The sequence below is a fragment of the Limanda limanda genome, chromosome 14 (assembly GCF_963576545.1).
Source record: "Limanda limanda chromosome 14, fLimLim1.1, whole genome shotgun sequence".
NCBI classification, from domain to species: domain Eukaryota; kingdom Metazoa; phylum Chordata; class Actinopteri; order Pleuronectiformes; family Pleuronectidae; genus Limanda; species Limanda limanda.
In genome coordinates this window covers 4,186,051-4,247,905 of record NC_083649.1, presented here as the reverse complement: position 1 = coordinate 4,247,905, position 61,855 = coordinate 4,186,051, and the positions used below count along the sequence as shown (strand labels likewise).

The 61,855-nt window shown below is 42.8% G+C and overlaps 2 protein-coding genes across 2 annotated transcripts; one reads left to right on the top strand and one right to left on the bottom strand.

Annotated features, from left to right (window-relative positions):
- Positions 1-22,762: 22,762 nt before the first annotated feature.
- On the bottom strand, positions 22,763-24,433 carry LOC133019895 (tripartite motif-containing protein 16-like). Its single transcript, XM_061086483.1, has one exon. The coding sequence runs from the start codon at positions 24,431-24,433 to the stop codon at positions 22,763-22,765; it is 1,671 nt and encodes a 556-aa protein (XP_060942466.1).
- Positions 24,434-57,552: 33,119 nt separating this feature from the next.
- On the top strand, positions 57,553-61,149 carry LOC133019758 (tripartite motif-containing protein 16-like). The gene is made up of 3 exons (XM_061086315.1): positions 57,553-59,206; positions 60,408-60,477; positions 61,140-61,149. Exons 1-3 carry the CDS (start codon positions 57,553-57,555, stop codon positions 61,147-61,149), a joined length of 1,734 nt encoding a protein of 577 aa, XP_060942298.1.
- Positions 61,150-61,855: the final 706 nt, after the last annotated feature.

The following is a 61,855-nucleotide window of genomic DNA, read 5'->3' as shown; positions in this document are numbered from 1 at the left end:
CCTCGGCTCTGCGCTGCAGTCAAAAGGCGTTGAATAAACAGTGGCTTGCAATTTAGTGAAAAGGATTACTCAGGCTGCAGAGCGCTCTATCACAACCCCCCCCTCTGCCCGGGTGAGACCACATGGGAGTGGGAGATTAGCGCTGCCAGTCAAGAAGCAGAACAGCAGCAGGACGACCAGACACGGGAAACTCACCGGAAGAAATCGTGAATTGTTAAAGCAGGAACCCAGAAGCAACGTCACCAGAGTCTGTTCCTCTCTCTTCCTTCAACACCAGAATGAGAACTCACTCGGTTCCACAACGTGTACTGGAATGCTAAAATACAGATGTGGACACCAACATGTTTTGGTTTGTAAAACTAAATCAGTCTCCGTCCACACCAACACACCAGGAAGCAGATGCTGTACCTGTAGTTGGTTGCCTAGTTACAGATTTCACTATAAAACCATAGTTTTCAAACTAAAAGAACGTGAGCAGCAGCAGAATTTTCAAATGTTACAATATTTGAGGCCTTCCAAAGAAGTGTGGAAAACAGGTGTATCTATACGTTTCTATACGTATTCATGGTCTCCAGATGATAACACACAGTGACAGTGAGGTGATGGCTTCACTTCACATTTAGCACAAAGTAATCACAGCACCAGCTCCCTTAAAAATCAGATTTCAACATAACATACTAACAAACACGTTTTGGTTGTAAAACTAAATCAGTCTCAGTCCACACCAACACACCAGGAAGCAGATGCTGTACCTTGCAGTTGGTTGCCTAGCTACAGATTTCCCTATATAACCATAGTTTTCAAACTAAAAGAACATGAGGAGCAGCAGGATTTACAAACATGTTTATATGAGGCCTTCCAAAGAAGTGTGGAAAGCTGGCGTAAACTCAGCAAGTGATCTCAACTGTTTCCACACGTATTCATGGTCTCCAGATGATAACACACAGTGACAGTGATGTGATGGCTTCACTTCACATTGAGCACAAAGTAATCACAGCACCAGCTCCCTTAAAAATCAGATTTCAACATAACATACTAACAAACACGTTTTGGTTGTATAACTAAATCAATCTCAAACCACACAAGCGTTTTGGTGATAATCACCCCCGTCCACACCAACACACCAGGAAGCAGATGCTGTACCTTGCAGTTGGTTGCTTAGCTACAGATTTCACTATATAACCATAGTTTTCAAACTAAAAGAAATTGAGGAGCAGCAGGATTTCCAAACCTGTTTATTTGAGGCCTTCCAAAGAAGTGATCTCAACTGTTTCCACACGTATTCATGGTCTCCAGATGATAACACACAGTGACAATGATGTGATGGCTTCACTTCACATTTAGAACAAAGTAATCACAGCAGCACCTCCCTTAAAAATCAGATTTCCACTGCATGATGAGACTTGAGCTGTAAAAGAGGCTGAACTACTTAATGATACAATAAGCAGGTACTCGATGGTGAAGCTGCAGTGGAGCACTTTCCCTGTTTCCCCTCCCCCCCCCTTATTATTCTGTCATTTCTGTGTAGTTACCCTCTGGAAAGCATGATGGACATATTGAAGTACATGTATAGAAATACCAAGTGTAGCTCAGGGGGACAACACACACCTGAAGAATGAAGAGAACACACACTGCACTACATTTCAACCGTTTGCTCGGTTTACAATTTCAAAATTCACTAAACTAATGTTCCTGTACTCTCAATCCTGAATCGGAAATTATGCCAGTGGTCATGCCCCCCCCACAACCATCAAAGGATAATTTTTATAGCACATGAGAGGATAGATGCTAGAAATTAGTACATAAAGCATTAAGTACTCAAAAGGCACTTCTGGCAAGAATGAGTGTTATAATATGGGAAATATATTTAAGTGTGTATTTACAGACGTCAGTATTCATGATTGATCCTGGCAATCTCTACAATCAATGAAGTTTTCATCCCTTAGCCATCACATCTTAATTTTGTCGGTATTGATATTACTCCAGGTATTCTTTTCAACATCCCAGTAATTAATAACATTCCTTTTTTATAGTATTTGTGATATGCTTTTGTCCCACTGTGTGCATTCCATCAAATTGTTCTTTCTCTTTCTTTACTCTCAATCCTGATCCGGAAATTATGCCAGAGGTCATGCCCCCCCACAACCATCAAAGGATAATTTTTATAGCACATGATAGGATAGATGCTGAAGCATTTTTGGTAGCATAGTACAATTATGAAACCCCCTGGCATGAAAACTGGTCTTTCACCAGCTCCACACAACAGGAGCTGGCTAATGACTCAGAAGATTCAACACAAACTGCTCAGTTGTGTGTGATTACAAAAAAAATCTCCAACTGCCTGAAGCATCTGCTGCTGTAAACGACACAGTTCTGCTTCAACCAGGAACCGTTATCATCCGTCCTCATGTCAGAGAGTGAACACATTCAATTAAAAGCATTCCTGCGAACATGACGTACAAAAAATAACAACAATCCAGCCGAACGTGGTTTTCTCTCACAGATGAATTAACCACTCCAGCTGCAGACACACACACACACACACACACACACACACACACACACACACACACACACACACACACACACACACACACACACTCAGTGAGTCACACTCACACAAGGTCAGAGTGCCGTCGCCGTAGCACTTTGCAAACAATAATTCTGCTCCTGTTATACTAAAAATGGCCTAATCTGCTTGGTCATGGAACGATTAGCCTCTGCTCTACCAGAAGAGAGAGAGCACCGTTAGACAGACTGACCCAAATTTGTCACCCCCCCCCCCCCCCCCTTCACGAGCCAATCTCGTGCTCGGTAAATAACATCTGCGTGTGCTCTGTTATCTCTCACTGCAGTTCATTCAAATCCCTTTCACCAGTTTTCATTATTGGAAAACGTCGCATCACTTCCTCTGCACACGCACACCTAGAAACTCGCAGTAAGCACTTCTACATTAACACTAATGTGCCGCTTCTGAAGCTGCTGATGGTTTTGAAGAAGTCGGGATGTTAATTTTTAGATGATAAATAGAGAAGGTTCATTATTTCTCTCTGTGTTTACAACATGTGTCTCCAGGTGTCGGACCCGTGTTTACACACCGGCTGAACTCGGACTCTTCTGGATTTGGCTTCTTATCGTCTCATCAGTGACGGACATGGATAATAAAACAGTTTAATCTCTGCAGTTCAGTGTCAGAAACTCAGTCTCATTTCAGCCAGGATCAGCTTCATTTATTATTATTTCCAAGCAGGGAAGATGTTTGTTTTTTTCCTGTTTTAGCTGCGAGCGATTCCTTTCATGGAAGTTCAGACCACTACAACTTTATATAACTTTAAACTAATTAGTATAATGTTTAAAATGTTGATATTTGATAGGGAGGGGCCCTGATATGATTATTATTTTCTACATTAATCAATTAATGATGTTTTCTATTATGAAAACATGGGGCTATTGCAAGAAGGTTCTTGTTCACACCCTGGTTCCATCAGGAGCCTTTCTGTTCTCATGTCATGTCTGTGGTGGTGATGAACTCGTGACCTGGGTGACCTCTGGTTCCAGTATAGATATCGATAGAATAGAAGAATGAATCCATAGAACATCAGAAACAGCACAAAGAGATGAACTCAGATGTTTGGTTTTGTTAGAACAAACAGACATTGGATGTTTTCAGCCTGATTCCAGCAGCTTCGTGTCCGTGTCCCTCTCAGGAGGAGAGGATCTGCACACTGTGGCACAAACTGGGTCGTTTCCCTCTGTATTGTCGAGTTTGCACAACCAGGATGAACCCAAACCCCCCCCCCCCCCCCGATGAGCACGACACGAGTGCGGCGATAAACAAACAGTTTGCCAGAATCATCAACATTCAAATTCAAACGGCAGAAAGAAAGCAGCTCCAGCTCTCCACAGAGTCCCGCGGCCCGTTAGCGTCCCCGCCCCCACCGGATCAGCGTGATGGAGCCAGCTGTGGCTGCGACACCATCACAGTCATAACCCCACTCGGGCGGCGCCATTAACTCGAGAGGGAAATGTACATAAGCTTTCATTGTGTCAATTCCACTGTTGCACTAATTGCTGTTTTCCTGGTAGTCACCTTATTGCCTCGGCTTAATCACTGAAATGTACCTCTTTCTATAAAGCCATCTGCGAGTGACACGGCAATTACAGTCCTTCACCTTTCACAGCTAAACAGCTGCTGGGTGGTGTCGGGAAAGAGAGAGAGAGAGAGAGAGAGAGAGAGAGAGAGAGAGGGGAAATAATACTCAATTTGTCCCTGTCTTCCCGAACTTTATCTCCATATTGATTCTGCTGTGGGACAGAGAACTGGTCTCGGCTGTGACGAGTGGAGAATAAAGGCGTCAGCTGTCTGACATCACCAGGAGGAGTGAGGAGGTAGTGATGGAGCTCCAGGTGGGACGGGTACACACGGCTGCAGCTGGAGGTGTCTGCTCCAGTCTGTCGTCACGTCAGCCTGACGGAGGTCCCGCCTCTCCACCCGGCAGATGGGAACAAAAGAGGGAGCTGTTTGTTGGAATTACTGAGGAGCTCTCACTGCTGATCTCCCAGGATGAAGAAGTCGGAGGAGGAGGAGGAGGAGGCCGGGCTGAGGCATCAATAATTTATGAAAACAGCATCAAACGGGCGCAGCAGAGAATTCTTTTTTTTGTGTCTGCGAAGTTCGGCTGCGACTTCAGATCTTGAACCGTCATCAGAATTCTAATTTTAATCAGTGCAAGAACGTATTTTTAAAAAAGTGTATTGTTCCATCTGACTTGTTCTCAAACGTGTTGTAAACGCAGGAGGAAGAAAAAAGATGAGGAAGATCGTCTGAGACTGAAGATGCTTTGAGAATAAAGGTCTTCATCGTTCTCGTCCCTCCTCCTCCTCTTCTTCTCCTCCTCCTCTTCTCCTCTTCTTCTCCTCCTCCTCTTCTCCTCTTCTTCTCCTGCTCTTCTCCTCTTCTTCTCCTCCTCATCTCTTCCTGTTCTTCTCCTCTTCCTCATCTCTTCCTTTTCTTCTTCTCCTCTTCTCTTCCTGTTCTTCTCCTCCTCTTCTCCTCCTGGTCTCCTCTTCTTGTCCTCCTCCTCTTCTCTTCCTCCTCCTCTTCTTCTTCTCCTCTTCTGCTCATCTCCTCCTCCTCTTCTCCTCCTCATCTTCTCCTCCTCCTGTTCTTCTCCTCCTCCTCTTCTCCTCCTCCTCTTCTCCTCTTCCTCCTCTTCTCCTCCTCTTCCTCTTCTCCTCCTCTACCTCTCCTCCTCCTCTTCTCTTCCTCTTCTTCTCCTGTTCTCCTCCTCCTGTTCTTCTCCTCCTCCTCTACCTCTCCTCCTCCTCTTCTCTTCCTCTTCTTCTCCTGTTCTCCTCCTCCTATTCTTCTCCTCCTCCTCTTCTCTTCCTCTTTTTCTCCTCTTCTCCTCCTATTCTTCTTCTCCTCCTCTTCTTCTTCTCCTCTTCCTCATCTCTTCCTTTTCTTCTTCTCCTCTTCTCTTCCTGTTCTTCTCCTCCTCTTCTCCTCCTGGTCTCCTCTTCTTGTCCTCCTCCTCTTCTCTTCCTCCTCCTCTTCTTCTTCTCCTCTTCTGCTCATCTCCTCCTCCTCTTCTCCTCCTCATCTTCTCCTCTTCCTCTTCTCCTCCTCCTCTTCTCCTCCTCCTCTTCTCCTCTTCCTCCTCTTCTCCTCCTCTTCCTCTTCTCCTCCTCTACCTCTCCTCCTCCTCTTCTCTTCCTCTTCTTCTCCTGTTCTCCTCCTCCTGTTCTTCTCCTCCTCCTCTACCTCTCCTCCTCCTCTTCTCTTCTTCTCCTGTTCTCCTCCTCCTGTTCTTCTCCTCCTCAACTTCTCTTCCTCTTTTTCTCCTCTTCTCCTGCTATTCTTCTCCTCCTCCTCTTCTCCTCCTCTTCTTCACAACACACAAAGTGTATAATCACGCTGCAGTTGTGTTCTCATAGATAATTACCAGGAGGTTTGTCACGATCAGTGGAAGCTGAGCGGCTCTGATCACTTCTACAAAGAGATCTGCTGCTCGTCTATGAGGGGACACGCTGTAATATCAGGTTTGATATCAGTCTCACCTCTGAACACAGACACAGATGCTAATCGCGTAGAGATAATGGTAAAATGACTTGTACCGTTTACCTTATCAGGCGGAGTGCGGAGCAGTGTCACACACCCGCACGGCACGGAGACCTATTCTTGTCAAACGCATTTAGGTCGTGAGCCCTTGTCGGTTCAGCCAAACTCATTTTTACGACGGGAGCCACGAGCGTAATCCAGCATTTTGCAGAAAAGTGCCGACACAGCAGAGACAGACTCCCAACACGCTCGAGCTCTGATTCTGCTTGGTCATGACCCCTGAGTGTCACTTTTTAAAACTCACAGGAAACACCTTTAGGGTTATTTCTCATGTATAGTTTTACTTTTTGAACTAGTTCTTCACATTTTTATAACAGCAGCAGAAGTTGCCAGGAGGAAGAAGAGGTAGAAACGCCACGACTGTTTCACCAGAGACCGGGATTCAAGTCTGTGGATCGGTTTGGGGAAAAATGTGCTCTGGTTTGTGCTATGGAGTTTATGCAGGGCGTGGGGGGGGGTCGGGCACCAACTGTTAACTGGCAGCAACATCAATCGGCGTCTATGGCAACACTGGATCCTATCAGAAATAATGAAACTACAATAAATTGCCTCCAAATGTGGGTTTGTTTGATCCATGAGATCAAAAGCAGAAAAAGGGTCAAATTACCAGGACTTTCTCAAACTGGTTTAAGTGGCACAATTTAAAAGTTTGGGCGAATGCTACATGAACAGGGTTGGAGCGACGTTGGCCACTGAAACTAAAGTCAGAACTCATATGGATTTAGTTTGTTTTGTTTTGGTTTTGTTGGTTTTGCGGTGCTCTTCTGTGTAATAACAGTGTAATTAATTTTAAAAAAACATAATGGACCTAAGACTTCATGAAGAAGAGTTTTAACTATCTGCAAATCCTTATTCAATCCGTACAAATCATTATTCTCTCTTTTTTATATATATATATATCTGATAAATTAAATAAATAAAATCACTATAACACTTCATAATCCAGATTCACCTCATCTGTGGGATTTATTACTTTTAACCTCGTCAATAACGTCCTTTAAAGAAAACTCAAAACTTGGAAGAAGTGGAAATTATAATCAGACAAAGAGGGACGGCAATCTAACGAGTGAGCGTGAAGGAAGAAGATGATTCGTAGGGAAAAAGTTGAAAAAGCATCTGTGGAGGAACAAGAGGGCAACGTAGATGTATTATTACCAGACGCACTTTATCCATATAGAGACACTTTGTTTAAGTTATTCATTCATTCAGCGTGAGAGCGTCCGGGTCCCGCTGCTGTTGTTCCACAGAAAAGCTCCTAAAAGCAGAAAAGTCGACAGATTTTGATCTGAAATGTAAGAATCCTGTCAAGCTGCACTTTGTTCCACTTGATGCCTCATTTGTGAAGATATAATGTCACATATTCACACTAATGGAGTCTTTCTGAGGGTAAGTGACACGGCTGCAGCCGCCGGCGGCCCACGGCTCGCACGGCGCCGTCTCATTAAAATAATTGACAGATGCACATATTCATCCATCGCTCCCCATTTCCCTCCACCTCCCTCCTCCTCCCTCCTCCTCCTCCTCCTGCTGCAGGCTGTGTATTTGTTACCATGCCAACACGCCGAGATTGGCTGTTAATTAGCTGCCGGAGAGTTGCCACTTCTCGCTGATTTTTTAACATGTTTCCAAACAGCCGGGTGGTCTGAGTGCAGCCGGGGGGGGGGGCACGCCTGCCAAGTCCGACTGCACTGCAACGGAAACTGTCGTTAGGCTTCAGACACTCTGGATTTACCGATACACTGGGTTTAGGGGTGGTGGTGGTGGTGGTGGGGTGGGGGGGGGTTTATGAATCTAAAGGCTATGTGGAATTAATGTTGATACTTTGCTGCGTCAGTGATTCGAGTATTACTGCCTCTAATCTCCGTTCCGGTCGCTGCCGTTCCTGCGCCGTCGCTGTGAAATTACAAAAATTATTAAGGTGTTAATATTAATGTCCACATTAATCAGAGCCGGAGTCGGAGGGATTCCATTTCAAACCGAACGAACGTGGTCATTATGCAGAATAACAGCGAGTCAGCCGGCGTCACAATTCATCCCACTGTGGCGTCATGAAAGACATATTTCAATCAGGGGGTCGGAAGCTTCCAGTCGGGGGGGCACTGGTTCAACATAACTTCACGGAAAGGACGATTTTTTAAACTGAATAAATCTCATTGATATTAATCAAGCTCTTTGACATAGATATGTACGGAAGAGGATTAGGGCCACTGTGGAAAAAACAAGTGAGGTCTGAGTTTAAACTCAGAATTCTGAGATTAAAGTCAGAACATACTTGTTTTTTCCACAGTGGCCCTAATCCTCTTCCGTAGATATGGATTGTGAGCGTATACTTTATATAAAGATATTACACCATTGAGATACCACCTTTACACGGGCTCGACCAATCGTGGATCAGTCTGATGACGTTCTAAAAGCATCAAATAACTAATTATAACATTTATAAAGTGCTTTTTAAGTTTGCTGCATGTCCAATCTGCTAACATGGAGGAGTAGGGGTTTATGGTTGACTCATCAGCCAGCAGGGGGCGATCAAGATGATTAGGGTTATTATTGTGCAACCGTATGTACAGCGTATGATTGTGAACACGTAGCTAAAGTAAATACATACGATACATTTGAATGAAGTTATGTTTCTCAACTGGTTTCACAGAAAGTTTGTGTCTGTTCCTCCTCAGCCTGTGAACACAGTTATATAATATCTGCTGCTGCTGCTCTGGAGGAAAATATCTGTGATGACGCACTTGAAAATTCACTGAAGACCCAGAAACTGCAGATCGACAAAATAATCTTTGACACCATATGTGAGTTGTCATCGCACACGACTGAAGAAAATCCTCCGACTGATGATGAGGACGACGATGATGATGATGATGATGAGACGGGAGTAAAAGTTCTGAAAAAATGAAAAATAAAGCCCTGGATTATTTTGTCAAATCCTGATAATATTACGAATCTACACATATTTAACAGAATGTTTCAAAAGTGCGAGAACGGGTGTTTTCTGCTGGTTTGTTGAACTGTGACATCTCCTTCAGATTTGATTAGTTTGTTCATTTGTTTCCCAACTTTCTTGGAATGAATCCCTGGAGGTCAGAGCTGTTGAGAACTCTCAGTGTTTGTTGTTGGAAGTGTAACAACATATTATTATTTCTAAAAGGCCCGAAGAGGCTCTTGTGCTTCACGCTCTTCACAAACAGAAGTGCTGCCAGTGAGGGAGACGAGAGATGGATCTGATTTTGGAAGAGCAGCAGAGTTCGAGGGATGATTTCATTCTATTTAAAAAGGTGACTGACTCCCTTCTCTCCTGTTTCCTTTCCCATCGCAGACAAAAGCCAGATGTAAGTGAGTTGTTTCACCAGTGGAAAAGCGGCTTTACGTGTTTGTGTTTGTTTGTAATTGGGTTAATTGCTATAACTTTATTATTAATATACAAGACGGACCATTAAACTTCCACTTTTCTCCACTTTTCTTCTCCAGGGAGGTTTTTACATTCCGAACACGGCTGCTTCAGTCCATCAACTGCAAAAACTGCAGCTACTGCCGGGAGCAGCTTTATTACAACATGTGAATTAATTAGTCGGCTACATCCACACATAACAAACAACTCCAACATCACGTGTAAATGAGGTCCAGAGAATTAGAGCCTTATTATCCACAGTCACAGTGAAGAATGCCCCTGTTGGATATTAATGCTTGCATATGAAAATTGAGTGTGCTGCCCTCTGGACAACCAATATGCACCTAAAAAATTTGAAACATGTCTGTGTTTGGCTTTCACACTTAAAAGGCTTTGCATACATATGCAACTCTCTTTGTAAGTAGCTCCCGGCATCAACTCTGGATTCTGGAGCGCTCAGCTGGAGAAAGATAACACTGGGGGAGGGGGCTCGGGAAATAAACTTCCTAATAAAGGTCTTATATGATTCCTTACTTTTATATTTTGTGATCAAATTAGGCAATAGAAGCCCCTCCCCCTCCAAAAACAGGTGATGCCACGTGAGTTTTTTTTCTCTACAACACAAAAATAATGTTTTTGAATTTGCAGTAAAAGACTTGTGTCTCAAATGGGTCTAAAACAATTCTCTTTCCACTGCAGTGATATCACTATAAAGATATAATACCTGAAGGCAATCCGCTGTGTATCGGTTGTGAATATGAATATAGTAGTTATTCAGAAGATAAAGCAGTGCGATAGAAACAAGATGGATCCTGAGGTCACGCTCACCGATGCTTGTTCCCATCACCCGTTGTTTGCACGAGTGTTGAATAATATGTGTTCATAAGTATATAAAACCTTGAAGGAGACATATTATGATTCTATTATAAAAGGTTCACGTGCTCTAATGTTCAGAAAACACGTCACTTCCCTCAATTTTGCTGCAGCTCCTCTTTTCAGCTTCTGTCTCAAACACTCAGTCTGCTCTGATTGGCCAGCTGGCCCCACTCTGTTGTGATTGGTTGTCTGCTTCCAGCATATGTAGTGAAGTTGGCCGCCACTAGGGGCTCGTGGATACGGCCAAATATAACATCAAGACAAATATATTCATGTATCAATCGACAATAAGCACAATCAACGTCACATTGCTTTGAAGTTGGAAGACAGATTATTCCTCCTGAGTGAATGATGTGATATATCTTCTCAATATAGCAAATTAAATGTATATAACAATAATTATTGATATTGTTGTTGCCGAGCCCTGGCGTCCACTCTCACATTACTTTTATTTTGTAGTTTGTTTTATGAATCCACTTCCAAAACAAAGGGTCTAAGCCAGGGGGTGGGCAAACTTTTTGACTCGCGGGCCACAATGGGTTCTAAAATTTGACAGAGGGGCCGGGCCAGGAACAGATGGATGGAGTGTTTTTGTGAACTAATATAAATGACATGGAAAAATCATTACATGAAAGGATTTGGCCTTTACCAAGTAGCAAAGCACTTATTTGCAAGGCCATTTAACAAAAAGTCGCCTTCGGAGAAAGCCTTGCTAGCCTTTGCTATTTCGAACGCCACCAAAAAACATGCCTTGGTGGATGACTCTTTAATCGCAGTTTGTCGGTGACAATAAATGTTGCTGAGTCTGTAAATTAGCCGCCAACTTCTGAGCTGCAGCCACCCATTCTTGCGTTGACTGCTTGCTAGCGTAGTTAGCATGCTTCATAGCAAAGTGACGGCTGATGTTGTACTCCATGAAAACTGTTTTTTGGCCTATCAGGCATACAGCCTTCGATTGGACTTCAGTGAAAAAGTATTTTGTTGTCGACTCCGTGTTAAACACTCGGTTCTCATTGTCCACTCTTCGTTTCCTTGATTCTCTCATTTAACAGAAGGGCTCACAGGGCAAAGGGAAAAAGTGAAGGGAGATCATGTGCCCTTTCGAGCCCTATACGCCGCACTCCCGGTCAAATTTAATTTAGCTGACGCTTTTATCCGAACAACTTAAAATATGTGCATTCAATCCCGTTTTTTTTTTTTTTTTTTTTTATTTACTTAAAAAAAATAAAAATATTTGGATTAGTTCGGCGGGCCTGATTAAAAAGCCCAACGGGCCGTATACGGCCTGCTAGCCGTACTTTGCCCATGTCTGGTCTAAGCTCTAAAGTTTAAAATCCCTCACATTTCAACATGAGAAGTTCACAAATTGTGGCATCGAGTTGCTGGTAAATGTTGGAGCTGTGTAAAGTGGTTCATCAGAGGAGTCTGGCAGAATGTGAGCAGTCTGTTTACATGCTCGAATGCTGAGCACCGGCCAGAGCTGAGGAGACGCCAATCCTTTGCTTCCACAGACACGGTGGATTCAGATCTGTTTCCGCCCGGTGCCAAGCCGGGACTCGCTGTCACAGAAGTGCCAGGAAACCAAGAGATAAATAAATAAATAAAAACACGGGGAGCCACCACACATGTGTATCCAGCACTGATGATGAAGACGAGGTAGATACAGGTTGATGGGATCCACCGTCCCCATGGAAACGTCTTCGTACACAACAGAAGAGCGACTGACTGTTTACTCAGATAAGTCGTGTAGAGGAACTCCCGTTTCCCATCAGCCACCAACACAGTGCGACAGCTTGACTCCACTTTTTTACATCTCAACATTTCACATCTATTTCTGTGTGTAATTGGACAAACCTCAGACTCGGCGTGTTTATATTTCATTGGGAAAATAAGTATTGAATTTCCATCTGGAAAATGAATCTGGGTAAATGTCAGGCCACTTCCAGGAGAGGGAATGTAATGAATAATCAAGTGGATGAAGTTGTCAAGTAATTTCATTTGTGATCTCAAACCTGAACCTTGAACCTGTAGCAACAGGGAAAGACAAAAGCTTGGGAAAGAAACTAGGAATCATCCTCTGGGAACCATGAGCATCAACTCCAAATTCAATCCAGTCAGTATTTGTGAGGATCTTTCAGTCTGGAGCAAAGTTCCTGTTTTAGGAACATAAAAAAAGACTCTTAGGCTTCATCCACACTAATACGGTTTCATTTTAAAACAAATGATCAGTATCAGAGGTTTTCCGTGTCCGTACTACGAGCCTGACAACGCACGTCACATGACTATTCATGTACATTCGTGTATGCAAATGAGAAACAGCGTAAGAGAAGGGATAACTTAGCTTGGGCCGATGACGAGGTGGAACTGCTACCGACAGTAAATGTTAGCGTTGCTTTGCCTTCACGACAGGTCGTACAGAGATGCATTTTTAAAAACAAAAGTGTCGAGCCAAGACTTCAGCAGGAAACCCTGTCACATCCTGTTTCCTGAAGTCTAACCAACGGAAGTGACAGATCAGTAAACTGTGGCGTGTAAAAGTTTGTGGGGAGGAAAAGGTGTATTTTTCCCTCCAGTCGCCATTTTAGCTTTAGCTGTCGGCATCAAACACAGAGTAAATCCTGTAAAGTGTCTTTTGTGCTTATGCATGAAGGCAGCTGATGTCCTCTATACACTTATTTTTGAGATAAATAACGCCGGTGCCGACGCTGAGGTCTCTGCAGCCGAGCCAGATCCCACCTGAGCTGACAGCCCAGCACCTGACAGACTGTCTGGAGGAGCAGGGAGAGGAAATCTCAAAGGGATCCGAGTCCAAAACTACATCTTACACACGATAACTCCGGTCAATCCAGTCTGTTTATGACGAGTGTCGGGGGGGGGGGGGGGAGGAGGGCAACGGGAATGTGTTCGCCTTTTCTTTATCTGAGGAAGGTTTTCACTGGAGGGTCAGGATGGAACTAACAACTCGTACAGCTCCCGATAGAAGGACAATGAACATGTCGTTGTTTAACTACTGTTGTTCTATAAATAAGTCAAATGGTAATCGTGTGTCCTGTTTGTTGCTTTGGACTTGAGGGGAATTGGAAATAATGGAGATTCAGTTTGAGATCAAATGATGATTAACTCACCATCACCTGCCTCATTAGTCACAGACATTAACAGACGAGGTTTTCTTTAGATAAGTGGCAGAGGCTCATTTCAACTTGGGTCTTATTTTTAGATTTAGAGTTTATTTAAAACCTCAGAAGTTACCGAATCACACAAATCACCATGCCGGGTTCAATTCCATTATTTCTGTTATGATGGGTTTGTGTGTGTGGCAGAAAGAAAACATGGTTCCTTAGCATGAGTGTAAATCACGGAGCAGCTCGGATCACCGGGCCGGCTGATGGGTTCAGCAGCAGCCTGGTGAGAAATCATCCAGGGAACCGGATTGTTCCCAGTGTGCTGCGAGGTTCCCTGGAGCCGTCCCCTCTTCTCGCCCTGATGGCTTGCTGACTCGAAGCCAGCAGCCGTGGACCATTAGGACACTTTCTCCCGCCTCATGGGAGGAGGCGGGACGTTCGGTGAGGTGAAGGACAGAGAGCAGCGCAGAGCTGGAAGAGTTTTTATCGGTTCAGTGAAATGTGGCGTTTTTGTGCGAGTCCAAGAACACACAGGATCACGTAAGATATGAATTAAAAGATGAATCTCTTTTTAAAACACCAACATGCTGGTGGTAAGGACTGTTTGAACCCACATGTCCGACAGTGTGTTGAGTTTTCACGTTGTCTCTCTGTGTCTACGTGGGTTTTCTCTGGGCACCTCCTCCCTCAGGCCGAAGACATTCAGGTGTGAATGTGAATAGTTGTTTGTCTCTGTGACGGACTGGAGAACTGTCCGAGGTGCAACCCGCCTTTCCCCCTGTGTCGGCTGGGACCAGCTCCAGCTCTGGAGGGATGAATGGATGGATGGATGGATGGATGGATGGATGACATACAGATAAGTTGCAAACATATCCAAGACTGATTTTGACTCACTCCATCATCTTCATATTCGTCTTTATCAACTCAAAACTGTTTCATTATATCTCTTCCTATTTGCTTTCTGTTCTCTTGATGCATTTTGTTTTCCTGTGACCATCTGTGTGAATTGTCTTCTCTGCTCCTTTCATCCACGTCTGACTTGTCATCCTGATTGGTTTGTTTATTCATCTCATTTCAGGTTTGAATCTTTAATGAGATTCTCTGCCCTACTTGCTTTTGATCACTATTTTCTGTACGTGAATAAATAGACAAATACACATTATAAAGAGACTCAGTATCAAGTTAATGATTTTGTTTTAAAGTCCTTCATCTTCCATTGGTTCCAGATGTAAATCCTGCCCAGAATCCTACTGGTCCTGCAAGTGCATCTTGCATTCTGAAGGGAAAGAGCCAGCTTCCTCTCAAACTGTCTTTGAAACCTCTCTGCATTTTTGATGGAGACGTGTACTATGGATGTTGGATGCCGTCGGGGGGGGGGGGGAGTTAGCGGCTGTGCCCGGGTCTTGGGTAATGTTGTTTCCTAACTCTCCCTTTGTGCCGGCTGCCAAACTGCACTGTTGCATCTTTTAAGATAGCAAAGCATTTGGGACGGCGGCCAAATCGGAGACCGGCGCCGCTATTTATACTGAGGGAGAGAAGTTAGAATCCCAAGGGCGCGTTCAGCAGCGGGAACATCTGATCCAGCCCATGTGCTCTTCATCAAACTTTGAGTTTACGCTGGAAATTCGACCAAGATCCATTAACGGACTAAATACTGAGGCGCAGTCACAGTTTTGCAGCTGCATGAAATTAAAGATAATGACGGTGGAAAGACGAACGGGTCAGGAAATGATGCAAGAAAAAGAAAACAACTGCATTCTTTATTTAATAAATAACTATTTAAGTCAGGGCTAATTGGAAAATGCAACAGTTCTTGAGTAAAACAATTATTTTTCCACTTGTTCGAAGTTGAGTGACGCCATTTCCTTCGTATTAATCAAACCGTGAATTGTGTGTCAAATTTCTCTGTTATTATTTTCCATTAATTACCAAAGAGGTTATGTTTTCACCCCGGACTGTTTGTATGTTTCCAGCAGGATTACGGAGAAACACACTGAAAAGATTTCCACAAAACTTGAGTTGAAGGATGGGACAAGTGAAATTAAATTCCAACATGGATCAGATAAAGAGCAAAACCAAGATTTGACATGAATGTCAGGATGTGTCACTCATGTTGATTGGTCCGTTCTTCTCTTTAGTTTTCAATCACCTCCACCTTTGTGCACCTTACACACTCTGATTTATGGGATGGTAAATGCAGAGCTTGTGTCTGTTATTGTTCATCTGAGAGCAACTCTTCAAGCTTTAATAACGACACTGTCCTGCTTTTTAAAAAGTGACAGGTCCTCTGTGCAGGTTCCCACAGCTCATAGTTGTGTTTTATTGACAGGCGCCCGCTGATGGCGATGGTCATTATGGGATGGCGGCGTGCTGGACGGACGGACGAGTCGAGGAAACACAGGACTTTGACCCAGGAGACTCCAGAGCTCATGTAAACACTCCAACCTTAATGAAGCAGTGACTGGAAACCACCACATGATGTTTTCCATAACCATTACTGCTCATAGGCTAAATCACATGCTAACCATTGTTACCATGACGACAGTGGAGTGGTTTGACGCAGATGTCACAGCGGGGGGGAGGGGGACATATCAGGACATGCTCCTGTGGGTTGGTCAGGTTGTTGCACTTGTTGTTTTCCACACTTGAGACACAGGATTGCAGTTACAGAATAAAACCTCCCGGTGGGAAATAACCAGAATGAAATCCTCATGAGCTCCGACAGGCTTTTAGTTTCCAGCCGTGAGTCGGTCTCAGGATTTTTCTCCAAAGGACAGAACTTTGTTTGGGGATTTGACGGCATGAAATTCCACTTCAAGGATCAGTTTGATTAAAAATAATTGGTCTTCAGGCAAACTCTTGACAAGAGACTACAGGAGAGAACAGAAGCTTCAGGAGAGATCACTGGGAAAACCTGAGATACTTCACGTGGTGTTTGGACGTTTTCAAGCATGAGGGACGGGATGGGGTCCGATCCACACGCTGGGACTAAGACTAACATGCTCGGCTCCTGTAGAGACATCATTGCTTTTCCTCACTGTGCACTGCAGTGCTGACCTCAGGTTTGCAATATCAGCCGACCTAATTAATAGATATTTCTATTTAGGGCCCAATTTTAAGACAGGATCTTGATTTGAGGAGATAAAGTAGGATCCACCCAAAGGAATTCAACAAACATTCCCAAATAAAGTAGCAGTTAATTGAATTACCATAAACAAATTGCCAGACAGTGAACCAGGGGACGTCAGGGGCCACAGCTCAGTCCCCTGCTTCCTGTAGTCGGTATCATATCAATATGAAAACACATGTAAAACTGTTCAGTTAAACATTTCAGAGAATGAATCAATAAATGTGTTTAATCACGAGTGAGCAGATGGATTAGTGAACGTGTTTCCTGATGAGGTTGCTAGATCACCGAGGTGCTTCTCATTTCTTTTTTTAATTCTGCACCAGATGTGCTCTGCCTTTTTGATCTGATGCCCCCCCCCCCCCCCCCCATTCCCAGTCCCATCAAATGAGCTGGGGAGCTTTACTGCCACCACCTGCTCCAAATGTCTTCAGTTCAACTAGATGATGTCGGACAATCTCAGTCATATTTAGACCAATAGCCTTGTTTATACAGTCATATTTTGTATTATTATTACTATATTTTTATTCTAGATTCAGTTTCTGTTCTTGTTTTTATTTCTTGCAACATTTCCCTCTTGTGCTGCTGTGTGAAGTTTCTCATGGAAAATCAATGCCGGTGCCTCTTATCTTATCTCTTATCTTAACACAGGAGTGTGTATTCCACTCGGAGCGACTGGGCATCGAACCAACGTGTTTTGCAGCGCGGCTAAGGAGCTATCGGTCGGCCAGTTGACTAATTGGTGGGTTTCCTGCTTCGTTCCCCTCCAGAGAGTTGGCCACAGTGTCCTTGAGCAACACACAGCTCATCATAAAGAGCTCTGAATGGTCGATATAATAAAAAAGCACTGAATTAATGTAGCATCCGCACACTAATGTGAAATCTTTAACAATGTCACTTAAATCCATCGATGTCTGAGTGACACACACACACATTACACACACACACACAGACACACACACACACACGCACACAGCACTCTCCCTCAATAAGTCAACACTGAAAGCCTCCTGTTGATTTGTGAATGCAACATGACAATACTTTAAATATTGTTTCGCTGCGCCATCTGGAATACTGATGAAGCAGCACTCTGCAGAAAGGTCATGTTAAAAGTCACAAACACACACAGTGTGCGCTTTCGTCAGCAGAACCACCAACTGCTTCTTAACGTTAGCCTTAAAAAAAAAAAAAAAACATGTTTTAAAAATAGAAGTGATGATTCTCAGCTTTATGTGAATCCCATGAATTCAACTCTGCTGCACACAATCCAGGACATGTTCTTTCTGTCTCCCTGATGATTAGGATGTGTGAGTTTTCCATAACTACAGTGAGGGATGTAATCATTTGAATACATCACATCTCAAAATATGATATAAAAAGATAATTGTTCCTGTCTGTATCGATATTCACTCTCAAATCAAAGCTCCACTCCAGTCGTATCTGTTTCAGTCGTTCAGGAGCTGTAACGGCCTTCGAGTTCCTGCAGGGTTTTGTTTGTGGATTTAATCTGGTGGATGAATTAAAGGGAGAACAGAGGTGTGGACGGAGACTGTGATGTGTCCACGTCGTGTCCCTGGAGACGTGTTGTGTCTCCGGTCGCAGGTGAGACGCCGACATGAAACGCTGTTGATTAGAAAAGTGTTCGTGCCGTCAGCGACTCTCCGCTTGACTTCAGGAAGCCTCTTGTGATGCTGAGCTCCACTCGGTGATGTCTCCCATGTTCGCTACCTGCCGCTGCCACTCGTGGAGAATAAAGAGTGGCAGCTGTCAAAGAGTGCAAAGAGAGGAGGAGAAGAAAGAGGAGAGAGAAACACTCGACCACAGCGTCTCTTCCTCTTTTAAAAAGAAAGAGTCCAAGGCTGAACAGCTCAAGTACCTGACACTTCAATCAAATATCTGAAGTAAATATTCTCCTCTCTTACACATCACACAAACTGGCAGCTTCCATTGATTGATTGATTGATTGATTGATTGATAAAACTTCTTGTTGTCAGACACAATTTGTCTTCAGATCCATTTGCATCATTTAAGACGAGCAGAACAAAGTCACATCCAGAGAAGACAGTTAACGTCCTTCAACATACTTCAGATCTGGGATTCGTTTCCATAGATGTGTTTATTTATGTGGAGTTTCACAGCTGGTGTGATTTCATATCAGTGTAAAGAGTTGAGTGAACGCACAGCGACGGGTACAAAGGGAACATTCAACTTGTGAGTTAAAAATATTGATGTGCATATTGACTATATGAATTTTAAAGGTCTGTCTGAGTCGTCACACAAACACACTGCAGACACTGATTTATTAAATCCTGCTGAATCACACGATCACGGTCTGATTGGCTGAATCTGTTAAGAATGCTTATGTTTAGTAACCAGTTTGTGATGGTTTGATAAAACTTCACTGTCATGACATATTTTTTATGGGATAAAATCCAAGAAAACTCCAAGACACTCTCCTTTTAAACTTGAAATAAAATCATCTATAAAATACAATCCTAGATATATCAGCATAAAGATTCAAAAGGTGTCTCTGAGCTGAACTACGCTGGTTTGAGTTTAAAAAGACCAAGCCGAGGATTTAGAGATTTAAAGAAGAGTCCTTTAGTTTTCTTGATATTAAAGAGAGTTTAGTTGTGCGGGTGTCTTCAGCCGACAAACACAACACATTGTGACGCAGGAAAACATAAAAAGATGCAACTTTGTGTTAATCAACAAATTACTAATTCAGTTTTCTGCGAGGAGTACAGAAAAAAAACAAGTTCTCTTCATGAAGCCAACTGATGCAACTGAAGCTCGATAATTCAAAGGAGATTGGAAAACTTTCAAAGCAGAGGATTTTAATTTTTTTAAACTTTCCCGAAGCAGGAAAGCATCACCTTCTGTGCCCCCCCACTCCTCCTCCCCAAAGCGAACCTTGGTATTACATGTTGCATCACTCAGCATATTTTCGTATGAATTAGATTTTTTACTGATGTAACAACGAAGTCACCACATGTGGTTGCAGCCCTGCACAGACCCACAGTGAACTTGGGATCATCAGCAAACACAACGTCTACATTACTAATAACAAAAAAGAACAACTTTTCTCCACAACAACACAATCAACTGCATTGTATCACCATCCAGACTCACACCATCCCAGAGAAACAGCAACACAACCGTTGAGCTTCCCACTGACTCTGTGTGTTTCACCACATTGTGAGTCTGCAGCTTGACAGTGACGGACAGAACTGAGAAGCTTCATCTGTCACAGCACCGAGCGGCCGACAGGAATCCACATCGGGTTTCTCTCTCACTGACTCGTTCTCTGCCTTCACATTTCATTCACAATCACACGCCCACGTTCTTTAAGTCATATTCTGTGACATTTTCAAGACTCTGTATAAAAGTCCTTAGATGAGTCTGGTAAATGGACTCAGAAGCTGCGGCTCGGGACACTCAGGCTCCCCTTCTCTACTCTTCTCATCTCATTTCATTATTATATACCCACCCACTGTCCATCCCTTTACTGGCTATACTAGCCCCATGCACGGACTTTACCACTACATATTATGATATATTTATATAGTATATATTTTCGTTGTTTTATATATATATATATATATATAAGTTATTGTACTTTCCACTCCAGCAGCACAAGAACACTTCCCTACTGGACACTGACACAATCACATCATTGCATTCCATTCCTGTATCTGTAAATATGTTCTCCGTATGTGATTTATGTATGTGTGTCAGTGAGGTGTTTAAGTGTTTAAGTGTATAAGCTACTGGATGATCTAAATTTCCCTCGGGATTAATAAAGAATCCATCTATCTATCTATCTATCATATATATATATATAATATATATTTCTCTAACTGTAAAGGCCAGCAGATTCCACATGAACCAACAATCTCGCCAGCAGCTTTTTTCACTGGGACGTTATTGATCATGTCTGGAAACTCAGTCTGTCACTGCATCCGATTAACCTCCGTCTACACGCTGCCTTCTCGCTCTGTGATTAATATCCTCAATGAAAACGTTCACAGGAAAATATCACCTCATACAACGAGTAATTATTAATGCAGATACAAAACAAAAAGAGAAAAAGGCCAGGAGAGCAGATGAATCATGAATCTGGTGACCACAGCGTTCTAGTGTCAGACCAGGATATTGATTGATTAATGAAAAAACTGAATGTACTAAAGCGAGAATAAAAGGACAATTGACATGTGGGTGAATTTTCAAAATGAGAATCAGCTCAATTCAAATTTTGGAATCAATATGAACTCCAGCCCACACTCACAAGAGACAATTCTATACAGAACATCAGTGGGTGCTGATGGGTGCTTTCAGTTTCTAGTTTGGTCCATGTCCCATCGTAGCTGGCATTTCATCCATTTTTATATAAAGACACGCAAACTGCTTATACGAGTTAAATTTAATTTGAAAAACTTATCGGACTTAATTCAAACGTTTGAAACAAATACACATTTTCAGTGCACATTTTCCTTAATTTCCTAAATAAGTAAAATATTGTTTCTCTCCAAAACTTAATTTTAATAAGTCTAAATTTGTCTATCATTATATAAAAAAGATAATAATGGTGGTAATGGTAAAGAAGTTCCTTCTTTGTGTTTGTGAAGTTTTTCCTGATAAAATTCTCCCTGCTCTCTGCTTCACTGTTTGGTCATTTAATTTAACACTAAATTTAGAGGCGCAAAGAGAAAACAGCAGATATCTTAACACCAGCCTCTCTGTATCAAAGCAGGACCCACTTATCACGTTATATTGTGCTTTAATGAAGCATATTTCATAACAAAATCCAAATTCCAATTAAAACCAGGTTAATTTAACATCTAATTAGGCGTCTAATGCAGCTTTGCTCTGAGCCTCGTGTGAGGTAATAGGTAACATCAACACTGCTGCTGCTGCTGAAACGAGGTTTTAAAAACTAATTCATTATGTGAAATTTCTTTGTTTCACACACAGGGAACCTGAACGCCGCGGCAACACAAAGTTTGTGTCTCACAAACAAACACAATATTAAATATTTGGATGCAGACAGGTGGAGAAAATGGACACTACAAGGTGTGATAGGTTTCTGAGCAGGTCGTGATTTGCACTGAAGCAACAAACCAGTTTTTATAAACCTTTACGTTTGTTTTTATCTCTCAAACTTAATAATTCAAACCTGCAGTAAAAGCTTGTGTCTTCAGCTGCACCTGTGAACCTGAGCCCCGCCCCCCCCCCCCATGAACCCTGCTGCAGCACGAGGGTCAATGTGTCACAGCAGGAGGAGCCGCTGTAATCACCGACATTAATAATGACTCCGGTACAGTTTGGTGAGTCGGTTATGGTTATGTAATCAGTGAAGCTGGTGAAATAGTTGTTTCGCTGGAGCAAGCATATAAACGCATCACAGCTGAAGCCAGTGAAGGATCAGTATAGAGTTGCCAAAGGCTGAATTATGTTTCAACTCCACTTTAGGCCATAAAAACTGTCAGACAGTTTTAAAAACAACAATATTATATCGGGGTTAAATAATTGTGACATGGCTATCTTAACAAAATAGACTGTTACACACAAATACTACATCATGCATAATCTGTGTTGATTTTCTGTATCACTCAACTCATAAAGAAATCATCCGAAGCAGAATCTTGATGTTTGAAAAAACTTTATTGATAAATCCTTAATCTTTGGGGGTGTTGAATATTTCTGATTGCAACTGTACATACATCTCACTGCTGTAAAAAAGTTAGCCTACTGTATACAAATGAACTTGGTATTAACATGAACATGGCTTCAGTGTAACATGTAATCAACATGCTAGGTAATGACAAAGATCAACACAGGTTCTAAAACATCACACAACCTGATTTCTACATTGATTCAGTAAACAACAGCAACATTAGTTCTTTCAGACACATTCATGTCAGTGTAATTATAGATTTCTGTCTTTACAAAGTGAGAACTAAATATGTGCGATAAAGGAAGGTCAGTGAATGATTGACAGCTGATCTCTGTGCGGAGCAGAAACGTCACCACGACGAACTTTGATCAACAAACATGGAGACAAAAGAAGTTAAAGATTTACACATGCAATCTAAATCACTGCTTTCAATGACTCGAGTCTATTTGAGTTTACAGAACTCAGCTGTGGATCCAAACCGATGAACCCTAACTCCAGCATAGAGCGGCTGAGTGAATGTGGTCTTGACTCTGTGGAGGAGAGTCATGGTGTCAGAGACGCTGTAGAAGGACAGAACACCTGCACTGTGATCCAGGTACACTCCTACTCTGGAGGACCAAGGACCTGACAATGGAGTTGGGATGCGGTTGTAATAAAAGTTATAACTGTTTCTATCACAAGATAATGACCAAGATTTATCATTGTGTCCAAATAAACATTCATGTGAGTCTCCTGCTCTGCTGATATTCTTGTATGTGACTGCTACAAAAACTCCTCTCCCCCCCACCTTCACCTCCCAGTAACAACGTCCAGTCAGACTCTCTCTACTCAGGACCTGAGACCTATCAGTGAATCTGTCTGGGTGATCAGAATAAGACTGTTCTTTACTCATTCCTGTTACTTTTCTGTTTCCCTCAGATAATAACAGAACTCTGTGTGCTGTGTTTGGATCCAGTGTGATTTCCTGTGAATATCTTAAGAAGTCAGCTCTGGTCTTGGGCTCTGGTTGTGGCAGTAAAACATCCACTTGAGACACAATCTCTAAAATCTCTGTCTCTGTCTCACTCAGAATGTCTAGTAGTCGACCTCTGACCTGTGACACAGCTGCTGTCACGTCCTCAAAGTTCCTCAGAGGACGGATCCTGAAGCTGGATGAGTGTGTAGATCCACTGAGTGGTGACAGTGAGGGGTAGTTGTGTAGAAACTCGTTGTGGTCCTCTGTGTCTGAGAGCTGCTTCAGTTCATGGTCTTTCCTCTTCAGCTCAGTGATCTCCTGCTCCAGTCTCTCCTGAAGCTCTCTGACTCGACTCACTTCAGTTTCCTGCTGGGATCTGATCTGCTGCTTCACATCAGAGCTTCTTTCCTCCAGCAGACGGATCATCTCAGTGAAGATCTCCTCACTGTCCTCCACTGCTTTATCAGCAGAGCCATTGATGGCCTCCTCCTCCTGTTGAAGCAGCTTCACGTCTTTCTCTGTGTCCTGGACTCTCTGCTGGATTGTTTGTCTCCTCAGCCCGAGCTCTCTCTGTCTCTCAGTCCTCTCTGCTGCAGCTGACACTGTGTCGTGGTCTTTATGTTCCTCCACAGAGCAGAGAGAACAGATACACTGCTGATCAGTGCGACAGAACATCTTCATCACCTTGTCGTGACGAGAACAGATGTCCTGGAGCTTCTCCGAGGGCTCCACCAGCTTGTGCTTCTTCAATGCAGCTGACTGAAGATGACGCTGGAGGTGTTTCTCACAATAAGAGGCCAAACAATTCAAACAGGACTTGAGAGCTTTCAGTTTTCTCCCAGTGCAGACATCACAGGCCACATCTTCAGGTCCAGCATAGCAGTGATCAGCAGGAGCAGCTTGGAGTCCAGTCTTCTTCAGCTCCTCCAGTGAATCAGCTAACATGGTGTTTGTCTCCAGGGCAGGCCTCGGTGTGAAGGTCTCTCCACACTGAGGGCAGCTGTAGCTTCCTCTCTCCTCCTCTTTGTCCCAGTGGGTGTTAATACAGCTCTTACAGTAGCTGTGTCCACAGACAGTAGTCACCGGATCCTTCAGTGGATCCAGACAGATCGAACAGCAGAATCTTTCTCTGTCCAGTTGAATTTCTTGCTGCTCCATTTCAGCTGCTGCCAGAGACTGAAGAACAGGTTCACCTCCTCTGTACAGATACAGAAATCTGCTCCTCCCTCTCTCGTTCACTCCCTGCATTGACTCATCTCCCACAGTTCACAGTTGGTTGTTCACTGGTTCTTACACTGACACACCTGTGAAGGGAGGAGACACAGACATGTCCTGACTGGGAGGAGCTGGTTGTGTTGGAGGAAGAAGTTGTTGGTGTTTGAGGATTTACTGCATTTCACAGCGGCCTGTTGTCACCTGGTGTTAAGAGGAGATTCAGTGAGAGGAAGAGTGTGTTCTACGAATAATGAAAAACTAACAAAGTAGAATAAAGGTTAAGTTCAGGTTAAGGTCGTCTTTACTGTCCCACAGGTGCCAGTTGGTTTGTAAACAGTTGTCACACAAAACCCATACACATCACAACAATACACACACACAAAAAGAGCACAAAGAATCAATTAGTCCTTTGTTAAAATACTAAAATATATTAAAATGTGTATGTGACAAACTCCAGGGCTACAGCTGGTTTAAAAGTCTGACCGCTGAGGGGACAAAGGTCTGTCTCTCTCTCTCTCATTCCCTCTCTCTCTCTCTCCCTCCTTGTGCGTCCTACCTCCCTCTCAACCCCCCCCCCCGCTGTCAGGATGAGTGTCGGCCTCTTTGCTTCCCCAGATGTTCGCTGGCAGGAAGCGGCTCGGTGTGTCTGTCATCAGTCAGGACAAGTGACAGCCACGTCGGCCGCCTGTCAAAGCTGCCTCTCCTCAGGTCACCGGAGGTGTTGTCGGCAAGCGTCCGCACCCCCCCTCCCCCCCCGCCCCCTCGCGGCCCGGGCGGAGGCTCAAGGACATTTTGGCAAACACGTTTTTGTAGTAAAAAAGAAAAGATGAAACCGGTATGACAGCGTTGGCCATAGTTATTAAAGGGTTAGAGAGATGCTGATATCACAGATTAAGACATTTCCTAATTTATCAGCTATTTGTATATTTATAAAAGATATGAGGATGTAAGAAACTTCAGACACAGATATATTGGATGATACGTATAATATATTGAGTTTGAATGAAGAAAGTAAACCTATATATCAGGTAATATATCAGTCTGGCTCTGATTTTTATGATTGTTTGTATTTTCGACTTTAAAATCATTGTCCAATCATCATCTATCTCAGTGCTGCAAAGCCACAGGAAGTAGAACTCCTCTGAAATGCATTAAATATAACATGTAAATCCTCAAGCATCCGTTTCCCTCTGCACAGACACACGCCTCCAACATGCTGAGCTTCTGTTTCTGGGATTCAATCCGGACACTGCTGTACAGATTCATGCTGCACACAAACAAAAAATCACAATATAACGTAGCTTACAGTTGCCACCACATGTTACAGTCCGATCCTGCGGCGCTTTAAAGAAACCATTATTCCAAACAGGGTTACATCACCAGTCAGAAACTGCTGTGACCCACTTTGAGTGCAAATGAATCATGAACTATGTTTCAGAGAGATTTCAACACGTGGTGCTTCTCCTAAACCCAATTCATCTCAAACCCACATATAGATTTATCCTCCTCTTTCCGTATAAGAACATGTCTCCATGAACTCTTGTTTTGCCTGTTTTCTATATGAATACATGAAAACAAATAAAATGAAGAGATGATTTCAAACAAACAGAAAAAAAACAGTTGTACTAGATAGTAAGGTTTGGTGGTCAAAAAGGGAGAAGGGCTGAATATGCTCAGGTTGAAACTGTTTTAAAGTCGCAGAAACACTTTGTCTTTGCACATCGGTGGAAATGCTACGAGTTCTTGTTTGAATCGACTGCAGCAGCAGCAAGTCCGGAAATGACCGAAACGCAGCCGAGCATCCGGAAAAATCCTCAGGTGACGACATGGGTCACCGCAAGAAAATGGGTCACGATCAAATTAACCAAACCTCAAGTGAACTCCAGTAGGAACGGACAGCAGATGACTCCTGTTTTTTAAAGAGTGAATAACCTTCAAATCAGATCGGGACCCAGGTGTTTGCTTTAGAGAAGGAATCCATTAAACTATCAATGACCTTTAACAGGTAAAAGTACAAGTGACACGTATTGTGTACTGGATTCTTGGTTTTCTTCTGATCCTGCCCTTTAATACACTTTCTCCTGTGCAGTAGTTCTGGTTACCAGGAAGAAACTCAGGATTTAAAACAAAGGGAGAAAGCTGTAAGGTTTCTACATCCCTACGAATAAACACTCAAACAAAACCAGCGGTGTGGGTTGTTGTGTTCTCTGTGGATACAACACATGTCACTAATTGTGATTATTCCCTGAAGCCAAAGATGTACTTGCTTCTTTAGAGATTGATTTGTGTAGACAACCAGATGTGTTGTGGGCGTAAATGTTCAGACACTGACTACACGTCTACTTTGCATGAGTATTCCACTAGAGGGCGCACCACAGAGCCCAGACCGATAGAACTTTCAGATTTACGTTATGTAAAAAGTAAAAAAGGTGGCGACACTGGAAGAGGTGAAGTTTATCGTTATTCCTGAAAAAGCAGAAAAAAACAATCATGGTCGGTTTGTTTGACCCAAAATCAAAGGCAACAATCTGCCCCGACTCTGCCCCTAGTGTCCATGTTGGTATTGCATCTTGCAAAGCCGAAACACAACTGACGCACAAAACACTGGATACACACAATGCAGCCATGTCAGTGTCAGGTTTGACTTTGTGCGACTCCCTGCTCCTGTGTTAGAATCTTATTATAGGATGACTGAGACTAAACTTAATTTATTTTTGTATTCCCTAAAATAACCCCCCCAAAAAATAGATGGTGATTATATAAAAGATGATCTATAAACAAACGTCTGATACGTCTTTTCACATCGTCAACCACCCACCTCCTCACTGAGGAAGTGTTTTATGATTAAAGTGCCAGAAAGTTGTCAAAGTGCAGCCGCTCTCTAACGCTCAGCCTCGGGTCTGACGTCTCAAATGTGAAGCAGCAACACGACAACGGCATCGCCGCGGTTACCGGGGGGAAGAGCGCGAGCGACCGGCGTCTGAGGCGGCGAGACGCAGAGATCGCACCGTGAGCTCATCGGTTCTGGAGGACTTTTCCTAAGCACACAAAAAGCCCATTGAAACTCTCAGTATGAGAGAATGTGAAGAAGGAGCTGGAGAAGGACTGGAATGTTTTCCCCCGGGCGACGTGAAAAAAGGCAAACGAGAGATCTGAAGCTCCGCCAGCGGTGTCAACACTCAAACACTGAACATGCTAATGACTTCCCAGAGGGAGTTTCCACACGCTTCCCTGTGTGTTGTCGGGGTGGGGGGGGGGTGGGGGGGGTGGCACCTCCACTCCCAGGGAGACGCTCAGCAGCTCGGCTCCATTGTGATCTGCAGTCAGAAGTATAATACGTCCTTGTCTTCTGTTTAAATGCAGAACCTGAGGATGTGTGGAGTTTGCAGATCCAGTCCGGGGTGTTGACACCCTGCCTGAGACAATCCTGTGATACTGATGTGTTTATTTATTGAATGTGCTCAGTGTTATCATAACTCATCCCTGCCATTACATCTTCTCTCTCATCCCTTCTTCCTGTACAGCAGTTTTCCTCTGGATCTGCCATCCCTCTTCATTCCAGCCCTCATCAGTCATGCACTCGCTGTTTTTTCCTCTCTCTTCACCTCCCTTCCTTTCTATTCAGATCACTCTCCTTCACTTCGCCTCCTCCCTCTGGATCTCATCAAGTCTTCCCTCCCTCCATCCTTCCATCCCTTCCCGCTCCGAGGCGATGGACCAAGGACGTGCCGGGCTGGTAGCGGTGTGATGTGCGCTCGCCGGGCTCCACGCCACCCGACTCTCTTCTGTCAGACTTGTAATAAACGACCTCTGCTTCCACTGATACATGGCTAACACCTCCAAAAAAAAAGTCAAAGACATCACATTAACTCTCACGACCACAGAATGAAGGGCACAGCGGTGGAGAGTGCTGGAGGGACTACTGATGCTCGGTGCTGCCTCAGCAGAGTGACATCTGGGTAATGAAGTCCTGATGATCTCCCTGGAACCAGAGTGGTTCTGCTTAATATATAAATCCACCGTAACTCCAAGGAAATCTACCTCGTTCTGATGAGGTGGATATGAAGAGGAGAGTTTGTTTCTTGTTGATGAAGCCACATCCTGAGAGTCACATGACCATGAACCTGTCGACCCAGAGCAGCGTCTGTCCCTTCTTCTCTAACTTTAATGTCCAGCGATTGATTGATTGATTGATGCATTTATTCAATATTGCCCGTCTGCAGAGCTGCTTCTTGTTAAAAGGAACCAGGCTGCATCTTGACTTGCCTCCAAGGAGCAGATAATAAAAGCAAAATGAACTCTTGGAATCATTCCTACTGTGGTGCTGCAAAGATATTGAAGGATGGCAAGTCAAAGAAGATGCATATTTATATATTTTTGATATTTTATTTGTGTGTGTTGGTGGCTGGAGTGAATATTGTATACAAACTCGGCTAGTTTGCAAACATCACACAGTCCAAGTTTTGGGGGAAACTAAAAATACTTTTTATTTCAATTCAGTCTGAGTAAAGTTGTTGAAATTCATGTTAAAATGAAGCAACACCCTCCTTTTTTATATTTTCCTTGCGAGTTCATCCTGGCCGAGGCCGCTACCATTTGCATATAAATATCAGTTGACCCTGTGTTTACTCTTTTCACCAACACAGACGAAAATGAAAAGATTGCCTCAATCACGGCTCAACTCGGGTAAGAGAAGAGAAGAGAAACAGGACGAGAGGACGAGACAACAGAAAGAGAAAGAGAGTCATGTGTGCGTGTTCATTTATATATAAATACTGTATATATGCTCCGTACATTCGATTTTTTTGGCCCTACAAATATCCAAAAAAAAGCAAAACACACATATTGATCAGAGAGGCTTTTTTCTGTTCGGTTATCTTTGTTGTGTTATGTAAGATCTCATTCATAAATGATGCCTGTCTGGACGAGGGAGGCTTTAAAGATGTTGTTGCAATCTCGTTCTTTCTGAAACAAGAACAAATAAAGTTCTCAGAAAATATACTTCGAGGTGACCTTGACTGTGACTTCAAGGTTAAAGCGGCATGTGATGGTTTTAAACTCAGCTCAGTGATCGAGGAGTCATTGCATAGTGTGCACAGACCTTAAGACAACTTTTATATGATACGACATTTTCATGTTTCATGTTAACAACAAAGCAGATGTCAACAAGAGATGGAAAAAAATAAATTTAACCAGGAAATTGATGGAGATCAATTCATTCTCTTCCAGCCTGAATAGCAACATTTCAAAAATAGTTGTGTAGAGACAAAATATGGTTTTAATGTAGCACAACATCTTAAGTGTGAAGTGTAGCATCAATAGACAAGGAGATGGGAAATATATGTCACAAGAAAGCTGCTTGGACGTTAATTTAGCTGATTTGCCGGCGGTCGACCACACGTCACTGATCATGTTTCAGTGTAACTGTAGCTCAAATATCAATAATGACAAATGATATCAGGAACAGGTGGAAGGTACGAGGTGCAACAAGTATCAAGACATGGAAGATATGAATATGGCAGCAAACGACAGAGAAGAAGAAAGCTTCAGAGGATTTCAATCTGTATGTTGATGCTGCAAATCTTAAAATATTCAAAAACCTCATCTTTGCATTTATAGATAAAAAAAAAACACGTTTGTCTCGAAGGATTAAACCATGTGTTTTGGGAAAAAATAATAACAGAGCAACTCCACACATACACACAGTATGGCCAGAAGAGGAATATTGATATCGGATGATTCGTCCAAACCCCTGAACCCACAATGTTGTTAAAATACGTTTTGCGATGTTTGATGTTTTCGTTCCTCTACAAACGTCTGTGCCACTATAACAGGAAAGTTAGATTAAGAGAATAAAAATGGAATAATGACAAATAAACTGCGCTTGGCGTGCTTTTAAAGCTGTTAACCACTTGAACCTCTTGGCTCCCACATTAAATCCGTCGCCCTGAACGCCTCACGCTTACATCGAGGACACGGGACTTCCTGAATTTGCATTAACGTAAATCCTGCAGATACTGGTGATGATATTTAGTCTCTGGGAGTTTTGACCCCCGGACTAAACCCCCCCGATCCCAGCTGTCACTGCACCAGCATCGTGCTGCGAGCCGAGAAACAAGCAGCAACTCAATGCAACACTAGATTGTTGTTTTTCAAAGCCAAGCGTGGGCGTACGACAACAGAGAAACTGCTAATAACAAAAAAACAATAAAGTGAACAACGACAGAAAACAACAGTCAGACCGAGCACCTGCAAAGTGATGAATCCACTGGTGCACGTTACAATGAGCTGAATAATTACGTTCCGCGACGGCGGCGCTCAGATCTTCAGATCAGAGCTGCTTCTCAAACCAGAGACGCAGCCAAATGAGATAAGGCTGAAATAGAAAGGGCCTTTTTGTTTGTGGAGTGTGAATGAGCAGCGGTGATGTGTTTGCACTCGGACGCTCGCTGTCTGTCAGCTCCCGTGTGACTCCACCTGAGGATCTTTGTGATGAGCTTCCCCTTGAACCAGCCTGTTCCCTCACTGATGATGCACACACTGCTTCACACAGGGCACAAGTGTCATCGTCTCCTCTGTTCTGATTGGCCGTGTCTCCGTGTATATTAGTGAGTGGAGCTCTTCCAGGAGTCTGACGTGCTGTTGTTTGACTTTTCTTTCTCCCCATAGATATATATAAAGACTAGATGTCTCGTTCGACGTCAGAAACGTCAGAGATGTAGTTATGACACTGCATACTTATGAATAATTATGTTATTTTCTAAAAAAAGTAATAATTTATGCAGTGTCATATCTACATCTCTGACGTTTATAACAAACCAGATAGTTTAAAAATCCGTTGAAAATTGAGCAAGTTATGGTTATTTACCACTACCAACACAATGTTATGGGTGAGCGTGATGCCCCCTAGCAAGATGGCCGCCATGTGGTGACGTCCGGCTCCGTTGGCCGGCAACGCGGACGAGACATCTAGTCTTTATATATAAATCTATGTTTCTCCCCTCCAAATTCTATTTCACTTTTTTCGCCATTTCTGATGAAGTAAATCAATGCTTGATTTGATTTGATTTGATGATTGATTGATTGATTGATTGAATGCGACAGCGTTTCCCTCTCTCTCTCTCTCTCTCTCTCTCTCTGAGATTTAACAGTGCAGAATTCTTTCTTTCACCATCAGCAGACAAACCGACCACAGGAAACGTTGACAAGTGAACGTCTTCGATGAGACAAGAGGGCGACAGGTGAGACATTTCTGTGTCGGCTGCAGGGAAATGGGCAGAGCCACAGTTACATTAACAACACTCACTGTTCACTGTTCACTCTCTCAGATGAGATGTAGTAACATCCGACAGTAGGAAAAGTGGGATTTGAACATTAGAAGGAGAGGTTTCATGTATTTACTCCTCCTGCCAGAGAGGAGAGGATTACTACAAGCAGCACTGAGCCGGTGGGTCAGCACTGGGAGTCGAGGTTACAGGAAAACAAAGCTGCCACCGGGTCAGAGGTGCTTCCTGTGTTTCCTCCGAACAAACACACGAGGCATCAGGAGGAAGCTGTGAACCCCCCCCCTATGGAGTCTTCACTCATCCAATTTGTGCCTCTGTGCAAGAAAACACATTAGTGGGGTCCATCTGGCAACCTCAAGCTAAGAGGTGACTTGGGGGCAACTGCATCACACAGAATCACCTCCTGCTAACTTCTGGGCTCTTCTCCTCCTGCTGCTCTGCTTCCTCCTCTCAGGACCGCTGGTAAATCCTCCTTCAGTCAGCATCAGGAAAAAAACATTTCAGGGAATTCTGTCCAAGCAGTAAAGTGTGACTTGACAAGGCAGAGTGAGAAAACAGCTGCAGGAAAACCTCACATATACAACGGTTCCCCATCCAGTACCGAGAAGAATGGATTCCTCCGATAATAGAATCCTTAAATTCAATCAAGCTGCAGCAAATCTCCCACATTCTTAGAAATCAGCCTCTTAAAAATACCAGATGTTTTTCATCAAGAACATTAATTGATTCCACTCGAGCTGATCTTAAGATATGTTCAAGAAAAACATAAAGATGCGTCATGAGGCCACAGTGACCTTTGACCTTTGACCAAAATCAAGTGAGATAATCCCTAAATTCACATATCGCCTCCGTGAACGTTAAAATCAAGGAGCATTTATTACATCACATATAGTTTAGCTGACACTTTAATCCAAAGCAACTTACAATAAGTAAGAGAAGAGCAAGAATCATGTAAGTACATAATCACCGTGTTCCCTCTGAGCTGATATTTTATTCTTATATTAGTTCTGACTTCATTACAAGATATTAATAACTTGTCCGTCTTCTGCAAAAGGAGATAATTGGCTCTGGAAAGTTTGACGGCTGAAAAGTGCTTTAACCTTTCGCATAGTTTGTTTGACTTTTGTTAAATTGACCGTTTCTTTTATATATATTTTATCAACGTGAGTGCTTATGAATTGAATTTCCAACCGGAGTCAGTGTGGTGTGGCCTCAGGGCGAGAGGACAGCTGACCCTCTAAAAGCAGCGAGTCGCCGGGGGGGGGGCTTTGGTTATCAATGTGGTCCACACGTCCGTTACTCACAATTCAATCAAACTGCACTTGATGATTCACCAGCCACACTCCCAATCAATCAATTTCCCATAAGTGAATTACGCTGCAGTCAGCCCTGAAGATCCCACAAATCTCTCCGCTGTCATGAGAAGACACATGAGCTTCACTCGTGTTCCCACAGATCCACGTCCCTGAGCGCTTATCTAAATGCAAATGTGCACCCTCGGTAATTTTCTATTTATCACATAAGTGACCAAAACTGTTATGTTCTCCAGGGGGGAGAAAACCCTGAGGAGCTAAAACATACTTATCTTTAAATTACACGAATAAAATAAAGAGGTGTTTTTGTCACGTTTGAATGGATCCGTTCGCATTAAAGATTTAACAGGTTGAATTTGAACTGGTTTCAATGGAGCACTCCTGCAAACCTAAAGTCTAACATCAATGTTCAATGATTGTGGTGAGTACTGGGAGAACTGGTGTCCTGTATTCGTTCTGAATCAGATACTGGTTCATCATTCAGAGGCTCTGATACAGTTTCTACTAAAACCCAATGTTAGAGTTTAAAAAGCAACTCTGCAGACAATAAAGATGAATATTTATAAAACAAGACACCAAATGTACCTTTAAATTAGTTATTCCAGCTCGTGATGTTCTGATTGCTTTGTCTGGATTCAGATTCAACATAAATACTAAGAAAACTCACTGACTTTATATTATAACAAAAAAACGTATTGCTCAAAATATGATAAAGCCGAGATTTAGAGCAGCTATGAGACTCACAATAGCTGCTAAAAATCCGGATGATGTTTTCTTACACCTGACATCTATTGCACTTCTGTCCATCCTGAGAGAGGGATCCCTCACATGTGTCTCTCTGAGGTTTCTACATATTTTTACCTGTGAAAAGGGTTTTTAGTAGTTTTTCCTTACTCTTGTTGAGGGTTAAGGACAGAGGATGTCACACAATGTTAAAGCCCTATGAGACGAATTGTTATTTGTGAATGTGGGCTATACAAATAAAACTTGATTGATTGATTGATTGACAATAGGTCACTCACCTCCTTTTTTTTTTTTTGATGTACTTTGTATACTAGCGATGCATCAATACATTCCATTGTCTTGAGCTGTTTGTTTGTTAGTTTTGTCTGTTTTTTTTTTTTTGTTTGTTCTGTTTTCATGCCTTTATTTTATTTTATTTCAATTGACTCTTTTTTCCTTCTTTCTCTTTTCCTTTCATTTTGACTAATTTCTTACTTACTCTAGTACTTGTCTGTTTGTAATGAATTATCTGTAAAAACCTAATAAACATAATGTAAAAAAAAAAGAAATATGATAAAGCCAATTATCACATGTTCTGTCGCCTACTGCTTCATTTTCATTTGTTTCAAATATCTATAAGCGAGTGAGATTCGATTCATCTTAACCAAATTTATAACTGTTCATTGGTTTGGTTTTTTATTTGGTTGCTAGTCAGCAGGATTACACAAAAACAGATTTGCACAAACAGAACAATGGGACACGTTCCAGGAAACAGATCCAGAAATGTTTTATCACTTTCTGTAACATTGTGAGATCTTTTCAACATCTTTGTGAATTTCTCAATAAATAAATCAGATTAATGACACAAATCACCCGCGTTTAGAGGAACTGATATCTCTCAGTGTGAGCAACTTGGTGACTGAGGGGGGGTCGTCGGGCCTTGGCAGACATGTGCCCCCCCCGCTGAGTGTCATCACAGTTCCATCGTGTTTGTTCCTCGACTTAAGTTATGAAGATAAACAACCTGACGAGGACGATCTTGTGTAAACACCTCTGGAGGAAGAGAGAGAATAGGAAGCATGTTTCACATCGAGAGTCAAGATGGTGCCTTTCATTTATGATGCGACCGAATATGACAGATCCTCTAGTGTGCGTGTCCCATATGTGCCGTGCACACAGATTGCATTTGAATATTTTTTTGATTATTCTTCTTCCCTGATTGTTTGTTTCATGCATCGTTTTTCCCACGGTGACATCTGCAAATTGAGTTTCCACGGGGACAATAAACAGCATTTTCGTAAATATCGTTGCTTAATTCATTCCTGGAATTTACATGTTTCCATGTATATATATATATATGAATATATATATAGAGGCTGCATGAATAATTCACAGAGTTGCTTGAAAGTCTCTTTGTCATTTACTGCTGCGTCTCCATCGTGGGCTCAGGTGTCAGGCGCCTTCGTTGACACGTAAACCGACATGTATGTTAAACCCAGAGCACGAGGCTGTGAATCACTGTGGCAGTTCCACGTGAACCTGCACACGTCTGACTTCTGTCAGGCGTGTTCGTTTATCCTTTAACAGAAGATGAGCCGAACTCATCAATCAAGTATTTATTTAGGAAGCAATCAACAGGTTATGAATCAGCAAAAACAAAGTTTTTAGTTAGCTTGGGAATTTTGAGAATTAAAAAAAAAAAAAAAAAAACGCAAATGAAACGCTGAGCAATAAAAACATCATTCAAAACTCTATTTTAAAGATGTATGGAACGTTGAGTTTCAACCCTCCACTGTGCATTCTTCCATCACATGCACAGATAACTCCCAGCATGCTTCACTCTACAGCAGGGCTATTGAGGCCTGCTGTAGAGTGCAGGACTAGTCAGGTAAGTTTCCATGATATTACTGGGGAAAATATATTATCATGCTGATTGAGGATTGTTCATCTGTTCATCTAGCATATTTCCATTCATTTATCCATCAATTGTAAAATATTTTCACAGACGATTCCAATTGTTTGGCTAACTATTTATATCTCTGGCATTGCGTTAGTGGTTTTTTACAAACTTTTTTCTCATCTTATTCTACAGAACAATGCCACGTGCACTCTCTCATGTGTGGAGACATTTCACCCCATCCAATGTAGAAGGAAAGGCTGTGTACATTTGCAAATACTGTGCAAAGACCTATGTTAAGAATGACACAACGATGCAGAAGCATATAGTCAAGTGCCCAAAGTTTCCTCAGGGCTCAAATCAGCCTATGACAAAGCAAAATGTTTATATTTATGTCTGTATATGACAAGGTAAATACAGTTAGTATAAATTATCCACAACATTTCCAGTTTATTCCCGTTAATTCCCGTATATTCCCGTTAATTCCCATGGAAAGTTTCCAACTTTGAATATTTTGAATAGAATTTTGCAACCCTAGCTAAAACTACTCCTATCTTTATCTGGTTAGAATTCTGTCAGCACAGCAATAGTTAAAATATTGAAACCCTCACACTTCAAGCTCATGGTGACGAGCAGCAGCAGCAAATGATGATCCAGGCTTAACTAAGACAAATACCTTCCCCTCCGTCAATACGTGTCTCTTCTGTTCCTCCACTCCTCCACCCCTCCACCCCTCCACCCGGTTAAGCTCTCCTCTCTCTTTGTCCTTCTCTATCGCCCTCTTCAGCTGAGTGCCGTCGGTGGGATTGAGGAGTGTCACGCTGAGTGATGTGATATCGACGACCCGTCAGTCTCACTGGAGTTCTGTAATGTCCGCCAAACGCCAAACGTTCTCTGAATGGAGAGGATGAAGCTTTTCATTTCAGCAGAGTGGCCTCGCCTGCGGCACCGTTCTCTCAAATCCTTTTGACGGAAAAATCATACACACTTAACTGACCGCTGCCGCCCCCCCCCCCGCCCCCCCGCCCGCTCCATATCAGGCCGACACACACACACGCAGTCAATGAAGCGCTAACGTGTCAGCGTAATGAAATGAGACGGCGTAGTTAGTGACGCAGCATTGTCCGTGTTCATCTGTTGTTCACCAGGATACTGCTAATCACTCACAAAAGAAGGATTAGCAGGGGCCGGACAATGGGAGTGGGGGGGGTTAGATGTCAGAGAGCAGCACCTGTCTGAAGCCGGACGACAACGGACAAGAGGCGGCTGGCGAGCGGCAGGACGTAGCTGCGTGGACGAAGGCGGAGCCAGAGGAACCTCAGGAGAGTCACGGTTACAGAATGAGTCAAACCCACACGTAGATCAATTTGGGATTCACTCTTCTATCTGGTTTTCTCTTCACTGATAATTAAGTAAAATGTCCAAACAAACAAAAACCAAACCGACGAGAAGTTGCTTCTAACTGCAGGATTTTGTTGCTAAAGCCTGAAAATCTGGAGGTTTTCATGAGGACAAACGTTTTCACTTAACCTGAAGTGAACCCACAGAAAAAGCTCCTGCGACCAAATGTGTATAAATTAAATCTCAACAATAAGGGAGCTGGTCCAACAGGCGGCCGGGGACAGGCAGAGCCCGGACAAAGGGTCCTGAGGATAATTGGCCCTGATCACCACCGGAGTCCGGTGGAGCAGAACCAACCAGAGGGAAACAAACACACAAACAAACAAACAAACAAACAGCAGATGTGTGTTCCTGCAACTCTCAGTTCAGTATCAGACACATTAACACAGAGTCCACAGAGATGGGACAAGACCACATGACCCAAACCGCATTTATTAAATAGAAATTGTGCCTGGTTCATCATTTATTTTTCATCTTCAGTAGAATTTGTCATGACATACGTCCAACATCACCTATCTACCTGTCCTGGACACCGTCAGTCAATGTCAATAATGTTTATAAAGATAATTTAAAATAACTTGGTTGACTAAAGTAGTAAAATATTGATTATAATACAATATAACTGTAATTGCTAACTGTTCGTGAATAGAAACATAGGAAAAGTTGTCTTTCTGTTCCAATGAAGAAAATGAATAAACCCACTCACTATTATTGTGAAATTACTTTTTCTTCTTCTACTGTTTAATGTTGTCTCAACTTCCTGCAATTGGTCCAAAAGTCTGAACTATCCAGACAAACGTTTTTCGTTCTTCTTTCGGTCTGACTACATTTTCTGTCCGTGGGTCTGGATCGTGATCTGAGGAACCGTTCACACCTGATGGTTTTGGTTTGGACAAAACAAGGAAGGTGTGACAGTGCACATGGTCAAAGAGCAAAGGTCACAAAGGTCACAAAGGTCACAAGTTACTAAAGTACAGCTCTTGTCATGGTCAGATGTTGGGCCGTTACAGATCCAGTTTAAACTGCAAGGTGCTTCAGAGGGCAAATCTTGTGTATAAAAATCATTGTTTTCATAATAACTGACGAGAGACACAGAGAGAGAGAGAGAGAGAGAGAGAGAGAGAGAGAGAGAGAGAGAGAGAGAGAGAGAGAGAGAGAGAGAGAAAGCATTCTTTCGGCGAGTGGTGTTTTTCAAAGCAAGGGCAAAACTGTTTGGAAGGAATATTGAATTCAGTTCTTTTCACACTTCGACGAACCTGCCGCAAAAAAAAGATGAAGACTTCACTTTTCAAAGACGTCCGACTTCTGTCTCCCCCCCCCCCGCCTCACTCTCCTGAATGTGTTTTTGAAAGCCGACTGAAATCGTCCCTGGCACATGACGGTAATTGTCTGACCGCCGCCGTCCGAGCCCGTGGTGAAACGTGTCACTTCCTGCTGAGCCTGTTCTCGCTTCATAGAAGAATCTGTGATCGAAAGGAGATGATACCAAGAAGGAGAGGAGGAGAGTTTTTCAACATTCACACACAACTCCCAACACAGGACATTAGATATTTGGGTTAATCCAAATCTCCTCTGACCTGTAGCTGCAAACATAAATTAAACAGAAACAACATAAATGTGATACTAAGACAACAAAAACAACTGTAAAAGTAGAAAGTTCTCATAAGGAACCACATTATAATGACAGGCCGAGACCACTGGTGTCGGCCTCTACTGGTCATTTGAGAGAATACAGGTTTCCGGCACTTTATATACAATCTGTGGAAGAGACAAATTTGGTTTCCCTGCATATTTTAATATATTTCGGTGACAGTTTGTGCTGGAGGGAAACTATCATCCCTGGAGTATCCTCTGGGATCATGAACATCCATCCATAATTTAATGGATTTCTACCATTCATTAGTGTTTGTGTGTTCAAGTGGAAAACGTCCACTTGACTTTGGCACAATTCACCAGCAGCATGAATATTCAAATGTCACCGTTTCATTGTGATCTGTCAGGTTATGTTTCTCTGGGAAGTTTCCAGTGGTTCCTCCGTATGAATATATGACACAGGTGAGTGGAAATCATCTTTTCAGTGTCTTCAATATATTCACAGTCTCTGAGGCTGAATTTTAAATGAGTGTTTTGTAGATCAACTTTAACATGAAGCATCTATGTAAAGATAACTACTAAAAATGTTTTAACTTAAACACATTAAAAGTAAAAGATCCTTTTTAGTTTCGTGAATAAATTCTTTGAGGGATAAAGACCATATTAGGAAGCTCAACTCAGATGACCCCAGGAAGAATATTCTTTATCCCACATCAGTGCAGTAATAATATGGGAAAATGAAATACAACTTAACACAAGCATGTTAAACCTCCATTAATCTTCTTGCCACAAAGATAAGTTCCTGTTCGGGAGCCGGAGAGTCAGAACTCCTTGTTTTTATTTCTCTAACTCTGAGCACAGTTTCTCTCTGATCAGCACAGTCACACTGAATAAAGAAACTCAAACAGCAGCTGCACAAACCTATTGTGTGTTTGTTTATCTGTGTGTGTGTGTGTGTGTGTGTGTGTAGGAAACAAACGTCTTGCAGAATTAAGCCTGGACCGGGTCAGGCGGAGATCTGACCCATTTTACATCTCGCAGCGCAGCTTGCAAATAATCGGCCGTGAACTACTTCTGGCTCGAAAGTCTCACGGCAGGAGTTTGATTTGAAGTGAGCGTCTCTGTTGTGTTACAGTGTGTTACAGTGCGGAGCGCGGCGTCATTGAAACTCGTCACTTTTTTAATTATCCCGAGACCTTAAGTGGAGCTGACACCTCGGTAATAGGCCCATGTGTCCCGGGAGCTCATTTGACACAGTGATAATGTGTCTGGATAATATGATTAGCTGTCCAAACAGTCGCCCGTCCATCAATCACACAGATTTGCATCCGGAGCTTCCTCTGGGATCGTGAGCGAGAGAAAACATTCCACTGACGTCGGGACGGTGGCGTCGATTAATGACTTTAATCATTTTTGTATTTTCCGTCCGAGGAGGGTTAGCACCAGGTGAGGAGCCTTCACCGGGAAGCAGCCGGGCGATCGAGGACTCGGGATTTAAATATTCACACAAAACAACGAGAGCCGGGGATCAAGTTTTTGTATCTGCACATCTCCAATAACAGAAAACAGATGGAGCAAAGGATTACGGGAGGTTTTAAGGGAGAGGTGGAAGGGGAGGAGAGGAGGGAGGGAGGGGGGGAGAGACAATGTCAACAAAACAAATCAAACCACAAATCAAGCACATCGGGAAAAAGGAAAACTAAACTCCAGATCAGCCACTTCTCCGTGAACAGGAGGAAACTCACACAGGGCCCGGAGCGCGAGTCTGAACCCGACGTGTCTGACACTGAGAAGCAGAGAGACGCAAAACCTGAGTGATGGGTTACGCACCCCCCACACCCCCCCCCCCCCCCACTGTCTCCTTCCATGTACTTAGGAGCTGCCAAACCCTTTGTGATATTAATGTCATCTGCTTTTTTTGTGTAATGTGACTGGGGAGTTCACGTCTTGTCTCGGCTTTGCGTCTCTCTCTCTCGTGTGTCTGCAGGCTCTCGCGTCTCTCGCAGAAGAAGAAGAAGAAGAAGAAGAGCGAAGGCTTGGTGGTGGGCTTCGGGTTTCTAGCAGATGTCAGACGCACCTCCACTTCCTGCCATAAAGCGGGAGGAGTCTGCCGCTCGCAGGAGGGAGGAGGGGAGGGTGGAAAGGAAAAAAAGGTAATTTGGCAGAGCTCTCGGGCATTTCATAACGATATTTCTTGTGTGTGAAGTGGCAAATGGGAGCTTTAACTCACAGATGGCACGCACTCTGGTGAGGGCCATAAACCCCCCCCCCGCCTCCTCTGACGGATTTGTTTTTTGTCAAGCACCTGATCCACGTCCAAGACGCCTGATAGACTGCGGCCGCGGCCAGCAAACCGCCGAGTGTTCCTGCACGATAGCGTTGGATTTCTAAGGCGCTCCTTCACGTGGGTTTACCTGCGTCTCCTGATGAGACATTCATGTCCTGCTGCCGTCCTGCTCCTCAGCAGAGACACCAGGGACACACACAGAGTGGGGGGGTGTGTTGGAAGGGTTTGACTGGGACGCTCCTGAGTCCAGGTGGGAGCTCTTTTGGCATCGCCTCCCTCGAGCTGATGTAAAAACCATGAGGTAAACAAGAACCAGACGGGAAACATTTTAATCCGTTAACAAGAAGCTAACATCTGCCTGTCAATCATCTGACTGTGGGAAGAACCAGAGCGGCTGCTGCTTTATTTATTTAATGCATATAAGCACATGAAGGAAATCACCTTACAACCTAAAAACAAAAGCTTTAAAATCTGTTTCTGGAGAATATTTCCTCTTTCCTGAATGTTTGTTCTTTGTAACTTTGTTCAGGAAGATCGAAGAAGTCATTAAAAACCAGCGTTTATATCATAGTCTACAAAATCTGGATGTAGGTTCCTGTTATGGAAAGTGAAGCCAATGTGGACGTGACAGGAACCTGTGTATTCTCTCAAATGACCAGTGGGGGGCTCCACTGGGTTCAAAAGAAGTCAGTCTCTATAGAAGTCTGTGAGAAAATAACTTGATTTAAGACGTCAGTCAAAATCAAGGAGTTTAGTCTCAGTCTCTAGTTTCAAGTCTTCTTCAATGCAGCTGATGTTCATTTAGTAAATTATGTTAATTATGGTAAAGCACCATATGGACTGATTGCATGGATACCCTTTGATTGACAGCTAGTACCGTCCATGGCTATTTATGGTGTCAAAAAAACAAGATGGCTGCCAAACTCTAAGCTTTAAAACAAAAGCTCACGTTGGTGATGTCACGCTGGGTTCGACACTTGGTTTATCTCCCGATATTTTAAAATATGAAAAATTTTGTTTGATGGATTTGTCACAGCTGCAGCTCTACTGGCGCAGGAAGCCGGGGATCATTGGTAATATCCAGCGTTCAGAGCTCCACCCACTCATCAGACTTGAAAACCACGTCATCTCTCGGAGCCAAGCAGAATGAATGTGCCTGCAGAGGGTGCTGTTTCTTAGTAACAGTTATACACTGTTGCTTTAAGGAATATTTAACGGGAAATATAAATGAAACCCGCCCTCTTATATTGCTGCTGCTGCACTTCCCAGTATATTTACGACATCTACTGGGGCCTGTTGCGCGGAGGAGCCATCCATCACCGGGATGACCAGGCTCCCGCATCCTTCCTGCCCCCCCCCTCGGTGTCTGACCCTGACCCCCCGACCTCCCTGTGGAGCGCTGGCGTCTGATGGAAACTGTCCTGCATCAATAATAGATCACATTACATCTTTTGAAAAAGGGGGTGGGGTAAGGGACAATTTATCTGCTACAGCTTTTCCATTTCCCGTCCGTCTTCTTTCTCCCAGCAGCCAACCCGGCGCTCGGGGGTGCACCGATGACACAGGAGCTGGATCTCCATATTCTGATTCATGTTTTGGCAGCTCTCGAATCAGACAGCCTGCCCACACAGAGGCTTAGCAACATCAAAAGAGCTGCACGTCCGCCCTCAGATGAATATCTCAGGCCACAAGGTTTTGGTGGTGAGAAGTGAGAAGCGACAAAAAGACAAAAAACACACCGGAGCAAATACCACAAAAACAACACAAGCCAAAAGCCACTGGGCAGGATTTGTGAATAATGCAGGGATCCTGAGCAGAGGCGAAAGAGATGGAGAATTAACAGGAGCCTGAGTTCATGGCTGGAGCCGGTGGATTGAGTTTCATCAGACTGTGGCAGCGGTAATCAATAGAGAATATGGCCTCCGTGTTGCTGCTCTGCTGCGAGTTGGGTTTTTCTGCCTCTGGATCGAGTCAGACGAACATCACAGCCTCACTCACACATAGGGTTGCAAAGGGGCGGAAAGTTTCCAGTAAACTTCCGGAAACTTTTTGGGAATTTTGAAAAAAAAACAACTACGCAAATGCAACGCTGAGCAATAAAAACATCATTCAAAACATTATTTTAACGTTGTGTGCACGTTGAGTTTCAACCCTCCACTGTGCATTCTTCCATCACATGCACAGATAACTCCCAGCATCCTTCACTCTACAGCAGGGCTATTGAGGCCTGCTGTAGAGTGCAGGACTAGTCAGGTAAGTTTCCATGATATTACTGGGAAAATATATTAGCATGCTGATTGAGGATTGTTCATCTGTTCATCTAGCCTATTTCCATTCATTTATCCATCAATTGTAAAATATGTTTACAGACTATTCCAATTGTTTCGCTAACTATTTATATCTCTGGCATTGCATCAACTTTTTTCTCATCTTATTCTACAGAAGATTATTCTACAGCATTTCACCCCATCCAATGTAGAAGGAAAGGCTGTGTACATTTGCAAATACTCTGCAAAGACCTATGTTAAGAATGACACAACGATGCAGAAGCATATAGTCAAGTGCCCAAAGTTTCCTCAGGGCTCAAATCAGCCTATGACAAAACAAAATGTTTATATTTATGTCTGTATATGACAAGGTAAATACAGTAAGTATAAATCATCCACAAAATTTCCAGTTTATTCCCGTTAATTCCCGTATATTCCCGTATATTCCTGTTAATTCCCACTAATTCCTGTTAATTCCCGTTAATTCCCATGGAAAGTTTCCAACTTTGAATATTCCCGGAATTTTGCAACCCTACTCACACATCAACCTTGTCAAAATAAACTCATGTGGATTTGTATCTGCTCTATGGAAGCCAAAGCAAACTCCCTTTGCAGCATCAGGGGTGAAAGTATTACTCAAGGGCATCGTGGTGCAAGTAAAGAAACATAGAGCGATCCTTTCTCTCTCTCTCTCTCTCTCTCTCTCTCTCTCTCTCTCTCTATATAAATATATATATGACACTGGGCTCAGTATTTGTTCTGCAGAGATGATCCAGACTGTACGTGATGTCTTTTTATTCAGGACTCAGATCCTGAACAGACCGAGACGTTAACACAGACAAATGACCTTGGCCCAAATAGTCAGAATAATGTTTAATTTTCTCGGATCAGATAGAAAATATTTCCAGCCCCTGTTATTACTAACCACAAGCCAATTAAGTAATTTCATTTTTATCTGTTTGACCTTAAGTCGTGGGGGGGGGCCTACCATAAAATGAGATAGATCTTATATCTCGACCTTTTGAAAGGCATTCATAAAAAGGTCAGACTTTACTGAGCAAATTTCCCAGCTAATGAAAAGGTTTTCTCATAAGAAGAAGACCCGAAGTTGGTGGATTCTTTAAAGTTAAAGGTTGAAATATTTTCCTCATACTGTCCATATAAGGAAACGCACAACAGCAGCAAGTTACGTCTTCTCACATGTTTTATTGTTTTCTTTAAATTGTAACTGGTGGGACAAAGGACTAAATTACTTTGTGTAAAATGTATAAAGATGGACGACATGACCATCATCTCAGTCGCCCCCTGGTGGTCGGCTGCTGTATCGCTCATAAACCCTTGTTCTTCCATGTTAGCATGAATGAAACTAAAATGGCGACACCCGTCTCCAGGATAATTTGGCTTCATTTCCTTACAATGGGAGGAAGTAGAAACATGTCAACCATTTTTTTATTCAGTCTATGGATTCATTCATTAAGTTCATAAACTGTCAGGTTGTTGTTATCTCTATGAATGTGGACGTATTTATGAAATTCCTCATATTTGACTAATTTAATTCATGTGCAACAGTCGCTGGTTTTATAAATGAAGTGCTCCTGTGTTTGTTCTGTTTAATGAGATGTCGCATTTTGAACAACAACCTTTCTAAAGAAAGTCATCAAGCTTCAGCATGAGTTTGTTTACTGAGGGACCTTGGCTGATTGGTTTCAGACATTTTTCTCGAATTCATTACTACTATTATTATTATGGAAAGGAAATATGAGGAGAAATAAACCAGCATGACGTGGATCCACAGCCAGAATCACACTGTGGCGTCTGAGTGGAACATTTTACCAAAATTAAAGTAGTAAATTAAAGCAGCAGCTATTAAAAACAAGGAATCCATCCATCCATTATCTTACGGAAGGGTCGGAGGACGGCTGGAGCCAATCGCAAGAGGACAAGAACGTCCTATTGACTTAAATTCAAGTCGAGAGGACGTTCTTGTTCTCGTGTCCCTTGAACGTCTCGTTGCATCGAACATGGCAAAGCACATCTGCTTCTTCGGGACATCGCTGGAATCCGACCTCGGGACATCGCTGCGTCTTCCGTCCCACTCGTGCCCCCCCCCCCCCGGTCCATCAGCAGGTTTTATTTTTGGGAGACGCAAATGGAAGTGGGAAAGATTACAAAGTACATCTAAAAGGTGAAGAGGGACACGGAGCGAGCACTGGTCCCAAATGGCTCTCATGTAGTATTTAGAGGAGCGGAGAGAGCAGGAGCCCGGGCGTCCCCCTGGGAGGGGGGGGGAGTAAACACTGCAGGTAATGGCACTGCTTCAATATCATGGCTCCTCTCTGCTGAAGCATCGGCATGCAGGGTAATGGCAGTGACAGCAGCTGTAAAACTGTCACGTTAGTGATTAAATCGATGTTCTTCCTCCTCTGAAAACACCTGAGCTGCTCTTCATCTTCAAATCCATCAAGTTTCGTTATTGATCACGATCGGGAGGAAGAGAGCTACAATCTTTTTATCATTTTCACAAATTTACTTTCTTGGTGGTTGTCATTTTCGTGTGCTCGGCGTCCGTGCTGCGATGGCAATGGCATGGTGGTGGGGGGGGGGGCAGTAAGTCAGATGCTTTTCTAGAAAATGGAAATGAATAAGTCAACAGAACAAATGTTGTTGTGATGAAGGTAAAGTGTCTCACATGCCGTCTCTCCTCTGCGCCCGAGCTCTTATTTCGCATGACAAGACTTTGCTGACTTTCTCCAGAACCAGTGACATTTTAAAAGCCTTGCCACCCCCCCCCACCCCCCCATGTTTGTTGCACTATTGTCCTTGGTGCATGAAAAAAAAAAAAAGACACCAAGCACAAATACAGACCCTGCTTCTCTCTCTCTCTGTGCAGATGGCTGAGATTCTTTGGGGCACTTTGGCTCGGACGCTCACGTCTCAAAGTTTGAGGAGTCGGGACAAAACTTTCAATTTGGTGCAGGACAGAAAAAACATTAATGCAAAAACTCGGATGGGTCACGCAAAGATGACATCATCCACGTTCGGGAACCTGCAACATCCTCAGATTTTGTTTTTCATAGGCAGTATATTTATAGTTTTATATAGAGAAATAATATAATATAGCTGAGTTAGAGTGTTAGCAGTGTCTGCACCCGGAGAGTTAGCGAAACTTCTCCAACTCAAAGTAACAACATTTCAGTGAAAGTCCTGCAGAGGCAGTTCACCAGGTTCTGCGGGTTTTGCACTTTTATAAAAAGAGAATTGCCAAGTTGACCGATCGGTGGATTCAAATGAGTGCTGACACAAGGGGGGGGGGGGAATCTTATCCTGGTGAACGAGTGACCGACACACTTAGAGAGCTGTCATCCACTCTCCTCCCAGACACAGAAACAAACCATTAGAGGAGCAAAATAAAATAAACATTTTGCAACCACAGTGCAACCACAGTGGTCCTATCTCCCTCCATGCACCTTAATACATTATGCAATACAATCTCCAACTTGAGATTTTTTCATTTATATTAATCTTGCAGAATCATTTCCGGGTATCTACACAGAGCATCGGCTGGAACTTGTTCACAGACGTCACATCAGTTTCCAGCTTCTCTTTTTATCTGCAGCACTCAGTGAGCTTTCAGTCAGAAGCTCCTCAGCCTCCATCTTTCTCCATCACTCCATCCTCCGTCCATAAAGATCCTGAGACACCGACTTCGCCCGAGTGTTCAGTGAAAACCCGTCGGTGTAAGAGCAGATCTCCTCAAGGTCATTTCAAAGACATCATGTATTCAGTTGTAGTAATATTTCCATATATTCTATTGGACGTTTACTTATCTTTGAGGCCAAATTGAATGCATCATGAAGTAAACTGATACTAGATTTAATAGTCAGTATACTATAAAATACATTAAACATCAAGTTTAAATAATACACATTACTAGAGAACCTTTTGGACCATTTGCAGGTGAAAATGTTTTTAAATCTGAATCTATGAACAGAAAGTTGATGGATAATAAGAAAAATATCAATAATTACTTTTTTTTTCTTCAGCATTTTATGGAACAAATCCAGATAAATGCTCTTGTTAATGTAATGATTATAAATTACTGTTAATTCCTTAAACAGTTTTGAAGACTTATTGTATTTCTGACATTTCACTTTAGCAGATACTCACAAGACGACAGTAATTGTGAGGAATAAACATGTTTACAGTAAATATGAGTCCTTCTGATATCATGAACGTTTATTTTTGGGTACATTTCCCCATTGTCTGACTTATCAAGGACGATGTGGGCATTTTTGAGAAGTTGTAGTGAGTGGGGGACTTACATAATTCAACCTCCGCGCTCAGTATGTGTTCGCACCATTGTTTACGTAATGCGTTCGGCGTCAGGCTCCTGCGTGGGTGATGACGTCGACCCCAGTGCATGCTGGGTGGCGTGATGACGTCAGGGGCCCGGCGCGACGGGAACGTAATGACGTCCGGGACCCCGGGGCATGCTGGGGTATTTAACGCCATCTTGTTTGTTTTGATTGTTATGCTAACTGATGCTAAATAAACGGAGCACCACTCGTGTTCCAGACTGGATGGAAGTTGTGATGTGATTTATCTCAATTTCCACAAAGTAAAACATTTGCTGTGAGGTATAACTGGAATTGTTTCTGTCCTTCGAGCGTTTATAGCGACAAGTCAATAGAAATGAAATCAACGTTCCACATTAACAGCAAAAGCATCAAAGCCGAGTTTTATTTATTATTTCAGATGAGTTGTGTTTCCAGTCCCCAGCGTCTGAGACGACTTGATGGATTCTGGTCGGCTCAGCCCGCGGCTACGTGAGGCTTCAAGGTAGACAGCTAATCAAGGTGAGTGTCGGGGGGGGGGAGCAGACAATACACTTCCTGTCTGAGGAAGAAAAGGAAGCGTGTTCATTCTTAAAGGGTCGGTTCACTCGACATTAAGGAAACAAACCGGTACAGCAGATTTTTTAATCTGAGTAAACAGATCCTTTACATACAGGACGGACGAGGATTTAATATCTGAGATGATGTTTGGGTGGAAAATGAAAGTGCATCTTCTTTTGTGTATGAGTGCACTTTATCTGAGGTTTGTGTTACTCTGGACAAACAATGTGTTTGTGTCTCTTGTCTCCAGAGATGCAGCACAAACACCGAACAGGGCCTCATAGCACAGCCAGCCAGAATGTGGCAGAATGCATTCTTTTATTAAATTGAAATATCATAAAAATCAAAAGCATCATTCTGACAAACACGATTATCTCTGAATGTTGTTCACAAGTCAAGTCTGAAAAACCTGAAGAGAGAAACTTAACAGTGAAAACCATTGAGCCTAAATATAGAGTCTGGCTGTTTTATTCATGAGTCTTTTCCAAGTGACATCGTGTGGTCGGATATTTATGTTTATTTAAAATGCAATTCAATATAAAAAATGCAGAAAAAAAAAGTTTATTTAGTTGTTTTTGTGTCTCTTTTTCATTTGCAGTTATTCATAATGATATTAAACTACAAATGAATCAAGCCTTTATTACATTGCTCCGTCATACGGGTTCGATTTTTTAAGGAATCATTTAGATTTAATATAAATATCAGCTGATATATTGTGATTCGATTTTTGAACCGCCCAAAAAATCCACATTGTTCAGGCTCTAATTAAATGATGATATTATATCTTATATATTTTAAGTTTGATTTACTGCTTCAGAATCACAACTCCCTTCTGCTGAGACGCAGTCAAACGGGAATCAGACGTGCACCAGAGAATCACCAGACGTTTCTATGAATCTACATCACATGAGTTTATATGTACAGTGTAATATGTGACGGGGAGAAAGTTCAGTAAATGAAAGTGTTCCTGTGATCCGTGTTTCAGAAGAGACAGAGACGGAGAACTGACAGAAGTTCTTCACGTCAGACGAGGATCTGCTCGTCTCAAACTGAATTAAATTGACTAAAAAATACGAAAACCAGAACTCAACTCTCGCACTTGAACTTCAGTTTCTTTGATCTGATCTGCAGGAGCCAACGAAAAGAGACACAAGAGTCTGAACTTTCTTTATTCTCTGCTTACTCTGCCACTCGCATGTCTTATTGGTGCACCAGCAGAAATCTGACACGTCTTTTTGGTGAATAAAAATAACTATATACAGAGATTTAATAAGCAAACTTAGGTATTTCTATATATTCACTGATTATCTGTTAAAAATGTCCTCATATTCGACCTTATTTCTGACTCAGCAGCTCGGAGTGTAAAACCCCTGCTGGAGAATCATCTGAGCGGTTGCATCATCCCCTGTTTCCCCGAGCCGAGCTGAAAACGTGTTTCCCTGCTGATGTGATTCTATCTCATAACTTCATCTTTCACCGCGTCAGCGACTTCTTTATGTTGCCGGGGGAGCACAAGGCGTCGAGGATCCAGAGGACTCCGGCTCGGTGGCACAAGCAGAACAACAGCTCCCGTGTTATATTTACAAGGCAAATTTACAGTCTTGTTTTTCTTCAGGCTTTGATGGAATATTTTTTGCGATCTGCACTAAAATGTGTTGGGTAGAAAGAGGTTTTATTTATTGTGTTTCATTATATGTTCTTATAAAATGGGATTTGATAACAGCGATTTCCCCTGAAGAGGAGGTTAGAGAAGATGAAGATTTATCGTACACTTCTCGTTTTGCCGGCTGTTATTTTAATCAATTTGCACGATGAGCAAAGAGAAACATTCCTAAAGGCTCCGATGAATTATTCACAAGTGAAGGTTTTTATTCTCAATATCCAAAACTTCAAGGACTGAACCACATTCTTTATTTTCAGGACAAATACAAGCAGCACATTAGAAACCACCTAACATTTACTGACTGGATGAAAATCTACTAATACAGATATGTGAACAAATCTATTGAAAGCACAAGTATCATCGAAGTGAATGTAAAAATTATTTAATAACAAAAAATAAGGAATTTTGTAGCATTTCTCTGTGATCTCTTTGATTCTCTTTTGTTAACTTTGTGAAATAGGATGTTTACAAAATGTCCAATGTTCTCCTGAAGAATATTTAATGAATCTCAAAATTTGGTGCAGCTTCATTGAAATTAAGGCAGAAGAGATATTCTCGTTCATTTTGGATTAATTTAACATCATAATTATTGACTTTATGCATTTCAAATACATATTAAATGTCATTTTAACTTCATTGCATAAGTGTAATGTAAAGTGTTTTCTATGATGTTGAAATAGTGTGAATAAATAATTAATGAAAAAGAATCCCTTCATTAAACGTGACCTTTTACATTGAAATTAATAAAGTAACATAATATAGAGTCAAACCAATATGGATTTAAAATAGATAAAGTCACTGTTATAGGTAGAACATGTCAAATAAATTTCCAAAAAACTGCAAAAATGTAAAAAGTAGATTAAGCGCCAGTGAGATTTACAGTAGAAGTACCTACTGGATCATACCTCAAGTACCTTAAAATGCAGTACATGGATAAATGTACGTAGTTATTATTTTACCACTGTGCGACTTGTTTAAAAAGGTTTCCCTGCAAGCAGCTCTCAGCAACTTTCATCTCATCAAATAACTCTCATCGATCCTGACGTGACATGTGAAGTTTGTATTATGAGTCGATTTGTATGTGCAGCCCTGCAGCCAAGACACAATAAGATCCACCGCTCATAACCATATTCAAATACACACTCACACAGCTCGAGTCAAATACGCCTGAAGTTTGGAAAGAAAAACAATCCTGTAGCTTTCTGTCAGACACACAAACACACACACACACACACACACACACAGAAACACACACACACACACTGGTGTCAGGTTGAAGACGCTTCACCGTTGCAGTGTAACCCAGTTTGTGAAAGCCTGCCACATCACGCATACACAAAAATCAATCATAACCTAAATAGTTTTTCTGGCAAACGATCACCAGATACAGTAAATGACAAGGGAGGGAAATAAAAGATACATCCCCCCCCACCCACCACCACCACCACCACCATACACTGCACACGATCACATACATCACTGAGGGTTTTTTTGTAATAGAGTATTTATCCTATTATGCACAGACAGCGTATCTCCGGCTTATTACAAGTGCACTTAAGTTGCCTTCATTGTTGCCGGTGTTCTGCGGCTGATAGCTTCTCTGGCTGCGGATCGTATTGCACGAGTCGTCTTCATTATCAGATAACAATTGCTGGTAAATGGTAACGAATCGAGAGGCCGGTGAGTGGAGATGAGGCTCGATAGGATATAATAAACTTACACAGGCCATGTGCATTCACGACTTATTCAATTAGCCTCTAATGCTCTGGATTATCCAGCGTGTGATCAAATAAGAATCCACTTTCCAATAAGGATGCACCTAGCCCGCCCCGAACGCCAGCACGTGCACGTGGTCCCGGTGGCGCAGAATGAGGACGCTACATCCTGAGCGGATTGTTCGTGGCAGATTGTTCGTGGCAGCACGTGTTCGGGCATCGGCTGGCACGGCGGTGGCGTCTCCGCAAATTCCATTAGATTGATGGGTGTACGTGTGCGTGCAGATGAAAGCGCGAGTGAGTTGCGGAGCGCCACCGTCTACCGAGGATCCATAGATGGCTGCCGACGCTGATACAGGATTATCCTCTGGTGGATTTCCACATTATACATCTCATCTCCTCCTGCAGGAGCCAAGCGGCACAATAGCGAGCTTAAAGCTAAACAAACCGATTGCTCATGCAGGATCCTTTGGGCTGGAGACACATCTCGTTATCTTCTCCTCCATAAAGAGAAAGTCACTGGCTTTGAGGAACCCTGGTATTTTTATGTCTTTACGATCTGTGATTCGTCATCCATCCGTGAAAAAGTGTTTTTGATTTGGGCAAAGTGATCTCTTATATTGGAGGGAAAGATTGTACGTAGCTCGAAACCAGTAAATCAGCTTTTTAGAAAGTTTTAGTTTGATCTCCTTTTAGCTCATTGTTTTGGTTTCACAGCCTCCGAACACATTAGGTACTTTCAAATTGGGGTTTTAATGTGTAGGTATAAAGTTTGTTTTTTAAAAATGATTTAAGTGATTTTTTACTTGATCTGTGTGCTGCACGTGTCTGTGATCGGGGAAAACATTTGGTTCGGGTTCTTTTCTTGTCTCTGACCCTGAAAATATTCTGTACCGCTCAGCACCTCTGGCCCCAAGTGCACTGAAGATTAAATCAATGCAGCAGTAAGTGAAAATGAAGCAGCATTAGCATCAAACATTTACTTGAAGCTGCATTTTTATCAATCAATGTATGTATAGGTTCCTTTGGGGACGGAGGAACAAGCTGAAGATGTATTTCCCGTCAACTCGTCAACCTGCTGCAGGGAACATGTTAGCAGCATTGATTTGGATTTGTTTTCTCAGCCACTGCATGAATCTAAATCCAGTTTATTTTGTTGTTCTGGAGAAAAACATCTGATGAAACAGTGAAGTTTTGGCTCATAAAACTAAAACAAGGAGCTGAAGAGTAGAAGAAACTGCAGTTTTGGTTAAATGGAAACAAAACACTCTGAATTCACTGTGGATTTTCCGTGTTGAATCAAACTTTGGTTTGTTTTGCCGAGTGCTGTGGGCACCTGAACAAAACCATGAAACAGCTTTTAATAAGGCTGTAATCACCACAAATAGAAATCGTTCTCCAAGATTGGATTTTTTTTGGGGCTGAAAACAATTACGTTTTATTGAAATCACTGTGTTTGTGACTTGCCGATTCCGTAAATTAACAACATATCCTCATTACGTTAATAGAAAACTGGCTGCAATTGCAATTCCTCCAAAACGCAGCTGCTGTTGTATTTGGGTATTTGTATTTAAATTGTTTTTCTAGGAGATAAAAGCGTAAAAACATGGAAATACAAATGTAGTAAATGTTCTTAGATATTTGCTAAAAAAGCATCATCAAAGTATTTGTGCAAAAACAATGAACTGTTTAATGGCGGCAAATTAAATCAGATCCCAGCAGACAAACAAACCACTTTTCATGTATTGCTAAAGTTGTTGGGAACAATGAAGAACTAACAAACCAGATAATGAACCGGAGCAGTAAATTCACACTGAGACCGAGGTCTTCAACATGCTTCCTGCTCACGGAGGATTCTCCTTCCAACACCTTGTAACCCTGATCTCACCTTCCACTCTCCTCATGTCCCGGCTGCTCTCACACCTTAGATTGAGAGACTGGAGGTTAAGTTCCTGTGAGGATGCACTGAGCAGGTTCTGCAGACAGGTCAACACAACGAGCAACCCGTTACACACACGTGACAGGTAGAGACAATTATAAATCTACAAAGAGTTATGGCTGAGCAATGTTGGGGCCAGGCTGGGCCTTTTCTGAGGTTTTGCTTTTGACGAGGTCAAATCAAACCATCTCCTTGTCAACCTCACATCTTGGAGCAACAGCAGAAGAAGAGCAACTTCCTCCTCTGACCAGGCCACTATAAAGAATATTTGTCGATGTATTTGTCTTTAGCTAATGCTCACAGTTATTTTTGTCATTAAAAGAATCATGTGTAGATATGATATAGCCTCCAGTCAAAGAAACTGAATGCACATCTGGACTATTTACAAATAAATGGGACCTTCGTCAAATTCAATATTAGAAAAAACAATTATCTTGGTGCCAGCTGTTCTAATTTCATCTCTGAATTATCTGATACTTTGTGAATAATGAGGCCTTAAGTGAAGGAGACAGGAGGAGAAACAGGGAAACTGAAGAAAGAGCTGGAAAATATGATCTACATGCAAAAATGACAAGTCCTTTTATGGAAGAGGTATCACACTGTGTGGTTCATGTGTATATTTAGCCGCCTGATGTATGTACAGAACGTACCGAGCGCACTATCGCCGCCATCTCTGCAATTACATGATTGGCAATCTGAGGAGCACTTGCTGGAATGAAAAACTGATTCATATCCGCCAAAATAAATGCATTTGCAAAGACAATCGACCAGATGTTGCCACCTGATTACGAGCATCCCCGGGGGAAGTGAGTGTGGATGATGTTTTGTTGTGAAACCGTACAGCACTCTCTGGGGTAAATGTCTTATGTGATCCATCACTCTTCATTTGGTTCCCTTATGACAGAGTTCTCTTGTGAGGGAGGCTCCTATTGGCACCAGAAGGTTTTATAATGTTTCATGAGGGGAAATAAATCCTCCTACGTCTATATTTAAATCTTAAAGAGTCCATTTGAATATATACGACTCACTTGTTTGGAGCAAACACATGTGGTTTCATTTAAGGTGCATCAAGGATATGAAGCGTTGTGTCTATAAACCAACATCACACAGCGAGACACAAAGATTACGTTAACGCTTTTGGACGACTCTTAACTTACAGCTGAGGGACAACAGTAACACATCAGTGCATTAAGAGACTTTGAGGTAAGAAGTACGTCCGTTCAATAAGACAAAGTTCAAGAGTTCAGGAGAAGAAGTGCAACACAAATACGCAGTAAGTGCAAATTAAGCCAATTTAAGGGACTTTCAGAGTTGTGCAGCATCCTTCACCAGCAGAAAGAACCAAACTGATATGTCTGGTCAGCTCTGATTGGCTGTTAGAAATCAAGTCGCAGGAGGTGACAGGTTGGCGGGCGTCTCAAATGGCGTCTTTGTACCGTTCCCATGTTGTAACTGGGAACTGCCGGACAAACGATTCGGCGTGAAAACTCATGTCGGGAGAAATCGGCATGTTGAGTGTTAGATGTGAGAGAAGAGTTGATTCTCCACGATGTTTCTAAAGATAAAGAGCAGCTGGTTCCACCGTCAGGGAACTGTGGACATCAACAGTCTGTCCCTGCCTCATCTGCAGGGACGACAACGTCCCTCGGAGGAACTCAGCGTTTGGAGAAAGGAGCATAAGCCTGTAAGATCCTGTTCAGGAGGACGTGCGAGTCACACTGTCGGGAAGTCTGAGTGACTGGAATGTAATTCAGGTGGGCATGGGTGGTCAGTGGAGGTCAATAAACAAGAGGAGGGCTCCTCCTGCATGGGGAACTGAAACTGAAACCAGCTGCCTTGTTAACATTCTGTGCCACGGCATCTCAAACCCCCCCACTGTACCTGCAGCAGCAGAATCACTACAGCAAGGAGGAATAGGAGGAGACGTGGACAGAAGCCGGCAAATTAGCAGCGGCCATTAAAAAGCCAACTCGACATTTATAACAAGATGCAGCGAATCTGTCAAAATCCTGACAGACGGAAACGTCAGCTGCAGGTCGGAGGCGCTAATGATGGCGAGGAGAAGTAACCGCCTCACGCTTCAGCTGATGGACGACGGACGTTACAGACAGGGAGAGAGTTTATTTCACTTGAAACGATGCCATACACACATATAGATAATTATTTCTCCGGAGAATCCCCTATAGAGGGAATTGATACCAGAGAAAAACTGAAAAGATCTGCGTAGATATATGAACTTAAAAGCTACCAGTGGACCTAATTACCATACGTGTACCGTGACTCATTAGTATCGTCCATATCCCATCTGCTAACATGGAGAAGACTCAGTTATAGAACAATACTTATAGCGAAACTTTTGGAGTTGTTATGTCGTCTTTACCTATTACCTGATCTTCGACCTCACAAAAAGTTTAGGACTTATTTTCGTAGTTAATGTAATTTAAGTGTATCCAACGTAATTCATTGCTTTAAGCGATTTAAGATTTTCATAAACTGTTGATTTGATCCGAGCTTTTTAAAGCTGCAGCTCAGGAACGACTGTCAACGAGATTTAGGAGTTAGAATTTAAGGTGACATTTGCTGAAGCAGTTTCTCTCTCTGTGGACAGACAACTTGTAGAAAGTGATCCACAGTGAAATTCACAGCACAAGAAGTTTTTTTCCAAATGAAAGAAATGTGTGAAAGATTAACAGGCACCTTCCAACCTATAGAGACATCCAGGCCCCTGTGACTGTTTCCATCGATACACCATCTGTCTCTGTGTTCTCATGGCCAGGGTAGAAATAAAATCTATGAAAATACTAAGGTCACCGGACTCTGCTTGACACACATAATACAGCAATAAAATAAAATAAAAGCATTTTGTTACATCGTTGCTTCCCTGTGGTCGTAGGGGAAAGAGCAGAATCTCTTTTAGCCCTTTAGATTAGTGAGTAATGGAAATTAAAGGCAGCGCTCGTTGACTGGCGCCGGGTGAGTAGATCGTGGGAGATGCTCACGCTGTCCACACACTCTCTGTGTAGCATTAATATTTTGTACCTGCCCACAATGCTCGGCGCCTGTAGGTAAACAAGACAGCGTCCTCGTCCTCTCCGGAGGCTCATTAAAGTTTGAGTGCCGGCTCCCCTTGTCAAACACAGAGTGCTTCTCTTTTGGGGCCTAACAGTCCAATAAATGTGATGTAGCTCAGCTGGAGTGACCGGCGCCATGTGGCAGAATGACTGAGACTGGGGGGGGGGAGAAAGGGGAATTAGACGTCTTTCAACTCCAAATATTGAAATGAAGGCTATCGCCCATCCCATCCTTTCACCCTTTATAAAGATGTAAAAAGGAGATATTGCATGGATGAAGCAGACAGACAGACAGACAGACAGACAGACAGACAGACAGACAGACAGACAGACAGACAGACAGACAGACAGACAGACAGACAGACAGACAGACAGACAGACAGACAGACAGACAGACAGACAGACAGACAGACAGACAGACAGACAGACAGACAGACAGACAGACAGACAGACAGACAGACAGACAGACAGACAGACAGACAGACAGACAGACAGACAGACAGACAGACAGACAGACAGACAGACAGACAGACAGACAGACAGACAGACAGACAGACAGACAGACAGACAGACAGACAGACAGACAGACAGAAGGACAGACAGATCTTTGTCCCCTCAGCGGTCGGACTCTTAAACCAGCTGTAGCCCTGGTGTTAGTCACACACACATTTTAATACGTATTAGTATTTGAACAAAGAACTAATGGATTCTTAGTGCTGTTTTGAATCTCTTTTGAATCTCCTCTTAACACCAGGTGAGAACAGGCCGCTGTGAAATGCAGTAAACCCTGAAACACCAACAACTTCTTCCTCCAACACAACCAGCTCCTCCCAGTAAGCAAATGTCTGTGTCTCCTCCCTTCACAGGTGTGCCAGTGTAAGAACCAGTGAACAACAAGTTGTGAACTGTGGGAGATGAGTCACTGCAGGGAGTGAACGAGAGAGGGAGGAGCAGAGATCTGTATCTGTTCAGAGGAAGTGAAACTTTTCTACAGTCTCTGGCAGCAGCTGAAATGGCGCAGCAAGAAAATCAACTGGACAAAGAAAGATTCTGCTGTCCGATCTGTCTGGATCTACTGAAGGATCCGGTGACTACTGTCTGTGGACACAGCTACTGTAAGAGCTGTATTAACACCCACTGGGACAAAGAGGAGGAGAGAGGAAGCTACAGCTGCCCTCAGTGTAGACAGACCTTCACACCGAGGCCTGTCCTGGAGACAAGCACCATGTTAGCTGATTTAGTGGAGGAGCTGAAGAAGACTGGACTCCAAGCTGCTCCTGCTGATCACTGCTGTGCTGGATCTGAAGATGTGGCCTGTGATGTCTGCACTGGGAGAAAACGGAAAGCTCTCAAGTCCTGTTTGAATTGTTTGGCCTCTTATTGTGAAAAACACCTCCAGCCTCATCTTCAGTCAGCTGCATTGAAGAAGCACAAGCTGGTGGAGCCCTCGGAGAAGCTGCAGGAGAACATCTGCTCTCGTCACGACGAGGTGATGAAGATGTTCTGCCGCACTGATCAGCAGTGTATCTGTTCTCTCTGCTCTGTGGATGAACATAAAGACCACGACACAGTTACAGCTGCAGCAGAAAGGACTGAGAGGCAGAGAGAGCTCGGGATGAGGAGACAAACAATCCAGCAGAGAGTCCAGGACAAAGAGAAAGACGTGAAGCTGCTTCAACAGGAGGAGAAGGCCGTCAATGGCTCTGCTGATAAAGCAGTTGAGGACAGTGAGAAGATCTTCACTGAGCTGATCCGTCTGCTGGAGAAAAGAAGCTCTGATGTGGAGCAGCAGATCAGATCCCAGCAGGAAACTGAAGTGAGTCGAGTCAGAGAGCTTCAGGAGAGACTGGAGCAGGAGATCACTGAGCTGAAGAGGAAAGACCATGAACTGAAGCAGCTCTCCGACACACAGGATCACAACCAGCTTCTAAACAACTACCCCTCACTGCCTCCAATCAGTTTATCTACACCCTCATCCAGCTTCAGGATCCGTCCTCTGAGGGACTTTGAGGACGTGACAGCAGCTGTTTCACAGGTCAGAGGTCGACTACAGGACATTCTGAGTGAGACAGAGACAGGGATTTTACAGATGGTGTCTCAAGTGGTTGTTTTACTGCGACAACCAGAGCCAGAGACCAGAGCTGACTTCTTAAAATATTCACAGGAAATCACACTGGATCCAAACACAGCAAACAGATATCTGTTTTTATATGAGGGAAACAGAAAAGTAACATCACTGTATGATGAACAGTCTTTTTCTGATCACCCAGACAGATTCACTGTTAGGCCTCAGGTAATGAGTACAGAGAGTCTGACTGGATGTTGTTACTGGGAGGTGAAGGTGGGGGGAGATGTTGATGTAGCAGTCACATACAAGAATATCAGCAGAGCAGGAAACTCAAGAGAATGTTTATTTGGATACAATGATAAATCTTGGTCATTATCTTGTTATGGATACAGTTATAACTTTCATTACAACAGCATTGAGACTCGAGTGTCAGGTCCTCTGTCCTCCAGAGTAGGAGTGTACCTGGATCACAGAGCAGGTGTTCTGTCCTTCTACAGCGTCTCTGACACCATGACTCTCCTCCACAGAGTCCAGACCACATTCACTCAGCCTCTCTATGCTGGAGTTTTGGTTTGTTATCCAGCCACAGCTGAGTTCAGTAAACTCAAATAGACTCGAGTCATTAAAAGCAGTGATTTAGATTCTGTGTGTTACTCTTTAACTTCTTTTGTCTCCATGTTTGTTGATCAAAGTTCATCGTGGTGACGTTTCTGCTCCGCACAGAGATCAGCTGTCAATCATTCACTGACCTTCCTTTATCACACATATTTAGTTCTCACTTTGTAAAAGACAGAAATCTATAATTTCACTGACATGAATGTGTTTGAAAGAACTGATGTTGCTGTTGTTTACTGAATCAATGTAGAAATCAGGTTGTGTGATGTTTTAGAACCTGGATCGATCTTTGTCATTACCTAGCATGTTGATTACTTGTTACACTGAAGCCATGTTCATGTTAATACCAAGTTCATTTGTATACAGTAGTCTAACGTTTTACAGCCGTGAGAGTACAATGTATGTACAGTTCCAATCAGAAATATTCACCCCCCCAAAGATTTTAAGGATTTATCAATAAAGTTTTTTCAAAGAGCAAGATTCTGCTTCGGATGACTTCTTCATGAGTTGAGTGATAAGGAAAATCAACACAGAAAAAGCATGATGTAGTATTTGTGTGTAACAGTATATTTTGTTAAGATAGCCATGTCACAATTATTCAACCCCGATAAAATATTGTTGTTTTTAAAGCTGTCTGACAGTTTTTATGGCCTAAAGTGGAGTTGAAACATAATTAAGCCTTTGGGAACTCTATAATGATCCTTCATTGGCTTCAGCTGTGATGCGTATATAACCCCACCCATGAAGGTATTCAAGGTGAGTTGCATCATGGGAAAAACAAAGGAGCTTCCACCAAAGCTGAAATTATTTCAGAACATGACATCCTTCTGCACAGAATTATCTTTTTCCCGCCGTCGCTCCCGAGCCCGATGATGAATGTGAAGCGAGACCTGTGGTCCGTGAAGAAGCGATGCGGGAGCGATGACATGACCCCCTTGCGTCACCAAGCTTTTGTTAGTCACAGCCGCCCCCCCCATCAAACACACCGCCACTTATCAAACGTGCTCCAGCGTAACAACCCTTTCAACAGCTTCACTGATTACACGGGCATGACCCTCTGTCATAGACCCACCTCTTCTGCCACCTACATATTTCAGATCATTATCTGTCAAACTGTAAAGACAGTATATATATGACCTCACTATAGAGGTCATCTGTTCCGTTATGATCCTCCTCATTTACAGAAATGTGGGTGGGAAATGACAGCATGAATATGACTTACCTATACGATGAGGACACGATTCGAATCCACAGGTTAACGGGTCATGGAAAAGAAAAAGGGGAGAGAAGGGAAGGAAGTTAGTTATAGTTTCAAATCAAGAAACAGAGTTCAAGATGGCACAGGAAGAAGAGATTTAGACGATTAGGGAAGGACAATATTGTCGTCTTGAGAGCGGCAATGATCCTCCTCCATCATCTGCTCCTGGAGGCCCAGTATGAGTCACTGGAATGAACCCACCCACCCCCCCCTCATCCCAGTCTGCATGGATGTTATCGCTGCATCTCTCCCAAACCACCCGTTTGTGACCAAAGACATTTCCAGCTTTAATTAAAATCAACAGCTCAGTGTGAGTAATCATTTTATCAGTTATTATAAATTTGACTGGTTTTATTCCCGCCCCCCCACTCTGTATTTTCTTTTGACCGAGCAGGGCAAATATTTTTTCAGGCATTTATATATAGAAATATGTCTGTGGCCAACTCTCAAGGTAACAGCCAGTTTTCTGTTGAATGCATCCAGATATAAACCAAATCATCAAAATATCTCAAAATAAAAATGGAAGTTATTGGTTCAACTTGACCGACAGCTGTTGTGCCCACGAGCAGTTTTAAAAGGAATGTGAGACTCTCGTGCATTTCCTGTCACATTTTCAATTTATATTTTTACAACCTCTCATTATGTCTTGTGTCTTTAGCCCCAATTGACTGATAATATCTATGAATCAATCAGTGGTTGTTGGGTCAAAAGGTCGGAACAGGGTTTAAAAAACAGGCCGTAAAAGACTTTGTGCAAAAGAACATAAAAAAAAACACACATCCACTCCTCAAGGCTGATAAACGTCTGGTTTATTCTCCACTCATTCCCCCGATAATCTTGTTTTTATCAAATCTGTTGACCTTCTGTTCTTCCCTTAATCTTTCCTCATTCATTCGTATCAGTTGTAAATTGCTGCGGTAACAGTTCCTCCCACCACATTTTCTGCGACTTTACTTTTCTCCTTCTTTTTTTTTTGCATCCAATCATTACTTGTCTGCCAAAATATATATTAAATCAATTATTCCATTTTACAGTATAATAAAAAACGTCCTCACAAATAATTAATAAGTTATGAACCTCAGCAGGAGACTGTGAAAGATAAATGAGTTTAGAGACCCATTACTCAGGACCAGACCGTCCAGAGCAGGGAAGCTTTTCTCTGGACAGGCAGAGAAATTGACCCTGACATGTTTTGCATAAGAAAATTACCGATGGGTAACTAAGAGGAAATCAACACAACGCTCCACTGCTGCAGTTTATCACCTCACACATGATTCCTGTTGCACAGTGAGACTTTGTTTCAGTTATCTCAGTGTTCGTTTCATCATCAGCAGCTTAAATCCCTCATAGATAATGAGGTCGATGTCACCTTTG

Excerpts from the sequence above, each read along its gene's own strand:
- LOC133019758 (XM_061086315.1), top strand. The coding sequence starts at position 57,553 with ATGGCGCAGCAAGAAAATCAACTGGACAAAGAAAGATTCTGCTGTCCG. Across the intron at positions 59,207-60,407 it reads TCCAGCCACAGCTGAGTTCA|AAATGTGGGTGGGAAATGAC; the intron begins GTAAACTCAAAT and ends CCTCATTTACAG.
- LOC133019895 (XM_061086483.1), bottom strand. The coding sequence starts at position 24,433 with ATGGAGCAGCAAGAAATTCAACTGGACAGAGAAAGATTCTGCTGTTCG.